This window comes from Rutidosis leptorrhynchoides, chromosome 5 (assembly GCF_046630445.1).
Source record: "Rutidosis leptorrhynchoides isolate AG116_Rl617_1_P2 chromosome 5, CSIRO_AGI_Rlap_v1, whole genome shotgun sequence".
NCBI lineage: Eukaryota > Viridiplantae > Streptophyta > Magnoliopsida > Asterales > Asteraceae > Rutidosis > Rutidosis leptorrhynchoides.
Window position 1 is genome coordinate 84,893,788 of NC_092337.1, and position 72,089 is coordinate 84,965,876.

At 35.6% G+C, this 72,089-nt stretch overlaps 3 protein-coding genes across 4 annotated transcripts; 2 read left to right on the plus strand and 1 right to left on the minus strand.

The window, feature by feature from the left end:
- The first annotated feature begins 20,211 nt into the window (after positions 1-20,211).
- Positions 20,212-22,041, plus strand: LOC139848805 (protein MODIFYING WALL LIGNIN-1). Its single transcript, XM_071838499.1, has 3 exons — positions 20,212-20,358; positions 20,906-21,171; positions 21,576-22,041. Exons 1-3 carry the CDS (start codon positions 20,212-20,214, stop codon positions 21,955-21,957), a joined length of 795 nt encoding a protein of 264 aa, XP_071694600.1. The 3' UTR covers positions 21,958-22,041.
- A 19,099-nt stretch (positions 22,042-41,140) lies between these two features.
- Positions 41,141-46,712, plus strand: LOC139847568 (importin subunit alpha-2-like). 2 transcript variants are annotated; one of them, XM_071837258.1, is made up of 11 exons: positions 41,141-41,596; positions 42,376-42,472; positions 42,553-42,644; positions 42,746-42,877; positions 42,962-43,147; positions 43,222-43,385; positions 43,479-43,557; positions 44,676-44,804; positions 45,773-45,900; positions 45,997-46,360; positions 46,500-46,712. In XM_071837258.1, exons 1-10 carry the CDS (start codon positions 41,378-41,380, stop codon positions 46,355-46,357), a joined length of 1,587 nt encoding a protein of 528 aa, XP_071693359.1. In that variant the 5' UTR covers positions 41,141-41,377; the 3' UTR covers positions 46,358-46,360; positions 46,500-46,712. The 2 variants fall into 2 exon arrangements, with proteins under 2 accessions (XP_071693359.1, XP_071693360.1); XM_071837259.1 differs by having other exon boundaries at positions 46,507-46,712.
- A 1,259-nt stretch (positions 46,713-47,971) lies between these two features.
- LOC139847569 (GATA transcription factor 15-like) lies at positions 47,972-49,569 on the minus strand. Its single transcript, XM_071837260.1, has 3 exons — positions 49,336-49,569; positions 49,033-49,227; positions 47,972-48,476 (listed from the first exon to the last, which is right to left on the minus strand). The coding sequence occupies exons 1-3, from the start codon at positions 49,354-49,356 to the stop codon at positions 48,159-48,161; spliced, it is 534 nt and encodes a 177-aa protein (XP_071693361.1). The 5' UTR covers positions 49,357-49,569; the 3' UTR covers positions 47,972-48,158.
- Positions 49,570-72,089: the final 22,520 nt, after the last annotated feature.

Below are 72,089 nucleotides of genomic sequence, written 5' to 3' on the forward strand. Positions count from 1 at the left end.
TCATTATTTTTAATCTCATTGAATTAAAGTATGCCAAAAACATTAAAAAACCCAAAAATCTTAGCTTTTAAAACAATCGCTACAAAAAGACAAATTTTAAAATTTTGTCGAGGGACGGACTAGGACATCGATCCGAAACGACCTCGTCCTAAATAACAAAGGAAACGAAATTTTAAAATTAAGTACTTAATTGTTTTATAAGTTAATGATTATAAAAAAAAAAAATATATCAAACTCCGCGACTCGCGGAGTTTGAAGGGTTATACACCGCGAGTCGCGGAGATATCGGATATCAGAAAAAAAATAAAGAGCTGCAACAGCTCAGTTTCACACACCACAAACAAAAAAAACAACTGCGAAAACCCACGAAAAAACCCGAAAAAAACCCCCAAAATCACAATTTTTAACCGTTAATCACCAAATCTTTTACTAAAATCATGTTGAGAAGGATGCTATCTAGGAATTACTCAAGAAAAACGGTAAATTTCTACACCTAAACACCATTTAATCCGAAATTAGTGTTCTTGAGCAATTTTTTTCCCAATTTGATTTTGATGCTTTTTAGTGTAATTAGGCTTAAATTGTTTATGTATTATGCTTGTATAACCTAGATTGATGCTGTTTAACATGATTAGAAGCCTTAAACTTCAAATTTTGAGTAATCTAGGGTTTGTGTTCTTGAGCAAATTTGGAGTTTTTTGATATAAACAGGTTATGGCCGATTTTTGTCATGAATTGTTGCTAAATTGAGTAGTGTAACATGTCTAGGTAGTTAAATGATCCAAACTTTGAGCCTAAACATGATTTTGAGAATTAAAGTGGACTTTTTCAAGTCTAAAATTCATGAACTTGATTTTTGAAAGATAATGCCATTTGAGACTTGTTTAATTGCTAGTAATGATTATTTTGACATGTTATTTGAGTTGAATGCTTATGAACTTGGCAAACATTTTCGTATATGCTTATTTGAAAAAGTGTAGATTTGATGAAAATGTGAAAATGATCTTAAGTTTGATATAAATTGATCATGTCATTGTGATTATTTTGATTGATGATTTTGCTGACACTAATGCATATTTGGATGCACAAAAATTGTGTTTGATGTGTTTTGCAGACTGAAAGGGGTGAATCTTCATCCCAAGCCCGTAATGCTCCTGCTGAGAATGTGGAACAACAGGAGGTGGATAACTACTACAAGCAGGATATACCTCATCCAGTCATGACCTTTTCCGATATGCACTTGGAAGAGTTGCACCCGAACCTGAGATTTGACAGACTTTGGATAGATTATCCAAAATACCAAAGGGGTTTGCATACTCTTCATTCTAAGGTTGTTGAGGTACCGAGGGTCATAGAATGGGGACCCTTAGAAGCTGTAGAATTGGCCGGGCCAATTAGAGAATTACTTGTACAGAGGTATGGTAATTCTTCTTTTAATGACTGGGTACGTTTATTCACCATGCGTAGACCTGTATATAAAGTATGGTGTGAAGAATTGTTATGTAGTATAGAGTTGAATGATCGGGTAGCTAGTTTAACTGATCGTTCTTTTATTAGATTTTTGTTAGGCGGTTCGATACGCCACATGTCTTTACTGGACATGGCTCAGGCTTTACGTATATATACGCCTGAGGAGTTAGCGTCTGCCGATTGTAGAGGATTGATACTAAACGGTAGAAAGATAGATGAAAATTTTGATACACACGGTGTGTGGAGTCAAATGACAAGCCATCACCGTTTCAAAGGGGGAAATTACTCTTATTTGGATATAGATAGAGCCGAATTAAGAGTGATACATAGGTTTTTAGCTAATTCGATTACACAAAGGGGTAAGAACAAGGAAAAAGTAAATGAACAGGATTTGTTTTACCATATGTGTATTCGAGACCCACAAAGCGCTGTAAGTATACCGTATTGTGTGGGTTATTATTTATCAGCTATGGTTCGGGGGATGCGACCGCATAGCATAATAGGAGGTGGTATTTTTATTACTTTGATTGGTGAATATCTCGGTGTGGATATAAGTCGGGGGGGATTATTAGTAGAAGAACCAGAACCCCGCGATACTATAGGTTTAAATGTATACCATGGTACGAAAGTTTTGAAGAGGCGAAATAACGCCGCAGTACGATACCATGGTAGACATCCACAGGTGGAGAGAAACCAACAGCAAGGTAATGTAGGAGGGGGGAATGAGATGCAAGAAATGCAAAGGTTTATAGCTTCTCAGGAATACGAAAATGCTAGACAGAGAGCATTTGAAGATTGGCAAGTTCTTCAGAACCAAATCATAGCTCATTGCCAACATATAGGTAGAAACTATATTCCTACACCGAAACCCATCTTCCCTCCCTGGTCTATAGAGATGCAGCCACCATATCCTACGTATAACCCTGCCGAAGCATTCTATAGCACCTATGGTTATGCCTGGAACCCCTATTGGTACCAGTATCATCCCTAGTATACTTAGTTTTATTTATTTTGTAATTTGTAATTATTGATACGTTTAATACTTTTGTTAATATTGTAATCATTTTTATAATTATCTACATTTTATTCTTAGATTTTAATAATTTTTGAATGTGGGGTAATATACCAAACTTCAAAAATATGTATATATGTTTGCAGTTTATCTTATGTACACAACAGGGTAAAACAACGCATTTTCAAAGACTGGCATTAAGTTCAGCAAAAGCAACTAATTTTGATGACAAGATGCAAAATATATGTGAAATAACAACAAGACGGAATGAACAAATGATGTGCACCATTTATCATTCAGCAAACAAACGCCAATATATTTGGAAACTTTGGTAAAATTTAATCATTTTCACACAAATCACCCTCAATAATTTAAATTGTTACTGATTTCTTGCAAATGAGGGCATTGCAAGATCTTAAGTGTGGGAAGGGGTTAAATTCTTTCGGATTTTAAAATTTTTTACTTTATACACTTGGTTACCATTAAAAATACTAGTAAAGCAGTAGTTGTATTAGAATCTAGTGCTCTCTGATAATAAAGAACAGCCCTGGTCTTATATACTCACTACCCAATTCTAGTAAAATTTTTCAAAATTTTCAATTAAATGAACTAAAAATCATGTTTATACATATTTATGAACGATAAAACTAGGTTTTAACACCGAAATTATTGTTACCTCAAAAAGGACATAAATTGAGAAACAAACCAAAATGTTAAAATTCATTTAAAATGGAATAGAGGACGATAAAAAGGAAAATAAAAGCCAAGTGTGGGAAAATTTACCAAGTTATCTTAAACATATGTCACATATATCTGTAACAAATAACTGAAAATACTTTTGCTTTGGACTAAACTAAACTGTTTTACCCGATGAAAGAAAAGAAGAGATGGATCTACACGATGAATCAATTCCATCATTAAAAGGAAGTAAAGTCTTCCGAAAAAGACACGCGCTTTTTGATTTAGGTCATGAAGTTGTCGTCCAGACCAGCTGTAGGTTGACGAAAAATCTAGAAAAGTCATCACTAAAATCAGCAGGAAATCCACGAACCTCAGCATTAAACAGGGTCGCCAAGTGGTCAGATTTATCCTAACCATGAGAAGGATTTATCTTGTACAATGGGGGGGGCACCATGCAAATTAGCTGGATAAGACTAATGAATCAGATCCCCAGAAAGGATAATCTCCTTAAAGATTAAAAATCAGCTTTTAAGACTGATATTACTCAATCCTTGAGATTGACCTTAAAGATTGAGAATTCAAACTCATGGAATTCAATGATATCTAAACTCGAGCTTGAACGAGAAAATATTTTGATCAAAATTACAAACCGATTTGTTTTCTGAAAACCCTATTTTCAATGCGTTCATTACCATTGAACGTAAAATCCTAGGAATTCACCTGGTATTCATTAGGTCACCTGAACTAAATCGGGTGTCAACCGTAAGAACGGTGGTTGCATAATGGTCAAAGACAGGACCTTGTGCCATACCGAAAAATTATAAGGGTGAGCTTTACTATTGCTCCTACCAAGGATAGTAATTGCGTCCGACACGTTATAAACCATAATTAAAAGCATGTCAGGGGACATTGCCTTAACAGTTGCTTGTTCAACGCTTTCCTTTACAACCGGACGGTAGTTTATCGAAAGGTAATATACGGGACAAGTAAACTGGACGTGTTGCTTTCCAAATACAAGGTTAGCAAGTGGGTGACACAAAACCGCAAGTTTTGAGCTAAAATTTTCAAATCTAAAACCCACCAAACCCACAAAAATATTTTGCAAACACCGGTAAAGGGTTATCCCGGAAAACTTATCTAGGGTAAAAACTAGATTTAATTTTCAAAAGATCAAATGTTTTCATAAAGATCCAATTTCCTTAATGGATCTAAATTTTTATAGTCATGTGGGACTGTAAACCATATCGTTACTACCATTGTTCATACCACCGTATAGAAATCACTGATGTACAAAGTGTGAAGAATAAAGAAGTGATTCTAGTATTTCAAGACGATATTGCTTGAGGACAAGCAACGCTCAAGTGTGGGAATATTTGATAATGCTAAAAACGAACATATATTTCATAGCATTATTCCTCAAGAAAGACAAGCTTTTAGTTGCAATTGTTCTATTTACAAGTGATATTCGTTTAAATAATAAAAGGTGAAGACAAAAGACAGATTCGACGAATTGAAGACGCAAACGACCAAAAAGCTCAAAAGTACAAAAGACAATCAAAAAGGTTCCAATTATTGATAAGAAACGTCTCGAAATTACAAGAGTACAAGATTCAAAACGCAAAGTACAAGATATTAAATTGTACGCAAGGACGTTCGAAAATCCGGAACCGGGACCAGAGTCAACTCTCAACGCTCGACGCAACGGACTAAAAATTACAAGTCAACTATGCACATAAATATAATATAATATTTAAATAATTCTTATAATTATTTAATATATTATATTTATATTTAAACCGTCGGTAAACAAAGAGCCAAACTCCTCTGAGCTGTAAAAGTAAACTCCGCGACTAGCGGAGTTTGAAGGCCAAAAAGGCCGCGAGTCGCGGAGCCCCAAATTCAGAAACCCCCTATAAAGCTAACGCATTCTGATCGTAAAACATCATCTTTTTTCTTCTTCTCCTCATACGTAAAATATATATATATATATAATTTATATTTTAATTTTAATTATAATTCTAATAATAAGGGTATGTTAGCGAATATTGTAAGGGTGTAAGTCGAAAATCTGTCCGTGTAACGCTACGCTATTTTTAATCATTGTAAGTTATGTTCAACCTTTTTACATTAATGTCTCGTAGCTAAGTTATTATTATGCTTATTTAAAACGAAGTAATCATGATGTTGGGCTAATTACTAAAATTGGGTAATTGGGCTTTGTACCATTATTGGGGTTTGAACAAAAGAACGACACTTGTGGAAATTAGACTATGGGCTATTAATGGGCTTTATATTTGTTTAACTAAATGATAGTTTGTTAATGTTAATATAAAGATTTACAATTGGGCGTCCCTATAAATTACCATATACACTCAATCGGACACGATGGGCGGGGTATTTATATGTACGAATAATCGTTCATTTAACCGGACACGGGAATGGATTAATAGCCACTAGAATAATTAAAACAGGGGTGAAATTATGTACAAAGGACACTTGGTATAATTGATAACAAAATATTAAAACCTTGGGTTACACTCAGTCGACATCCTGGTGTAATTATTAAACAAAGTATTAAAATCTTGTTACAGTTTAAATCCCCAAATAGTTGGAATATTTAACTTCGGGTATAAGGATAATTTGACGAGGACATTCGCACTTTATATTTATGACTGATGGACTGTTATGGACAAAAACCAGACGGACATATTAAATAATCCAGGACAAAGGACAATTAACCCATGGGCATAAAACTAAAATCAACACGTCAAACATCATGATTACGGAAGTTTAAATAAGCATAATTCTTTTATTTCATATTTAATTTCCTTTATATTTAATTGCACTTCTAATTATCGCACTTTTATTTATTGTTATTTAATCGCACTTTTAATTATCGTACTTTTTAATTATCGCAATTTTATTTTATCGCACTTTTATTGCAATTTCATTATTGTTATTTATTTTACGCTTTAAATTAAGTCTTTTATTTATTTAATATTTTACATTAGGTTTTAACTGCGACTAAAGTTTTAAAATCGACAAACCGGTCATTAAACGGTAAAAACCCCCCTTTATAATAATAATAATATTACTTATATATATGTTTGTATTTTTATAAAAGTAAATTAATATAGCGTTGAGCTTTGTTTAAAAAAATATTCCCTGTGGAACGAACCGGACTTACTAAAAACTACACTACTGTACGATTAGGTACACTGCCTATAAGTGTTGTAGCAAGGTTTAAGTATATCCGTTCTCTAAATAAATAAATATCTTGTGTAAAAATGTATCGTATTTAATAGTATTTCCTGCTAAAATTAATAAGTATTTTATATACCCCTCGCAAAACATCAAAAGGCACACCATAAATGAATATTTAAATCAAAGGTTTTCGACATCTAATGATTTCTACATATAGACAATCACCGTAAATAATAGTTTACAATAGTACTTCCGTTGACAATGCAGTCAAAATAAGATACATGGTGATGATTTGGTGAATGCAACGTTTCCTTGAAAAATATGCCATGTACGACTCCATGCACATAGCTTGTCTAACATATAAGCAAACAGCGGAAGACTTCTAGGGAACCTGAGAATAAACATGCTAACAAGTGTCAACACAAAGGTTGGTGAGTTCATAGTTTTAGTGTTTCGCGTAATTTGTATATAAAAGTGGATCACAAGATTTCAGTTGTTTCATCCAGAAACGTTTATCAATAGATTCTACGTAACAGAGCACCCTGGTAACTAAGCTTTAACGTTATAATGATAAATACCCCATTCGTTTTAATACACGCAAACCAACGTGTCCTAAACTCAAATAACACACGTCCGTTAAAAGGCTAGCGCTCTAGCTCGGACGGGGATGTCAAGCCCTATGGATCCATATACTGTTATTCGCGCCCACCAGTCCATATCCTATGTACTGGCAGCTACTAGTTACCAAAGCTAAGGGATTTTCGGTTCAAACTCAGTGTAGAATTAAGTATGTACTTGTATTCATTGCGTTTAAAATAAATTGCATGTATTCTCAGCCTAAAAATATATATTGCAAAAGCAATTAAAAATGGAGCAATGAAACTCACCTTAGCAGCACATAAAGTTGTTCATCGTAATGTGACCGAAACTCGAAATATCAAATAATCGTAGATCTCAACCTAGAGAACATATGTTGGTCAATAAATGTCTATCAAGCTAGGTCAGGTCATAGTGTATCACAATCCTAATGCTCGAGATCGACATACAAAAGTTATCCAAAGTCGTTTCAAAAAGTCAATTTTGACAGTTGTTTAACAAAATGAGACGTACCTTATATAAGGATTCATTTACTCGATTGGTAATATTCAAAAATCCAATATATCAATCTTACAGACAAGTTGTTTAAATATTAATTGCATATTCAAAAGCAATTCCAATTAACGTCAATTATAATTCAGTTGATCATATCTTTTAATCCGTTCATCGAAACTATTCGATATCTAAATGAAAAGTCATTGATTTTTCGCCAGCTTTTCAAAAACATGCATATCATATACCTTTTACCAGTAATATATGTATTTAATTCGTGATTCATCATAAACTGTTTAACGACGAAATTTAGTATACAAGCATGTATAAATATATATACTCGAGCACTAGACATGGATACACAATTAATATATAAAAGATAAAATATGAGTGCTTACGTATCAATATTGAGATTCAATATTGTAGGAAACTACGTAGACGCAACGGAGATGATAAACACTAGGTTTGATTCACAAATATACCCCCGAACATTACCCATAACCTCCTTGGCAATAACCCATAATTTTCTTAGCTCTATCTCGCTTGAAAACCATTTTGAAAGTGACATGCTCAAGACCTCGTCGTAGTATTTTATGTATAATATTAATACTACTAATAATAAGATTAATAATAATATTAATCTTAATAATAATAATAATTATAATAATAATAATAATAATAATAATAATAATAATAATAATAATAATAATAATAATAATAATAATAATAATAATAATAATAATAATAATAATAATAATAATAATAATATAAATATAATAAATAAATACGGAGTAATATATGATGTGTGAAAACTAAGCCAAAAATCGAACAATTTATAGAACCTTTTCTGAAAAAGTCCCCCATGCGATCGCATGGGATTTGTGCTTCAAGGCCATACGATCGCATGGCCCTCTGATCCAGCTCACCAACTTTTGTTTTCTTGTTTGTCGTCATATTTATTTATTAATATATAATATATATAATTTATATTAATTAATTATATATTATATTATATTCTCGTACATAGTTGACTTGAAATTTTCGTTCCTGAGGTCTCGTACGTTGTCACTCGACTTATGCTCCGGTTCCGGTTTCTCGAACGCATTTTCGTATGCTTAGAAAACTATCACTTTACGTTTCGTGACTCCTACCTTTGTCAAAATATAGTCTTAAATTATCAACAAACTATACCACTCAAAGTATATCTTAATCTTTCGAGAGTTTTGGTCATTTACTTCTATAAATCATTGTCTCATTATTTATTAATATAATAGTATTTATCAAATGTTTCATAACCAAGTTAATATCTATTTTCAATATTTATAAACACGTCTTAAAATACATATCGCAATTTATTCATATATCTAATTCTAACAGTTAATATTCCTTATTATTGTATGTGTCCAAATTACGTTATTTAAACAAACACTTTACCATTTATTCCGAATACCGTTAAACATGAATGATTTCCCAAATCAACGTGGACCTCACAACAGAAACTCGTAATAATATTATAATTCTTAAGGGACTTAATAAATATCTTTTAATTCAATCGTTTGGTATAATCTTTTAATTCCGTAGTTAAATATATCAATCAGATAATCAAACCAATAAGTTTAATGCACAGTATCATTTTCTTAACACTTTGTTATGTTTTCAAGTTATAGTGTGTGTGTGTGTGTATATATATATATATATATATATATATATATATATATATATATATATATATATATATATATATATATATAATTGTTCGCGAATTGTTGAGAACAATCGAAGGGTATTTGAATAGTTTAAAATTTTGAGATTCAACTTCATAGACTTTGCTTATCGTGTCGGAAACGTTAAAGATTAAGTTTAAATTTTGTCAGAAATTTCCGGGTCATCACAACTTGTAATTGAATAATGTTTAATAATTTAATTTTATATACAAGTAAAAAAAACGTATTTTCACGTCATTTTACATATAGCTTGTACATATTTTTTATAATGAATAAAATTAGGTAGGTTTTTTTTTTAAAAAGTTGTATATTATTATTACCCGCTGGTTATCCACGGGTCACAGGTATTTATGGGTCACGGGCATGGGCAAAACATTTTTATCCGCGGGTGGGTAACGGGTCTCAACGTGCAAAAAAGAAACCGGACGAGCGGGTCGTGGGTATATAGAACCCGCGGACCTTGCCCGCGGGCACCATTCCTACTTATGTCATGAACCGGTGACAAAAATAATACGTATAAGGTTATTCAAAGAAATGAATTGTACGTATCTATTAAAGTAAACAAATTCTAAAAAATAAAAGATATAAGGAAATCTGTGATCTTTTAGATAAATTTTTAATTTAATAACTTGATTTCCTACATTAATGCCTTGATTTTTTTAACTCTTCAAACAGTATTATATTTGAACTTCTGTTTAACCGTGAAATACATATCCTCTGGTTTCTATTGAAAATTATTCATCATCAAACAAAGAAGACGAAAACAACAATGGATGCTGCTGAACATATGGTACAGGTCTACACATCCTATCATCTGTTGCAAATAAACAACTAACTTCTATAACAAATATGCTCGCTATATCGTGACGACAACAAAAATTAAATTGCTAAACTGTTATAATACTCTAACAGGTGGGTATTAACGAAGACATGAATCATGGTACATACTTAATTTACAACTATCTCTATACTTACATGTTTGTTATCAAATCATTGATTGCTTAATTATACGTTACCAATAGAACAAATGTTGATATGCCAATAACACATTATCACATCTCTATACCATTTTTAATATTTAAAAAAAATGCTTCAAAAATTCATGTGTTTACTATTATCTATGGAACTTGGATGACACCCACTCAACGATGTACAATGTGGATTGGTAGAATACGTCCAACTGATATGTTATGGCATTATTTACAATTCATGATCATATCAAACGATTAACTACGTTGTCTGATATGTTCAAGAGTACAACCAAAGTTTGAAAGCATATACACAGGTTTTCCGTTGATCATATCAAACTAAATCACCAACTCATCAGAGTTTATTAAATTGCTTTCATTTCTTTTTATTGTTGAATACAATGGTTTCTTAAGTTTATGAACTATCTCAAATTATGCAGCAAAAATAATAATGTATTTCATGTTCGTTCAAATTAATTACTATATTGTTTCTGTCATACTAGGGTACGTTTAGTCTTTTTAAAACATAACTCCAAAATGCCCGCGATCTCGCGGGTCTTTAACTAGTTTAGTTTAAAAGTTGCCATCATTTTCCATTAATTAAAAAGTTAATGTTAAAGTTAAGTTATACGGAGTATCAAATGTCAACGTAGCTTCATCATAGTGTGGAAATATTTCGGCCGATATTGGTGTGGTCAATTCAGATGTTTAATTTGATGATGATGACGCTACTATGACATTATCGGTGAATACAAACTATTTCTTTTAATTGTTTTTATTACATCGATCATCATGAATTATACGGAGTATAAATAAATAAATTAAATATTATATAAAGGGATTATTATGAGAATATATGTCAGCTCTCAAGGATCTAGGAACTTCGAAAGGTGTCGAAAACAATGAGAATAAAGTTTTAAACATTTAGATTTTCCACTTTTTATAAGCACATTTGTAGGGATTATTACCTAAATGTCCATTTTTCCTAACATTTTTGACTCAAAATCCATAAAAAAAAAAAAAAAAAAAAGTTGACAATTTGCCCGCACAAAGCGCAAGGATGCAAGCTGCCACTTGCGACCTTGCTCCCCTGGAACGCAAGGACGCAAGGTGCCTCTTGCGACCTTGCTCTCCGGGGACGCAAGGACGCAAGGTGCCTCTTGCTCCCGCATGCATGTCATAATCATTGTTATAAACTAGGAACCAGGCCCAATGGGTGTGCAATCTGAACATTTGCCCGGGGCTCATATATTTTAGGGGCCCCAAAAAAATTAGGTAGGTATTTGCTTGTTATTTGTTAAACCATATCTTTTAGAGCTCAAAAGAAATTAAGGAAATAGAGACCCTAATATTCGAAAAAGCTTTTGATTGCCTCAATTGGGGTTTTTTAGATGACATGATGGGGTACATGGGTTTTGGGGATAAGTGGAGGAGTTGGATTGCATCGTGTTTAAAATCGGCTTCAATCTCGGTGCTTGTAAATGGCTCTCTGACAAACGAATTTAATCTTGAACGCGGGGTATGGCTCTCCGACAAACGAATTTAAGTAACTTACATACAATATCGATTTGTATCTAAGTTACTTACTCGTGCTATTGTATGATATTGTCCTATTGAATATTGATTTCTTGATTGATTACTTAATTTTACAAGTCCTAAAATTCAATCGAATAGTCTGACGTTAATTCTATTGATGCTAATTGCTAAACTTCAATATTAAATATTTCAATCGCATGTGAATGTTACAGTATTGATTAAAATCGATTGATTTATTTTTGGGCCCCTAGTTAATTTGTTTATGTTTACTCAATTACTCATAACTCATGAAAAAACAATTTATCAAGATATGTAATTTTAATGCGAAACTCTGATTTTTATTGATATGACGTTAATTATTGTTTTTTTAAATGACTTATATTATTCTTTCGGGTCTTTTTTTTTTTCGCCTCGTTCGGGGCCCTCAAATTCTCAGGACCGGCTTGCTAGGAACACTATTCTTTGGCCCATACCTCTTTGTTAGAGGTTGGTAGTTTGATTCTTTGGGGTGACAATATTGCATATAAGGATATCATTTTGATTTTGAATTCCACCTAAGGTCGTCTTTTGCACATCGCGTTGTTGGGGCAACGTCGATGGGTTTTACTCGCAATGCCTTCGGATTGGTCCGGGTTTTCTCCAGGTCAGCACTTGAGAGCGGGTTATGCAAGTGCAGAAAATGATCGCGTGGGTGGTTTAGTTTCCCTTGGGTGATCCAAACTGCTGTTCGAAAAAAACGAACACAGTTTGTTCGGAAAAAATACTATGTTATTAAATTTGACAATAAAGATAATATAATTTTTGCCAATGGGGCTTTGCCTCATTGGTCACCATGTTAACATGGTGTTCGAGGAGATCAAGGGTTCGAGTCTCGGGGGGGGGGGGGGGGGGGGGGATTTTCGTGAATTAACTCTAACCACTAACATTGCCTTTCAAAAAAAAAAAAAAAAAAAAAAAAAAAAAAAAAAAAAAAAAAAAAAAAAAGATAATATAATTTTTTCATATGCTCAAAAATGATTACTTGTTTCGTTAAGTGCTCACATGTTCTTGGCATTTAATGAACAAAATTACACGGTTGGTTCAGAAACCTTATAATAAATTGTAGTAATAATAAATAAAATATAGAATATAATAAATAATAGATAGTAAAAAAGTAAAAAATATTAAAATAAATAATAAATCAAAAGAAAATTAAAAATTAAATATGAATACAAAAATTATAAAAACTATAAAAAATTAAAGTTTTAATTTTTTTTTAAGTTTTTAAATTTTCAGTTTTTTTTCATTTTTTTTTTAAATAATAAAAAATTCGGAAACTAAAAAATTAAATTATCTTAATTTATTATTATTTCTATCTTTTTTTTTATATATTTTAGTACTTTATTATTATTATTTTTATAAGATTCATGGATCAACCGTATAATTTTGTTCCTCACATGCCAAACAAATGTGAGTACTTAAAAAAAAATTAATTAACGATCGTTAATAAATTTGACGATGTTATCTCAGTTGCACACTTTTTCAAAGCATAATTATTTTTGAGCAAAAATTGTAACACGTAATTTTTTTCGAGCATATGAAAAAGTTATATTATCTTTATTGTTAAATTTAATAATATAGAAGCGAAACGATGGCAATTAGAATATCAAGATATTTTTTCGGACCATTTTGTCACGGACTTATCTCGATAAGCTCACGTGCGGCACTTAGTCTCTACTAAGTCAGCCTTACTCGGACCTTATAACGATTCAAGTAACCAAAAGAGAAAATATTATAGAACAAGTGGAATTGAAGAAAATACTTATATTGCTTGAGAATGCTTTACAAGAGAGAATGTTTGAGATTTGAGGTGTGGTGTGCCAAATGAGGCCACCCCTATTTATACTACTCTTACATCAAAATGGATGGCTATGATTAAACTAAATCAATGGCTATGATCTAAGTACTAGAAACTTCATGACCTAGAAATATCTATGGAGTTTCCATACCATTCCATGGAAGAATCAAGGAGAGAATTCTAGACATCTTCCATATGCTTCTTGGGCCTTCCATGATTTGGGTTATAATCTTAGTGGGTTGGGCCACATAGTTGTTGGGTTGTGACATTCTCCCCCACCTAAGCTCGCGACGTCCTCGTCGTGTGATCCTCGTGATACTTCTTGATTTTGTCTGTGAACTGCCATAATATGTCTTCGGCTTCCCAGCTTGCTTCACTATCGGGCAAGTTACGCCACTTAACTAGGTATTCTCTATAGCTCGGCACACCTCGTCTCCGTACAGTTCGATGCAACAAGATATCTTCCACCTCACGATCAAACGAAGTTGCAACTGCCATTGGTGCACGTTTGGAAACTCCTCGTTCTGGGTTTTCCTCGTCTCCATGATAAGGTTTTAGAAAACTTACGTGGAAGACTGGATGAATCTTTAATTTGGGCGGTAGTTGAACTCGATAAGATACATTCCCAACACGTCCAATTACCGGGAATGGGCCTTCATATCTCCGGATCAATCCTTTGTGCACCTTCCTAAATGTTTTGAATTGTTGAGGTAAAAGCTTCACCATCACTTGGTCCCCAACTTTGAACTCAACATGTCGTCTTTTCTCATCCGCCCATTTCTTCATTTTCTTGGCTGCCTTATCTAGTGATGCTCGCGCCAAGTCGGCTTGTTCGTGCCACTCCTTCATCGTTCTATAAGCGGCTGGGCTGCTTCCATCATATGAAGCGGCCAAAGCATTCGGGGTCAAAGGTTGGCGTCCTGTCACCAACTCAAAAGGACTCTTTCCCGTGGACTCACTCCTTTGCATGTTATAAGAGAACTGAGCAATATCAAGAAGCTTAGCCCAATCATGTTGATTTGCACTTACATAGTGTCGAAGATAGAGCTTCAATAGTGCATTCACCCTTTCCGTCTGTCCATCCGTTTGGGGATGAAAACTCGTGGAGAAATTCAAGTCTGTCCCCATGATCTTGAACAACTCCGTCCAAAAACGCCCCGTGAACCTTGGATCTCGATCACTTACTATCACATGCGGTATCCCCCAATACTTCACCACATTCTTGAAAAATAGTTTTGCGGTTTCATCCACAGTAACTTCGGATGATGCGGCTATGACGGTACCATACTTAGAAAACCGGTCTACCACGACTATAATACTCCCACACCCTTCCGACTTGGGTAAGCAAGTAATGAAGTCCATGGAAACACTCTCCCATGGTCCTTTCGGTGTAGGTAGCGGCTGTAATAGTCCTCCTGGTTGGCGTTGCTCTATCTTGTCTTGTTGGCATATTAGGCATGTCCGCACGTACGTCTCTACATCGTCTTCCATCCTTGGCCAATAATAAGTGCCTTCTACTAATGCCAGCGTCCTCTTGATACCTGGATGACCAGCCCACTTTGAATCATGACACTCCTTCAAGATTGTCCGTCTAAGATCACCCCACCTAGGCACATATAACCGGTCTCCTTTGGTGAATAATAGATCACCCTTGAGCCAAAACCTTCGCGTTTTCCCATCTCGAGCCAATCCAACAAGGTTTTTGGCTATAGAATCATGCTCTAATCCCTCCTTTATACGATCTTGAAGGAAGAATTGTGGTTTTGTGATCGCTGCAAACTCCGCCTTACGACTTAGGGCATCAGCTACCACATTGGCTTTTCCAGGCTTATACTCCAACACATAGTCAAATTCGGCTAGGAAGTCTTGCCAACGAGCTTGTTTGGGACTCAACTTCTTTTGGATTTGAAAATAACTCGTTGCCACATTATCCGTCTTAATCACGAACCTTGATCCCAAAAGATAATGCCTCCATGTCCTCAAACAATGAACCACTGCCGTCATCTCCTTCTCCTGCACAGTGTACTTCCTTTCCGCCTCGTTAAGTTTTCGGTTTTCGAACGCGATTGGGTGACCCTCTTGCATTAGAACTCCTCCAATAGCAAAGTCCGATGCGTCTGTGTGTAACTCGAACGGAATGGTCACATCTGAAAGTCTCAACACCGGTTCTTCCATGACCGCTCCTTTCAACTCTTCGAATGCTGCTTGACATTTCTCATCCCACAACCAAGCTTTGTTCTTCTTTAACAATTCTGTCAATGGAGCCACTTTCGCCGAGTATCCCTTGATAAAACGACGATAGTAGTTTACTAAACCAAGAAAAGATCGTAAATCAGTCACCTTCATTGGTGCCTCCCACTCTTGAATTGCCTTGACCTTAACCCCGTCCATGAGTAACTTCCCATTTTTAATTCGATGTCCAAGAAAATCCACCTCCTCTAATCCGAATGAACATTTCTCTAGCTTCACATACAACTCGTTGTCCCTTAGTACTTGAAATACTTGCTTCAAGTGCCTCACATGATCTTCCATGGTGTCGCTATACACGACTATGTCATCCAAGTACACCACGACAAACTTGTCGAGGAACGGGTGGAATAATTTGTTCATCAAAGTACAAAATGTGGCAGGGGCATTGGTTAAACCAAAGGGCATGACTAGGAATTCATAAGCGCCATACCTCGTCACGCATGTGGTCTTAGCCTCATCTCCTTCGGCAATTCGGACTTGATAATATCCCGATCTCAAGTCTAACTTGGAGAAGTATCTCGCCTTCCCAAGTTGATCGAACAAATCAGCAATAAGTGGGATTGGGTATTTGTTCTTGATAGTTACCTTGTTGAGTGCCCGGTAATCTATACACATCCGCAAGGACCCATCCTTCTTTCTTTGAAATAGCACTGGAGCACCATACGGGGATTTTGACGGTCGGATGTATCCCGCATCCAGTAACTCCTTAAGTTGTCTTCGCAACTCCTCCAACTCGGGTGGTGGCATTCGGTATGGGGCTTTGGAAGGTGGTTTTGATCCCGGCTCCAACTCGATCACATGGTCAACCTCCCTCCTAGGTGGTAACTTCTTTGGTAACTCCTTGGGCATGACATCCTTGAACTCATCAAGGACCTTCTCAATTTCCTTGGGTACCTCTACTTTTCCCTTATCTTCGACCGTCTCTTGCTTTGCTACCGCTAAATAGCATGTCTCATTCTTGTTGTACCCCTTCTTGAATTGCATGGCCGAAAGTGACTTGGATGCACTCTTGCTTCCACGTTCGGTTGACACCATACAAGTCTTCTCACCATCCAAGATACACAGTGAGTTAGCGAACGGTATAGGGAAACCGCGTACCTTATCTAGGAACTCCATCCCAAGTACTAACTTGAAGTCGTCTATAGGCACGACCGATAGATCAATCGTTCCTTCCCATTCTCCAATCTTCACTTGCACATCTTTAGCCACTCCACTAATCGGTTTAGCATTCGCGTTCACCGTCTTCATCATTCCGCCCTCCTTTATCTCTTTAATCCCCAATCTCTTAGCTTCCTCGGTGGAGACAAAGTTATGAGTAGCTCCCGTATCTACCAAAGCTCGTAACCGGTTTCCTCGAACATAAACTTCCACGAATTGGAGTCCTTTAGCCATTACTTTGGGTACCTCCACCTTGGCCTTGATAGTGTTGAGTATTTGCATCGATCCCATGCACAAATCCTCATCCTGACAACCCACCTTTTGAGCTTCCATAGCATGAAGGCTAGCTTTCTTCGGACAATCTCGGGCTCTATGCGGTCCATCACATATGAAACATCCATCATTCTTGTAAGAAGTTTTTATGCTCTTGTTATTCCCGGTTGGTGGCTTACGTGTATTATCATTCCTTGATTGGGTGGGCTTATCTCCCCCACCTTTCTCACGGCTCACCTTCTTATCTTTTGACTTGAACGAATCTTTCCTATTAGCATGGTCGACTAGTGCCTCCGCTTGAGCAATTGCGGTGGCAAGGTCTTGGACTCCTCGTCTCTCCAACTCCGTTTTAGCCCAATGTTGCAAACCATCGAGAAAATAGAAGAGAAGAATATCATCGGGAATATCTGGGACCTCCAGGCTAAGGTTCGTGAATTCTTTAATATACTCCCGAATCGTCCCGGAATGATGTAATTTACGTAGACGACTCATCGCATCCTTTTGAGCATTCTTGGGGTAGAATTGATTCTTAAGTTCGGTAAGGAAATCATCCCAAGTATCAATAGTAACCGTACCTTTCTCGATATCTCCATATCGACGACGCCACCATAACGCTGCGGTATCCTTCAGGTAACGGGTTGTCGTCTTTATCTTCATTGCATCATCCACTATGTTGACTCCTTCCAAGTATTGTTCCATCTCCCATATAAAATCATCAACCGCTCGGGCTTCCCGCTTCCCCACGAACGGTGACGGCTTGGGAACGTCCACCTTCAGAGCATTGCATCCAGTGTTGCCACCCCCACTAGCCATGAATCTCAAACAAGAGTTCATGTTGGTTTGTAAATCCACGAGGCGTTGGTGAATAGTGGAGACCTCCCCCTCCATTTTGCCTCGCAACTTCGTAATCTCACCCATGAGCATACCCCTTAAGTCATGGATCTCACGTCGCATGTCAACGTCTAGCACGTTGATTGCACTCTTGCAATCATCTTTCAATTCGTCAAAGTCCCCGTCCAAACCATCCAAACGTTGGTGGACGTCTTCGACCTTTGCTTTCACGCCGTCCATGGATGTCTCTACATCCATGATCCTTTTGTCCAAGTTTGCGACAAAGTCTTTGGACGTACCTCGGTTCTTCTTGGCTCCTTGGCGAGTCTCTACCCGGCCATGAGTCTCATCACCCATCACACCACTTGTTGCGCTCACATTCTTCTCGGTCTCGGTTGCCATCTCCTTGAATCGACCTTGCTCTGATACCAAATGTCACGGACTTATCTCGATAAGCTCACGTGCGGCACTTAGTCTCTACTAAGTCAGCCTTACTCGGACCTTATAACGATTCAAGTAACCAAAAGAGAAAATATTATAGAACAAGTGGAATTGAAGAAAATACTTATATTGCTTGAGAATGCTTTACAAGAGAAAATGTTTGAGATTTGAGGTGTGGTGTGCCAAATGAGGCCACCCCTATTTATACTACTCTTACATCAAATTGGATGGCTATGATTAAACTAAATCAATGGCTATGATCTAAGTACTAGAAACTTCATGACCTAGAAATATCTATGGAGTTTCCATACCATTCCATGGAAGAATCAAGGAGAGAATTATAGACATCTTCCATATGCTTCTTGGGCCTTCCATGATTTGGGTTATAATCTTAGTGGGTTGAGTCACATAGTTGTTGGGTTGTGACAATTTGCCCTAAATTTTAAACTCCTGTAAATTATCATCCAAACACACGACTTAATATTAATAAATAGGAGAACTCGTATATTCTACCTTATTACACGTTCAATCGAGCCATTAGAGATTTAGCTTCCCATTTTATTATTAATTAATCCAAAAATCCCATATATTAACACTAACACTAACACTTATATACTAAAAATGGTGTCGAATGTCGTCGTTTAAGTTATATCGAATTGTCGTTTTGAATTTGCGTTAACATTACAAACGGTCCTACAACTTCGACTATATTTACACTACGGCCCCTCAAGTTTACACTTTTTAGGGGTAAAAAAGTGTAAATATATAATTTTATTAATATAAAAGAAACTAATTCCACCCGAATTTATAACAGGCTCTATCTTCTCGCTCGATGCGAGTTAAAATTTTCAGAGACCACCGTTCAACTCGAAAAAATCTTACGAACCCAACGGGACTAACTATACGCAAAACGGACACTTTTAAAAAAAAAAAAGCTAAACACAACGACAACCCTTATCTTCCTGTTCGCCACGAGTTAAATTTTTTTGACGGCAGCGTCAGACTCGAAATAATTTTATGAACAAAAACGAAACTAACCACGTTCGAAACTGACACTTTTTAAAAAAACGCTAAACACAATGACAACCCGTATCTTTCTGTTCGCCGGGAGTTAAATTTTTCCGACAGCACCGTTACACTAGGAAAAAATTATTGAACAAAACAAAACTAACTACGTTAGAAACGGATACTTTTTAAAAAAACGCTTAACACAACGACATCTAAAACGGCGCATAACACATGGGCCGTGTTCCCCTCTGTAAATACACAACGCTACATTAAATATGAATACGCAGGCCGAAAGCACGCGTCGCAACGCGCGAGCTGGTCCGGACTAGTTTGAATGAAAAGAGCGTAATCTCATTATAAAGGAAAAAACACAAGTACACATACACAAATTAAATATGTTAATATGTATATAAGCTTTCGAGTTCTAGTTCTAAATCCGTAATCATTTACTTAAAAACACCTTTAAACTCCCTAAAATCCAAGAATCTACTTTGTAATTGAAACTTCCATATAAAGCCCCTTTAGTGACACACCAAGATAAAGAATCTCTAACCTTTAAGCAACCTTTCACCCAAGCAATTCTAAAATACCAAAACTTAAAACTCGTATATGCTTCTTTACTTGTTCATATTATCGTCTTTTAAACACTATATTGCCCATGACACCTGCTTATGATATTTCTTAAAAACACACAACATTTAAACTAACACTAACTGACCCAACCTTTCAATGGCGGTCACACATGCTGATCTTGCACCTAGTCGTAAAGGGGCTGATATCGGAAGCAAAACAGGTGTCGTGTTGATAGTGTTTTCTATACTTCTTGGCTTGCTTTGCTTTGTTCTTTGTCTCATTGCGGAATCAACGCGCTCTCAGGTTTTCAATCTCTTTAGTATAATCATTATATCCAACTTAAACAATTTTTTTATTATTTTGTTGTTGTTGTTGTTGCTGCTGCTGCTGCTAAAGCATGAAAAACTACCAGCATCTTTGTCATATATTATTTAAGGCCATTTTAAGTTGTTACTTAAGATTTATTGTACAAAATAAATTAACTTGTGTCCCTCTGTAAATAAAACAGAGTTTGACACATTACCCATGAGGCCATGCTAGTTATCAACTTAATTTATAGCTTCGATTTATTAAAAAGTTTGGACTTATAATTTATTCTATGAAATGAATAATATTTATATTTATATTATATATTCAGTGGTACGTACGGTAACTCTTTAAAAAAAAATGTTTGTTCATAGAAGTTGATTGAATTTTTTATCAAGTTAAGTGAGAGACGATAAATGCAATTAAAGTGCTTTGTAACTGTCTGATTTATAAGTCAAGTATTCTTGTTTGACTGGTTGATTCAGTTATGATACAAAGAAGAAAAATGATCGAATAATCATTGTATGATGAATTTTTTTTGCAGTTGATACGAGAGGTAAGTGATGGTGGTGGAGAGGACTCGGTGAAGGGCAAATGTAGATACAGCGGCAATGGGAAAATGCCATTGATTTGTGCTGCAGGTGCGTTTTTGTCCCTCGCAGTTGCTATGGTGGTGCAACACACACACTTGCTATTATCCGTTAGTAAATCAGACCCCGACCCAAGTCTACTTATGACATGGGATTCTCTCGGTAATGATCATCTCAGCACGCTCACTTGGCAAGCTGGCTTTTTCTTCATTACCACTTGGTACGTCTAATAATCTAGTTACAAAATTACAATATACTTGGTGCATCACATTATAAGTGTCTACTTTGTCATTTAACCAATCAGAAAAAAAAAAGACTTAACTGGGTAGAGATGTATCTTGATTTGTGAAAATGGTACTTACTTTCAATTCTTAATTTGTGTCTAGTCATTGTAGATACATTGAGACTGGAAAGTATTAGTTACTCTGTGCGTCTCATTATAGGTATCTACTTAGTTGTTTAATTAATCAGAAAAGACTTAACTGAGTAGAGATGAAACTTGATTGGTGAAAACTGTACTTATTTTTGATTTGTGTGCCTAGTTAAAGTGGATACTTTTATTGGGACGGAGATGGTACCAATTAATGCTAATTGCTAATAAGTTTATTTTGTAACATTTCACAGGATATGTTTTTCGGTTGCTGAAGTTTTGTTGTTAATTGGACTAAGTGTTGAGTCAGGGCACTTAAAAGGGTGGTCAACTTTGAGGCCGAATTGTTTTATTGCTCGAGAAGGTTTATTCTCTGCAGCTGGGGTATTAGGGATGACAACGGTTTTTCTTGCATCTGGTTTATCTATGACAGCGCTACGAGCTCAATGGTTATTACAAGATCAAGAAAATGTTCGTCAACATGTTATAGAGACGTCAATGCTATATTCGTCTCCACAAAGATTGTCAAGCGATCAAATTATGGCGGTTGGTGGCGAAACTCCGATTGTTAGACATGATTTGTACCACGAGCCTGGATTGATCGAGTATTTAAGGGTTTTTGATAAAATTATTTGATTTAATTTTGTGTATCTTGACATTTTATTTGTGCATGTTGAGTAAAAAAACGGAAGTGTATAGATTTTGGACAGAACATTTGATGCCTAGTGATTGTATATATTTTGAGCTAAACTGCATATAAAATGCTAAACTTAATTAAGCTGCGAAAAGAATATACTACTGTATTCTGTAATAATTTGGAGTATTTCTATAGACTTATACTCGTAATATACACTACTAACTGATATAAATCTCACGACGCCCTTAAAAAACGTTAGGTAATCAACATGTGAATATGTTGAGAAAAGTGACACCGAATTATAGCAAACCGCTAGTAATAATTGAAATAACGACAATAATAGGACACCGAGATTTAACGTGGAAAACCCCAATAGGGTAAAAAATCACGGGCAAGGAAAGAAACGTTTCACTAATAAGAATAATTGGAATTACACTTCTCTCTAATTACAAGGATAAACACTAATCTTTATATCTCTTGTAATTAGGAGTTAACACTTTAACTCTCTATTAACTCTCTTTTAGTACACAAGAACACTTGTGATTTTGAGATACATATTGAAGCTTGTAAGGTCCTCTATTTATAGCCATGGAAGATGGCTGATTTGGTAATTAAAATGGTTGGTGAGATTGAAGTCAAATTTGCCTTCTCAAAATTGTAGGCACCATAGAAGAAACTAATTCAAACTTTGCTACTGACTTTAGCATGCCATCTTTGATATATTATTCAACAATCTCCCACTTGAAGATTTGATTGAAGCCCAATTAATCTTCACACGGTAATCCTTCATTGCCAATGATGTTGCTTACGTTTCTGCTAGGCCGCATGAGGAACGGCACCAAATAAACTTGTCACGATTGATTGACTGTTAGAAAATCGGCCACATTGTCGTCAGTATGAATTTTCTGCACATCCACGGTTCCTTCTTCCACTTTCTCACGAACGAAGTGATACTGAACTCGTATATGCTTTGTCTTTGAATGAAATGCCGGATTCCTTGCAAGATGCAAGGCACTCTGGTTGTCACAAAATAGAGTGATATTCTCTTGTTTGTGCCCGAATTCCTCCAACAACATTTTCAACCATACTGCCTCTTTAGTAGCGTGAGTAGCTGCTACATATTCTGCTTCTGTTGTTGATGTCGCCACAACTGACTGCAGTTTTGAAACCCAGCTTACTATTCCACCACAAAGTGTGAAAACATATGCAGTGGTAGATTTACTTTTATCGATATCACCTGCATAATCTGAATCAACATACCCTTTGACAATAAATTTCGGTTCCCCATAACATAATGCAACATCTAAGGTTCCCTTGATGTATTTAAGGATCCTCTTTACCGCATTCCAATGCTCTTTACCAGGATTCGCCATGTACCGACTAACTACTCCCACTGCATGTGCAATGTATGGTCTTGTACATATCATTGCGAACATTAAACTTCCCACTGCTGATGCATACGGTACGCGAGACATCTCCTTCCTCTCGTCTTCACTGCTAGGAAACATAACGGAGGATAACTTGAGATTAGTAGGAAGTGGGGTTGAGATTGGCTTACTATCTTGCATATTAAAGCGCTGCAAGACTTTCTTCAAATAATTCTTTTGAGAAAGCCAAATCTTCCTATTATCTCCGTCTCGGTGAATTTGCATCTCTAGAATCTTGTTTGCAGCACCCAAGTCTTTCATTTCAAACTCCCTAGCCAATTGAGCCTTCAGCTTATTAATACGATCTTTGCTGGGGCCTGCAACCAACATGTCGTCTACATATAACAGTAAAATGACAAAATCATTGTCCCCAAACCTCTTGAAATATGCACAAGGGTCTGCATAAAGTCTGTTATATTCAAGGCTCATTATGAAAGAATCAAATCTCTTGTACCAACATCTCGGCGCCTGTTTGAGACCATACAGAGATTTCTTTAACCTGCAAACCAAGTTCTTTTTTCCTTGTAGTTCAAAACCTTCTGGTTGAAGCATATAAATTTCTTCTTCAAGATTTCCATGAAGAAATGCAGTTTTCACATATAGCTGCTCTAGATGCAAATCAAATGTAGCACACATCGCTAGAACTACTCGAATTGTTGTAAGTCGAACCACAGGAGAAAATATTTCATTAAAGTCCGTACCTTCTTTCTGAGCATATCCTTTAACCACCATTCTTGCACGCTACCGCTCCACTTGATCATCGCCATTTCGCTTGATCTTATACACCTATTTATTTCCAATAGGTTTTCTACCTTTCGGCAATGGCACAAGTTCCCATGTTTTATTTTTATGAAGAGCTTCAATTTCTTCATGCATAGTTGTCATCCACTGAGATGCATCTGAATGATTCAGTGCCTCGCGAAGAGTTGTTGGCTCTCCTTCCTCTATTAGAAGACAATATGCAACATTTCTTTCCATAATATAATCCGAGTGCCACCCTGGACGTTTCCTTTCCCGATTAGAAATACGAGTCGCTAGAGCATCATCAACAACTACTTGATTTTCATCGTGCTCTGGTACTGCTTCAGAAGAATCTTTCTGAAATTCATTACCCACCTGTATTGGTATAGTTTCTTTTGAAGTTCTAACATCTTCAAGATCTTTATCTTCTGTAAAGACAACATCTCTGCTGATGACTACTTTGTGGGCAGTGGGGTCCCACAAGCGATACCCCTTAACTCCATCAGCATACCCCAAGAACAAACACTTTCTGGACTTCGGATCCAACTTTGTCGTTTCTTGAGAATTGTACATTGCGTACACAAGACTTCCAAATACATGAAGGTCAGAATAATTAATTGGTTTTCCAGTCCACATTTCCATCGGCGATTTCAACTCAATTGCAGTTGATGGTGACCGATTTATCACGTAACAGGCAGTACTTACTGCTTCTGCCCAGAATAATTTTTCCAAGCTTGCAGTTGCCAACATCGCCCTTATTCTATCTAACAAGGTTCTGCTCATCCACTCTGCCACTCCATTTTGTTGAGGAGTGTATGCTGTTGTGAACTGCCTTTTGATACCTTCTTTTTGCAGAACTTATCAAATTCATCACCAGTGTATTCTCCTCCATTATCTGTCCTGAAACACTTGACCTTTTTACCAGATTCAAGTTCAACCCGCGCTTTGTAAACTTTGAAAACTTCAAACACATCTGCCTTCTTCTTGATTGGGTACACCCAACATCTCCTAGTGTAATCATCAATAAATGATACAAAATACTTTGCTCCTCCTAGGGATTGAACTGGTGCTTGCCACACATCAGAGTGAACCAATTCCAGAACCAATTTACTTCTAGAATTTGATGTGTTAAACTTCAGGCGATGCTGCTTGCTGATTACACAATGCTCACAGAAAGGTAGCGATACCTTTGTAAGACCAGGAATAAGATTTCTTTCAACAAGAATCTTCATACCTTGCTCAGACATGTGTCCAAGCTTTTGATGCCATGTCATAGAAACTTTATCACTTGAACTATTCGAAGCAACAGATGCTTCCGATTCCTGTACCGTCTCGCCTTTCAGAATGTATAAATTAGCACCTACCTTTTCTCCTTTCATAAGTACAACCGCGCCTTTCTTAATTATCATGATCTTCTCATGTATCACCATCTTACAACCAAGATCATCCAATTGTCCTAAAGACAATAAGTTCTTCTTCAAACCCTCCACGTGTCACACACCTTGAATAGTACGAACTGTACCATCATGCATCTTCAAAATGATATCTCCAATTCCAATGATCTTTAGTTCATGATCATTGCAACTGTATACAGATCCTCCTGAGATACGTTCATATTGTTTGAACCATTCTCTTCTAGGGGTCATGTGAAAAGTAGCTCCCGAGTCAAATAACCAGACATCAACAAATGTCTTTCTGCCTTCATTTGCTACCACTGCCTCACTAACCAAAGCAGTCCCATCATCTGAAGTGCTTGCAATATTTCCTTGAGGATTTGAGTTATTTAAACTTCGACAATCCTTCTTCAGGTGACCTTTCTTGCCACAATTGTAGCATGTATAGGTCTTCTTCTTTTTAGACTTCGGTTTACCATGATTGTGACTCCCACTTGGGCCACGTTCCGTTGATCTCCCTCCTGACACCACCAAGGCCTCCACTTGTCGTGAACCGGCATGTTTGTCCTCCTTGTTATTGCGTCGATTTTCTTCTTCTAGAATAGCAGCCGCAACTTCATCATAGACTAGATACTCTGAGAGAACATTATTGGTTAAGTTAATAATGAGTTGATCATACAAATCAGGTAGACTCTGAAGTAAAAGTTCAGCACGTTCTTTTGGCTCTATATTGCAACTTAATGAAGCGAGTTGAGAAAATAGAGTATTCAAAGAATTAATGTGCTCATTAACTGAAGTAGATTCATTCATGCGTAGCGCATAAAGTTTCCTCTTAAGGAATATCTTGTTGTGGAGTGATTTGGTCTCGTACAATTTTACGAGGTGATCCCAAATCTCTTTCGCCATCTTCTTTTCTTCAATGCTAGACAAAACGCCATCTGCTAGTGCCAGATGAAGATTTGCGATAGCCTGGCCGTCCATCTCTTCCCATTTTTCATCAGTGACTTCGGCGGACCGTCCACTAATGGCCGCCAAACACTTATCCTTTCTCGGGATAGCTTTCATCTTTAGTTTCCATAACGAGAAGTTACTCCCGTTGAACTTTTCAATTTCAAATTTCGTAGACATTGCTATAATCACAATCTTCTTTTTGACAATACTATTTTTCTGAGAAATAGTACCCGGGAACTTTTATCGAGTGAAATTAATCTTACTTATTTTCTGATGTGGACGATCCACTCCCGTGGCAACCACAGAGCATACGATAAGTAGATTAATACACACTAGATATTAGAACCTTAGCTCTTGATACCACTTGTTGAGAAAAGCGACACAGAATTATAGCAAACCGCTAGTAATAATTGAAATAACGACAATAATAAAACACCGAGATTTAACGTGGAAAACCCCAACAGGGTAAAAAACCACGGGCAAGGAAAGAAACGTTTCACTAATAAGAATAATAGAAATTACACTTCTCTCTAATTACAAGGATAAACACTAATCTTTATATCTCTTGTAATTAGGAGTTAACACTTTAACTCTCTATTTGTAATGACCCGCACTTTTTCGATCGTTCTATACTTATAAGATTAATATTTACATAAATTAAACCTTACCAACATGATAAGCAATCCAAATTGTTGAGATTTATGTTTTCGAAAAGAGTTTTACACAACGTTTGACCGTCTAGTTTGACTGATGATATCACGAACTATATAATATATGATAATTATATGTTTGTGTATATATATGTATATATACATACTTAACATGATCTAAGGATGTTTTAATACCTCATTTTGTATTAATAACAATAAGTTATAAGTATATTTTGAAACTACTAACTTAAGTTTTCAAAACGATAACCATACGTAACGTTATTTGACATAAATACTTATGACCTATAATGTTTATACATATATCGTATAAGTAATGTATTTAATCACTTTTTAAGGACTTAAATACATAAAACAATATAAGTGTATTTACAAAAGATAGTTATATTTGAATCCTCGTTCCGTTTTCTCAAGATTTCTATACGTATATCGAGGGTATATGTACCCGTATCATACCCAGCTTCTATACGTATTTACTATTGGTATATACACATCAAATCAACATCTAAATCAGCCATATTACTGCCCTCCAAGAGAGGTAACCTTAATTGGATGCTAGCATGGAAAATTTCACAAGATTACAACATAAAAATCTTGTTTTGTCCCCCCCCATTCACGAAATTTTCACCTTATATACCCCATCCATTTTTCAATTTTTACTACATCATTTCTCTAGCTAGGAACACACACTTACAAGCCTCATGCATCCCTAAGAAATCCAGCAAAAATCCTCTCAAGAATCACCTTAATAACCACCATATCAAGATCAAACAAAAACACTACAAAATACTACTTTCATTTCAAGTTTATGTCCTAAGTTGCTTCCAATCTTTCATCCAATTCCATCACCCTTTTGGTTCTAGGTCTTTACTCCTCTTTTACAGCAATCTTGTCCAAGTAACTTGAGGTAGTAACTATGTTCATAACCTTATTCGATTCATATATGTATAGCTATCTTATTTTATGGTATACAATTTTAACAACAAGAACATAGTTTGAATGATTTCAAACTTGTTTGCAAACTAAATAGATCCTTCTAACTTAACTTTTAAAATACTTCAAGACCTGTAATATATCATAAATATATTCTAATTTAACAAGGTATAACTTGGTTTTTCAAAGAACACCTTAAAAACTGTTTTTACTACATCGGAGTGCAACCGGGGGCTGTTTTGGGTTGGATAATTAAAAACTATTTTGAACTTTGAATTGGAGGCTTATTTTCTAGAAAATTGATATTTACTATGAATATGTTAACACATAAAAATTTCATGATTTAACTCAAAGTATAAGTATTTTTAGAAAAATAATCATTTAAGGTTGTTTACATGATGGAAAATGATCAACTTCATAAGTTTCACTAAAGTTTGACCTATGACCTGTGATTTCGATTACAAACTAAGGTATTTACAGTTCATAGTCTTAAAGAGGGACTCGATCCAAGGAAGTGGCAAGTTGAATCAATGAAAACGGAGTTGTAACGAAGAAACTATGACCAAAACGAGATCGGATATCTAAGACTAGTTTAGCTACGAAAATAATTGGAGAAAATTAAATAAATCACATCTTTTTAAAATAACATGATATTTTATATATATGTACTCATAATTTAATTTTATATGGTTCAGGATCACCCGTAAACAATACGAGAAGATTAATCATAAGATCCCATGATTGTACGCAACACGTCATTTGACAACACCGGTACTTTATGTACGCAACACGTCATTTGACAACACCGGTACCGTGGGTCAAGATTAATCTCGACCAATACATATACGATGGGGGTTTTTATTTATTTCATTGGGGGTTTATTAAACACCTAAAAATGAACCATTAAAATTGAATTACTAACATCGGACTGCTAACTACGGACTAAGGAATTATTAAAAGTATTAAAAGTATTATAAGTATATATATGTGACGTTTGTTTAAAAAGAAAAGGTATTGATATATTATATATGAATAGGTTCGTGATATCAATCGGAGACCAAGTCAAAATTACATATCTTCAAGACGAAAGTGAGTATATAGTCCCACTTTTAAACTCTAAATATTTCGGGATGAGAATACATGTATTTTATGTTTTACGTTATGGACACAAGTAACTGAAAAATATATTCTACGTTGAGTTGTACCACTGGCATACTTCCCTGTAGCTTGGTAACTGTTATTTACAGCGGTATTGTAAACGCGAATCCTGTTGATAGATCTATCGGGCCTGACAACCCCAACCGGACTGGACGACCAGTATTCAACGGTTGCACAGTACTTCGTTTCGTGACTACACTTGGTACGGTGTAGTAAGATTTCATAATAAAGGGAATATGCGACGTGATTAAATGTTAAGTATGGTTACCAAGTGCTCAACCACTTAGAATATTTTTATTAAAATATTTACATATGAAATCTTGTGGTCTATATTTATACCGCTGCCGGCATTAAACCTATATCTCACCAACTTTATGTTGACGTTTTAAACATGTCTATTCTCAGGTGATAACTAAAAGCTTCCGCTGCAACATGTTGAATTTAAGCAAGATCTTGAGTATGCATATTTGTGTCAAAAATAAAACTGCATATCCGAGGAATTGTAATGTAAAATATGCTAGAAATCGTATTGTTATCATCACATGTAAAGTTTGTAAGTCTAAGATTATCGCTAAACGATAATCATCTTTATATTGTCTAAAGCTTGTATTAACATAAGAGTTATGGTTTGTAATGTAAAATAAATGCAGTTGTTCTTTTTAAAATGTCGCATATAGAGGTCAATACCTCGCAATGAAATCATACGTTATCTAACTCGTTCTTATGGTTAAGGACGGGTTATGACATGTGGTATCAGAGCGGTGGTCTTAGCGAACCAGGTTTGCATTAGTGTGTCTAACTGATAAGTCGTTAGGATACATTAGTAAGTCTGGACTTTGACCGGGTCTGATTTAAAAACCATTGCTTATCATTGTTGGTTAAAATTTATATGTAAATATTATGTAGTACTAATGGGTTAGTTGTTATGTGATAGATGTCGGGCTCAAAACTTATTATCACATTCAGCGACTCCGAATCAGAATCTTCAGATGGTGTTTCAGTCATTAACCTATCCGATGACGAAAATAATATCTTTGGGGAAGACTCACAAATTCCGGATGAACCAACAATAAAGAACCCGGAAAGTGAACCCGAGGAGGAAAGTGAACCCGAGGAGGAAAGTGAACCAGAGGAGGAAAGTGAACCCGAGGAAGAAATACAAGAAATTACGAAAGACAAGTTCGAACTAGGAAAGAAACGAAAGGCTAATGAATTAGAAAATTCAAATCCTGAGTTTAGTAAGGATGATGTGGCACCAACTCCACTAGACACTACCACCCCTATTCCCGCTATTCCTATTCGTTCTATCCCGGCATCCAGTTCTTCAGCCCCACCGCCAAAATATAGGCAGACAGCTAGGATAAGCGTTAAGCGATTCTTTGAACCTAAACGTCCTAGAAAATAGACCAAACGATGCGCTGCCGTATTAAACCATGGGATCATATAATGTTTTGTATAATATTATTAGTGTGGTTTGCTTAATGTTCGATGTAAGATAAGCATATGTAAAATAGTGAAGTATGAAATGCAATAATTTTCCATGGTTAAGTATTATTTAGATTGTAGTAATTGGTTCGGTACTAAGCTATTAAGTATGAACATTAACGGGTAGGTACTACCCTAGATATAATTATAAAATGCTAATAAGAAGAAAAGGCTTTTATGATAATACCTGGTTCATATTATTAACAAGCTATAATGTACTATAAATACACACTACATCTATAATATTCCATGTGAATAATTGTTTTCTTTCATTAGGAAATGGCGCGATTGAATCGAATGACGGAACAAGAAGTCGAGGAATTCATCAACCAGCGAGTGAACGACAGAATGTTATGGGTCGAAGCTGCAAGAGCTGCTGCAGTTAACCCAAATCCTCGTGTAGGATGTACCTACAAGACTTTTCAAGCTTGCAAGCCCTCATCATTCAGTGGAACGGAAGGACCGATCGGTTTAACCCGGTGGATAGAAAAGATGGAGACTGTGTTTAAAATAAGTGGTTGTGTTGAAAAGGACATGACCAAGTATGCATCGTGCACTTTACAAGATAGTGCACTCACGTGGTGGAAAAATTTTGTGAAGGCTGTAGGAGGAGATGTAGCTTATGATACTCCATGGGAAGAATTCAAAACAATGTTAATCAACGAATATTGTCCAAGGAATGAGGTTAGGAAGTTGGAAGATGAATTACGAAGTTTGAAGGTTATTGGTACTGAAATCACCAACTACAATCAGCGATTCATGGAATTAGTTTTGCTATGTCCTGAATTGGTTCCAACCGAAGAACGGAAGATTGAAATGTACAAAGATGGTTTGCCCAAAAAGGTCAAGGCAAACGTTACAGCATCGAAACCTAAGACAATTCATGAAGCTATAACCATGGCAAACGAGCTAATGGATCAGGTCATCATGGATAAGAAAGCATCCAATACTGATGTGAAGGTATCAGGTAACAAAAGAAAGTGGAATGGAAATTATGATCGAGGTAATCAACAACAATCTTTTAAGAAACAAGAAATCACGCAAGGTGCGGGTAGTGGTTTAAGCTTTGGTTATAAAGGACAAAATCCTTTATGCAACCGATGCCACAAACATCACTCTGGTTACTGTAATGTGGTATGCAACAAATGTAATCGAAAGGGTCATCTTGCTGAAGATTGTAGGGCTCTCGTTACAAATACAAATGGTACCAAGACTCCTGCCACTAATGCAAATAGAACTGCTTTGGCTACTGTTACTTGTTATGGATGTGGGAAACAGGGTCATTATAAGAGCCAGTGCCCGAATCCAGAGAAGAATATCGGACCTGCACGAGGGAGAGCATTTGTTATTAATGCTAGAGAAGCGTGTGAAGACCCGGAGCTTGTTACGGGTACGTTTACCATTAATAACTTATTCGCATCTATTATATTTGATACTGGTGCTGATAGAAGTTACGTGTGTAGAGACTTTCACGCTAAATTGAATTGTTCATCATTACCTCTAGATGCTAAGTACATGATTGAGTTAGCTAATGGTAAACTAATTAAAGCCGATAAAATTTGCCGTGATTGTAAAATAAATTTAGCCGGAGAAACATTTAAGATTGATTTGATACCCGTAGAATTAGGAAGTTTTGATGTAATAGTCGGCATGGACTGGATGTCCAAAATAGGAGCTGAAGTTGTGTGCGCCAAGAAGGCAATTCGCATTCCTCGTAAGAATAAAACGCCAGTAATGATTTATGGAGAGAAGGGTAACTCAAAGCTAAAACTTATTAGTTATTTGAAAGCTCAAAAGTGCTTGAAGAAAGGGTGCTATGCTATCTTAGCACATGTTAATAAAGTCGAAAAGAAAGAAAAAGAGAAGTGCATCAATGACGTGCCTATGGCAAGAGATTTTCCTGAAGTATTTCCGGAAGAGTTGCCGGGATTACCTCCATTTAGATCTGTAGAATTTCAAATAGATTTAGTATCAGGAGCTGCACCAGTGGCTCGTGCTCCATATAGACTTGCACCGTCCGAATTAAAAGAACTTCAAAGTCAGTTAAAAGAATTACTAGACCGTGGATTCATACGACCAAGTACTTCACCATGGGGAGCTCCGATTCTATTTGTTAAAAAGAAAGATGGATCTTTTAGGATGTGTATAGATTATCGTGAATTAAATAAGTTAACTATCAAAAATCGGTATCCACTACTGAGAATTGACGACTTATTTGATCAACTCCAAGGATCATGTGTGTACTCAAAAATTGACCTAAGGTCGGGCTATCATCAATTACGTGTCAAAGAAGAGGACATTCCGAAAACTGCTTTTCGGACACGTTATGGTCATTACGAATTTTTGGTCATGCCGTTTGGATTGACGAATGCGCCAGCTGTATTCATGGACCTCATGAATCGAGTTTGTAGTCCATATTTAGATAAGTTTGTTATCGTTTTCATTGATGATATTCTTATTTATTCCAAGAGTGAGCAAGAGCATGAACAGCATTTAAGGTTGATATTAGAGTTGTTGAGAAAAGAACAGCTATATGCTAAATTTTCTAAATGTGCTTTCTGGTTGAAAGAAGTGCAATTTCTTGGCTACGTTGTTAGTAGCAAAGGAATTCAGGTTGATCCAGCAAAAATTGAAGCCATTGAAAAATGGGAGACTCCTAAGACACCAATGCAGATACGCCAATTTTTGGGTTTAGCCGGTTATTATAGAAGGTTTATTCAAGATTTTTCCCGAATAGCTAAGCCGTTGACAGCGTTAACGCAAAAAGGGAAGAAATATGAATGGACTTCTGAGCAGGAGAGTGCATTTCAATTACTGAAAAAGAAGTTGACTACGGCGCCTATTTTATCGTTACCAGAAGGGAACGATGATTTTGAAATATATTGTGACGCTTCGCGACAAGGTTTTGGTTGTGTTCTTATGCAACAAAAGAAAGTTATTGCATACGCATCCCGACAATTGAAGATTCACGAGCGGAATTATACGACTCATGATCTAGAACTGGGAGCAGTCGTGTTTGCATTGAAGATATGGAGACACTACTTGTATGGGGTTAAATGCACTGTGTTTACTGATCATAAAAGCCTTCAACATATTTTTGATCAGAAACAGCTGAACATGAGGCAACGTAGGTGGGTTGAGTTAATAAATGACTATGATTGTGAAATTCGTTATCATCCCGGGAAAGCGAATGTGGTGGCTGACGCACTAAGCAGAAAGGAACGAGAACCAATTCGAGTACGAGCGATGAACATAAAAATTCGCATGAATCTCAACTCACAAATCAAAGAAGTTCAACGAGAAGCACTTACTAAAGAAAATATAGGAAATGAAATAATGAAGAAGTATGAGAAGCAACTCGTTATGCGGGAAGATGGAATTCGATATTTTGCAAATCGTATTTGGGTACCGAAGTTGGGTGGATTAAGGAAGTTGATATTGAACGAGGCACATAAGACAAGATATTCGATACATCCTGGAGTTGGAAAGATGTACCAAGATCTTAAGACACATTATTGGTGGCCTAATTTAAAGACAGACGTTGCAACATATGTTGGGGAGTGTTTAACTTGTTCCAAAGTCAAAGCAGAACACCAGAAGCCGTCAGGGTTACTTCAACAACCAGAAATCCCAGAATGGAAATGGGATGGTATTACCATGGATTTCATCACGAAGTTACCAAAAACTGCCTGGGGATACGATACCATTTGGGTAATTGTTGATCGTCTTACCAAATCTGCACATTTCTTGCCTATAAAGGAAACGGATAGAATGGAGAAACTATTACGATTATATATAAAGGAAATTGTTTCAAGGCATGGAATACCTATTTCCATTATATCTGATCGTGATAGTAGATTTACCTCAAAGTTCTGGCAATCACTACAGGAGGCACTAGGAACTCGTTTGGATATGAGCACCGCATATCATCCGCAAACCGACGGGCAGAGTGAAAGAACGATTCAGACTCTTGAAGACATGCTCAGGGCATGTGTGATCGATTTTGGAAACGGATGGGATAAATATCTACCATTAGCAGAATTCTCATATAATAATAGTTATCATGCGAGCATTAAAGCTGCACCATTCGAAGCATTGTACGGAAGGAAGTGTAGATCTCCTATCTGTTGGAATGAAGTAGGAGATCGACAATTAACTGGTCCCGAGATCATACATGAAACTACTGAAAAGATAGTACAAATCAAGGAGAGATTGAAAACAGCCCGTAGTCGCCAAAAGAGCTACGCCGATGTCCGAAGGAAACCATTAGAGTTTCAGATCGGTGACATGGTTATGTTAAAGGTGTCACCATGGAAAGGTGTAATACGTTTCGGTAAAAGAGGTAAACTGAACCCAAGATATGTAGGCCCGTTCAAGATCATCGAACGCATTGGACCGGTAGCTTATCGACTTGAGTTACCGCAACAACTTGCCGGAGTACATAATACCTTTCATGTCTCAAACCTTAAGAAGTGTCTTGCAAAGGAAGACCTCACCATTCCTCTTGAAGAAATCCATGTCGACGAGAAACTAAAATTCATCGAAGAACCAATCGAAATCATGGATCGTGAAGTTAAACGGCTCAAGCAGAGCAACATACCGATCGTTAAGGTTCGTTGGAATGCTCGAAGGGGTCCCGAGTTTACTTGGGAATGAGAGGATCAAATGAAACAAAAGTATCCACACTTGTTTCCCGATGACGCAAAATAGGTACAATTTTAAAATTTCGGGACGAAATTTATTTAACGGGTAGGTACTGTAATGACCCGCACTTTTTCGATCGTTCTATACTTATAAGATTAATATTTACATAAATTAAACCTTACCAACATGATAAGCAATCCAAATTGTTGAGATTTATGTTTTCGAAAAGAGTTTTACACAACGTTTGACCGTCTAGTTTGACTGATGATATCACGAACTATATAATATATGATAATTATATGTTTGTGTATATATATGTATATATACATACTTAACATGATCTAAGGATGTTTTAATACCTCATTTTGTATTAATAACAATAAGTTATAAGTATATTTTGAAACTACTAACTTAAGTTTTCAAAACGATAACCATACGTAACGTTATTTGACATAAATACTTATGACCTATAATGTTTATACATATATCGTATAAGTAATGTATTTAATCACTTTTTAAGGACTTAAATACATAAAACAATATAAGTGTATTTACAAAAGATAGTTATATTTGAATCCTCGTTCCGTTTTCTCAAGATTTCTATACGTATATCGAGGGTATATGTACCCGTATCATACCCAGCTTCTATACGTATTTACTATTGGTATATACACATCAAATCAACATCTAAATCAGCCATATTACTGCCCTCCAAGAGAGGTAACCTTGATTGGATGCTAGCATGGAAAATTTCACAAGATTACAACATAAAAATCTTGTTTTGTCCCCCCCCATTCACGAAATTTTCACCTTATATACCCCATCCATTTTTCAATTTTTACTACATCATTTCTCTAGCTAGGAACACACACTTACAAGCCTCATGCATCCCTAAGAAATCCAGCAAAAATCCTCTCAAGAATCACCTTAATAACCACCATATCAAGATCAAACAAAAACACTACAAAATACTACTTTCATTTCAAGTTTATGTCCTAAGTTGCTTCTAATCTTTCATCCAATTCCATCACCCTTTTGGTTCTAGGTCTTTACTCCTCTTTTACAGAAATCTTGTCCAAGTAACTTGAGGTAGTAACTATGTTCATAACCTTATTCGATTCATATATGTATAGCTATCTTATTTTATGGTATACAATTTTAACAACAAGAACATAGTTTGAATGATTTCAAACTTGTTTGCAAACTAAATAGATCCTTCTAACTTAACTTTTAAAATACTTCAAGACCTGTAATATATCATAAATATATTCTAATTTAACAAGGTATAACTGGTTTTTCAAAGAACACCTTAAAAACTGTTTTTACGACATCGGAGTGCAACCGGGGGCTGTTTTGGGTTGGATAATTAAAAACTATTTTGAACTTTGAATTGGAGGCTTATTTTCTGGAAAATTGATATTTACTATGAATATGTTAACACATAAAAATTTCATGATTTAAATCAAAGTATAAGTATTTTTAGAAAAATAATCATTTAAGGTTGTTTACATGATGGAAAATGATCAACTTCATAAGTTTCACTAAAGTTTGACCTATGACCTGTGATTTCGAATACAAACTAAGGTATTTACAGTTCATAGTATTAAAGAGGGACTCGATCCAAGGAAGTGGCAAGTTGAATCAACGAAAACGGAGTTGTAACGAATAAACTATGACCAAAACGAGATCGGATATCTAAGACTAGTTTAGCTACGAAAATAATTGGAGAAAATTAAATAAATCACATCTTTTTAAAATAACATGATATTTTATATATATGTACTCATAATTTAATTTTATATGGTTCAGGATCACCCGTAAACAATACGAGAAGATTAATCATAAGATCCCATGATTGTACGCAACACGTCATTTGACAACACCGGTACTTTATGTACGCAACACGTCATTTGACAACACAGGTACCGTGGGTCAAGATTAATCTCGACCAATACATATACGATGGGGGTTTTTATTTATTTCATTGGGGGTTTATTAAACACCTAAAAATGAACCATTAAAATTGAATTACTAACATCGGACTGCTAACTACGGACTAAGGAATTATTAAAAGTATTAAAAGTATTATAAGTATATATATGTGACGTTTGTTTAAAAAGAAAAGGTATTGATATATTATATATGGATAGGTTCGTGATATCAATCGGAGACCAAGTCAAAATTACATATCTTCAAGACGAAAGTGAGTATATAGTCCCACTTTTAAACTCTAAATATTTCGGGATGAGAATACATGTATTTTATGTTTTACGTTATGGACACAAGTAACTGAAAAATATATTCTACGTTGAGTTGTACCACTGGCATACTTCCCTGTAGCTCGGTAACTGTTATTTACAGCGGTATTGTAAACGCGAATCCTGTTGATAGATCTATCGGGCCTGACAACCCCAACCGGACTGGACGACCAGTATTCAACGGTTGCACAGTACTTCGTTTCGTGACTACACTTGGTACGGTGTAGTAAGATTTCATAATAAAGGGAATATGCGACGTGATTAAATGTTAAGTATGGTTACCAAGTGCTCAACCACTTAGAATATTTTTATTAAAATATTTACATATGAAATCTTGTGGTCTATATTTATACCGCTGCCGGCATTAAACCTATATCTCACCAACTTTATGTTGACGTTTTAAACATGTCTATTCTCAGGTGATAACTAAAAGCTTCCGCTGCAACATGTTGAATTTAAGCAAGATCTTGAGTATGCATATTTGTGTCAAAAATAAAACTGCATATCCGAGGAACTGTAATGTAAAATATGCTAGAAATCGTATTGTTATCATCACATGTAAAGTTTGTAAGTCTAAGATTATCGCTAAACGATAATCATCTTTATATTGTCTAAAGCTTGTATTAACATAAGAGTTATGGTTTGTAATGTAAAATAAATGCAGTTGTTCTTTTTAAAATGTCGCATATAGAGGTCAATACCTCGCAATGAAATCATACGTTATCTAACTCGTTCTTATGGTTAAGGACGGGTTATGACACTATTAACTCTCTTTTAGTACACAAGAACACTTGTGATTTTGGGATGCATATTGAAGCTTGTAAGGTCCTCTATTTATAGCCATGGAAGATGGCTGATTTGGTAATTAAAATGGTTGGTGAGATTGAAGTCAAGTTTGCGTTCTCAAAATTGTAGGCACCATAGAAGAAACTAATTCAAACTTTGCTACTGACTTTAGCATGCCATCTTTGATATATTATTCAACAGAATAGAGATGGAATATGTGGGCGACGGGCACTGATATCTTACTTCTGCAACTCGCACGTCATAATGTTTTTAACCTGTTTTGGCACGTCTACCCATCAACAGGTTGATATTTTCTTCAGTGCCCGTGACACGAGGATATTCACGGATATTCACGACCTGCGAGTTTAAAAAATATAAAATTTAACTAATTCGTGCTCCCAAATATCTACGACTGTGGTTAAGCCCGCACATAACTATGAATTTATATAAGTCTATTATTTAACGTGTAAATAAATATATGTGTGTGGGTTAACGAGTATACTCACGGGTTGCTCAAATATGTCTCACATGTTTTCGGGTCAGATTTATGATATCTTCATGACTCGCCCGCGACTATAACTTACAACAAAATTTTAGCCGACGCGTACTGACATGTTATTTTTTCAAATTACTCTCCTATCACGGGCACAAATACCCATACGTCGCATGTTTTTTTATCATCCATTGTCATCCCTATACTTTTCCAAAATTATACTTATGTCCGTAAGATAATGATACAATTCATGAAAAAATTGAAAGTGAAACATAGAGAAATGAAAATGAAACTAAAATTATCACTTCATTTTGAATCGTTTTATTTATTTTGATTAGATTTCAAACTAAAAAAAACTAATAATAATAAAATTAAAAATTACGGAAAATACAGATATTATGAAGTTCATTTTAGTAAACGATCTCAAATTCAAATTTGTTATATCGATCTCGAATAAGCTTACGACTTTATGCGAGTTTTAATTAATTTATGTACATGAATTACTATTTACATAATTATATACTAATATACAATTATATATTATAAACGAGCCAAACTTGAGCTGGTCGTGAGTTTTTGGAATTTTAAATGAGTTGAACTCGAGCTCGAGTTAACTTAATGAGATTAATTAAAATATTTTTATGTCCTTCATTGAGAAGGACCACCGGCGTTATAAATGAAAACTACATTGTTCATCCATATAGTTAGGGGTGTTCATATGTTCGATTTGTTTTGTTTTTGAAATTCTTAAAGCAAAACAAAAATTACACCGAACACCAAATTTGAATTCCGTTTTGTTTCCATTAGATTTTGGCTTTTGAATTAGTTTTAGGTTCGCTTTCGAATAAAACAAAAATAACAATAAAAAAGCCCCTCAACATTTGAACTTACAAAATATGGATGATTATATTACAAAACTACTTAAAAGAGTCATTTCTTAACACAATTCGAGTTTATAGAGCATGAAGATATTAATGTACGTGAATTCAAAGTCCAAACAAAGTCTTTGTATTTTCACAATCACATCATATCTACTTTTTTAAGTTTTCAAAACGCTAAATTATTCAAATTAATTGAATCGAATTCGAAAAATCACACATATATATCAATATATTCAAAAAAATATTATTGTTAAGTTATGTTTGTTTTGAATTTGGTTTAACTCAATTTGAAAATTCAAAACTAAAAATCAAACAGAAAATCAAATATTCGGTTTAGATTTTATCAATTCGAAAACTATTTTTCAAATTTGAATAGATTTTAACCGGTTTGATTTGATTCGATATTACTCTATATATCTAAATGATATAGAGCAAATGAATAGTAGCTCTCAATAGTTTCACAAACATCCCTCAAACTTTTTATATTTTCACAATTTAATCCCGTCCTTGATAACACTTAACTTTATAGCTTTTACAAACTTACCACATAGTTTTCGCATTTTACACTTTAACCATTACACTTCTCATTCATTATAAATCGATCCCACAATTTTTACTAACTAACAACTATTCATTATTATTATTATTATTATTATTATTATTATTATTATTATTATTATTATTATTATTAAATCAACCACATCATTTTTTACTTTATTATTGTTTAACTTTTTTTTTTCTTATTATAAATTAACTACGTAACTCATTATATATATATATATATATATATATATATATATATATATATATATATATATATATATATATATATATATATATATATATATATATATATATATATATCAACATCTCTAAAAGACAAAGACTTTATGAATAGTTCTTCCCATGCTTTAATCGTTTATACGTCATGCAAAAATGTTGTACCCACAATAACACCACACTAAACATTGAGAACCATTATAAACTTTAGGGCGCCGAATGTAAATTCCTAGGGTAAAAAATGTAAACTCCATAGGGGTCTAAAGTTAAAGTTCAAGGGTCAAATTTTATTTTTCATAAAACTCCTCAACAAATCCACCTAAATTTTTAACCGCCTTTAAATTTTCGTACGACTTGTGATAGGTTTAACCGACATAACCATTAAACACGAAATAATTTTACGAACCAAACACAACAAATTATATCCGAAACGGAGTCCCGACGCGGAGCGAGGACTCCTCCACTAGTTCGGACTAAAAGGCTTTTCAAACTAAATAAATATCGAAATATCGAATAGTACTTACTGAGTACAAAACTACTTGACAATACGCTTAATTTCTTCTTAATAAAGTTTAAACTTGAGGTCCAAAATGTAAAGTTCAGAAAGTCCGGCAATCCAAATTCAAAAATTCATTCATCTTCTCCCTCAAATAACCGTCTCCTACTTTATTCGCCATCAAATAACCGTCACTTTTACTACTCGTATTATTCATCAATGAACTGATTCCGTACATGTATTTGCAATCCTAGGGTTTCAATTGCCGTCTATCTATCAATCAGTCATCCGTCAGTGTTCAATCAATCAATCAGTCAATCAATCATGTCTTTGAGGCCAAGCGCCAGGACTGAAGTTCGTCGGAACCGGTACAAAAATGTCATCGATACGGCAGAAGGACGGCGGCGAAGGGAGGATACTATGGTTGAGATCCGTAAAATTAAGAGAGAGGAGAACTTGCTTAAGAAACGTCAAGTTGTACCGTCATCACAATCGCTATCTACTGGTAGTGCTCCTGTTCAAACCTCTACAATTGAGAAACAGGTAGTGCTTATAGTTCGTTACGGTTTCAGAATGTTAGTTATTATTATTGATACGATTTGTTGTTAATGTAGTGTAGGATTAGATACATATACGAATATGAATGTGATTATTCAATAGATGAGTTGAGTAGAGGAGTTAGGGTTTAGTAATTTGTGCTAATAATGCAAATCACTTGATTGAGACTGATGAGATCAGTGGATAACTGATTCATATACACAATCAGGTAGCCAATACTTAATAAATCGTATAGAACAGTAGCAATGGATTCAGTTTTGTGAATTTTGTTATTGCTAACTTGTTTGGTAAAGGCTTGTTATTAGCTGCACTTAAGTGTACAATTCTGTTTAGGCTGTGTTGGATGAATAGGTCTGAAGTTTGATATTTGGTGTGTCAGTGGCATACTGGTATAGTGTGTGTGCTAAGTTGAAGATGTCGGTATATGTTCGACTGTTGGCAAGTTTATGTTAAGGTTAAACACTTGCCCTAGTTTCATGTCTAATGCTTAAATACCGTTGTCCTTCACAGTTTGCATTGTTTCAGCTTTTTTTAGTTTCCTCTTTTGTAATTAGGCACTTAGTTTTCGCTCTTAGGGTTGACTACACATCTCTTCTATTTTTGGTACTGATATCAATTGCCCCTTAACAATTGGTGTATATTTATTTGTATGTTACGATTTGGGGTAGATGATTGATACATGAGCTTCTGACATAATTACATATTTGCAATTTTTCCCTGTAAATTTAGTTTTCTAGATTGTTGTGATGTTAATCAATGTGCAGTTGGAGAGTCTTCCTTCTATGGTTGCTGGAGTGTATTCAAATGATAGTAATATGCAGCTAGAAGCAACTACCCAAATTCGTCATTTGCTTTCGATTGGTATAAATAATGCTTAAGTGATTGCTTGTGAATGTGTTAGGTGTTGTAAATAATCATATTTATTGAACTTCTTTTCACAGAACAAAGTCCACCAATTGAGGAAGTTATACAATCTGGAGTTGTGCCTCGCTTTGTTGAGTTCTTACTGAGGGAGGATTTTCCACAACTCCAGGTCCAACTTCTATATGATGTGTGTGTGTGTGTGTGTATGTGTGTGTGTGTGTATTTATCTTTAATTATCTGTCTGTAACCTGATTCTTAAACTCTGAACAGTTTGAAGCTGCTTGGGCACTCACAAACGTTGCTTCTGGTACTTCTGAAAATACTAAAGTTGTAATTGATCATGGAGCAGTCCCAATTTTTATTAGGATTCTTGCATCCCCAAGTGATGATGTACGTGAGCAGGTAAGCAAGTTCTCTGTTTCTTATTCGTGAAACTTTAATTCTAGTTATGTTGAGGCAGTTTATTACATCTATACAACCTTGTAGGCTATTTGGGCATTGGGAAATATTGCTGGAGATTCACCCGAATGCCGTGATGTCATCCTCAGCCAAGGTGCCATGATTCCTCTGCTGGCTCAGTTCAACGAGCATGCTAAACTTTCCATGCTGAGAAACGCCACCTGGACACTATCAAATTTCTGCAGGGGCAAACCAAAACCTCCATTTGAGCTGGTTGTTGTTATTATTCATCTCTGATCATTATTGTTTTGTTATCCTTTGATATGCTCGTAATCTTTATAATGCAGACAAAACCAGCACTTCCTGTACTTGAACGTCTTGCTCATTCAAATGATGAAGAGGTGTTAACAGATACATGTTGGACTCTCTCTTATTTCTCCGATGGTACAAATGACATAATTCAAGCTGTAATTGAGTCAGGTGTCTGCCGACGTCTTATTGAGTTGCTCCAGTGAGTTGTGCTTAAATGTTCTTTCTTTTTCATGCTTGGAATTTTTTGTACGAAATGCTTTCGGGTATAACATAGCCACATCTGTTTTTTTAGACATCCTTCACCTTCAGTACTTGTTCCTGCACTTAGAACTATTGGGAATATTGTGAATGGCGATGATCTTCAAACTCAGGTACAAGCTTAGAGAGTTGGTGTACTAATACACAAATTTGCTTATGATTTCACAAATTATTATCCACTAATAATAAGTCCTCGAAACGTGTTATAGAGAACATTATCTTTTGACATGTGTGGCTCGAAGTAGTCTTGTTTTGCCGTGTTTTTACTTCACATGTAGCTGTGAATTACGTGTATGTAAAATGACATATTCATGGAAAAAAGAAAGTGTCTCATTCGAGTCCTGCGTGTTTTCGGCTATTCTAGTTCCCTTTAAAACCTAATTATACATTTTCTTTTTATTTTTTCTTGGGTAGATGTTAACGTTCTTGTATTTTTAAAATTTAAAAGGTCTAGATTAAGCACAATAACAACAACAATACCTAGTCTCACAAATGCGAGGTATGGGGAAATGGTCTAGAAAAAGCATATAGCAAATTAAGAGAGATAATCTGCTTGAAGAAGCAGTTTTAACTGATCATTTGTTGGTCAGTGTGACAGATTTTCCGCTTTAGAAATCCACGATTCTTCTAGCAAGTGCATAGTCTGGTTCTAAGTAGGTGCTGTTTTAGGTTTTTATTTTTTTTTTAAAGGCAACCTCACACACTTAACACAAAAATACAAAAATACAAAATGTCCACCCTTGGACTTGAACCCACAACCACTTGGTTGGAGGGTTTCTAGGTCACCGTTTTCCTACTTTTCGAATCGTAAGTGCGGCCTGGTTTTGAACCAGTGCGCAACAACAAGAATAATAGCCGGGTTCTCAGTTGATGTAGCATTTTGTAGAACAGTGCACTATTGAGTCAAGTCGTGAACCATTGCAAAGAAATAACAAGTTAAAATAGTTAGGTTTGAAAATTGACCACCCGGCGTTTTACTGTATTACTGCACTAAGCCTCACTGATACCTGAATATAACTGTGTAGTGCCTTATTTTAAGTACCTTACTGTCTGAAACATGGTTCACGATATGACCTGTATGTTTTGGTAAAGATTACGCTTCTGGTCTTCCTCGGACCCATATTAGTACTTACTACTTTTGAATTCAATTGTAGTTCTTTATTGTCTGTCTTCTTAAGATTTATTTGGTTATTGGTTATCTATAAACTAATCCCTGATAATATTTTTGTAGTGTATTATTGAACATGGTGCACTTCAACTCTTTCTGAACTTGTTGACACAAAACCATAGAAAGAGCATTAAGAAAGAAGCTTGTTGGGCAATCTCAAACATCACTGCTGGAACCAACGAACAAATACAGGTTAAGTCATTTATGCTATGGAATTTTGTATCATATAGAACTCAAGCCATGGTTGTGGTAATCTTCTTTAAATATTTATATGAAGAAAGAAAGTAAGAATTATGTCATCTTTTTTCAAAAGATTGAATTTCAACCATTGATTATCTTGAGATTTCTACCATTTATTTAATAATTCAAATAAAAGCAACTTTATTATATTTAATAATTAATTAATTAATTAGAATTATTAATTATTCCATTATTAATTATCCGTGAAGTCCAGAGTTATAATTAGTAACTAGTTTAAATAATAGGAAGAAGCTTTTCTCTGTTTTCCTTTAAAGCATCTTGCTGGCAAAAACTCCTTTTTGTCAGGTGGCAATGTCGACCTGTTTATTTATGGACAAGTTGATTTGGTTCCATCTCAAATAGTTCTAATGGGTCGAACATACTGAAACCTGTATGAAGTCTAATTAGTAATATGATATTGTGAATCATCTTTATTCCAAGTTTTAGATTCCCAAATGATAATAAGTTAATAACAATACATTTTCTTTATCATAATTAAAGTAATAAATACTTATGAAATTCTTTTTTTTTTTTTTTTTTTTTACGAGGAACCCCCTAGCGATGAGCCATAATGGCTCCCCTCTAGTTGGTAAACCCCGGGTAAACGGCAAGCCAGGCCTCCACCGCTACCGGGCAAATCATCCTCTAGTCAATCAGTCACTAAATGGAGCTCGCCCCAAGGTATTTGCCTTGAAGGGAATCGAACCCGTGACCTCTTGCTTCATTGGAAGTCCTGGTGGCCACCCAGGCTATGCCTTGATGGTTTACTTATGAAATTCTACAAAGTGGGCTAGAAGTGTTTGCAGATCAATCCAGTGCAAAACTGCCCATTTAACACCATACTAAATAGCAACCAGGTTAACCCAGAAACTTTTATCTCTTAACTCAAGCACTAATCACTTAATTTTTTTCATGCTCAGGCTGTAATGGAAGCTGGGTTAATTGCCCCTCTGGTAAATCTACTTCAAACGGCTGAATTTGACGTAAAGAAAGAAGCTGCTTGGGCAATATCGAATGCCACTTCTGGTGGTAATAATGAACAAATCAAGTATACTCTCCTTTCATATCCTTAATCATAAAGTTCATAATTTAAAAGTACAAAAAAGTACCAATTGTCAAATACTGTATATGCTATGATTCTTAGGTACTTGGTAAGCCAGGGATGTATAAAACCCCTGTGTGATCTCCTTACAAGTCCAGATCTACAAATCGTGACTGTTTGTTTAGAAGGACTTGAGAACATTCTTGAAGTTGGAAAAGATGAGAAGAATTTAGGTAACAGTGGAGATGTTAATTACTATGCCCAGTATATAGAAGATGCAGAGGGACTAGAAAAGATAGAAAATTTGCAGAGTCATGATAACAATGAAATTTATGAGAAAGCAGTTAGTATTCTTGAGACTTATTGGTTGGATGAGGAAGACGATGATCCTGCACAACCTGGTTTCAACTTTGGTGGAACTAATATTCAAGCTCCATCTGGTGGATTCAATTTCAACAACTAAAAGGTAATTATTCCATCTGGCAAATATGTTAGCATATAACATTAAAATTATGCCACTCTTCAAGAGATAGTTATATTATATTAATCTTGATTTGTGGAAGCTTGCGTTAAACTGTTGTTTGCAAACCCAAAATTTTTTGAAGCTTGCAGGTTTTTGGCAGCAGGGTACAATGTTGGTGTGTTCTAATGTCAGATCAGGTCAGGTTTATTTGTTACAGTGTATTGGTTTTACTGAAAGAATTGTAAAGTCTGTTGTTGAGTCGGCTTTTGGTTTCACTGTATATCAGTTTAATTCTATGTGATATAGTGTGAGGAGAAATGGGTCATATGAGAACGGTGACATTTTTTATAGCTATTTTTAAATGAGAAAGTTACAGTTGCGTCTTTTGCTGACTGCTTTGTTTTCATTTAATTGTTTGATGGTTTTCGTTTCTAAACTGGTAGTTTAGAACCTACCCTTTCTTGATTATGGTTGCATATGATTCGAAGATCGACCTGGACATGAAAAGCTATAATCATTTAATGGAAGATACTTTCTTTACCTAAACTTATTTTAGATAATACTCTTGATTTGATAACAAAAATCAGTTCAGTTACTCATGAACAATAAACCTATAACATTAACTATCATATCATATTTAAAGAATAACTTGAGAGTATTCAAATGCAACGTTGTTACCTAATATGTAAATGTGACTTCTATAGCAAAAAAGTATAAAAAATAATGAACTAATTTTAAAAATTGAAACAAAATATAAGCTTACTAGTTAGGAAAAACTACTACGGAGTAACATTTTGTAATCTCTCTATTTCGATTGATCTTCTATAGTTAGCGCATATGTATTATTCACGCAACATTTGCGCATTAAAGATGGGCATAATGAGTCTTAAGTAGCGCACCTAATTAAGCGCAATATGTATTTGACGATAAAGTATAATATTACGCTACTCTCTATTAATTTGTGTGAGAATGCCTAAAATATTGAAAATTTGATGATGATATCAATCACAAATCACAATTATGTAGTTGGCGAAAAAGTATAATCATAACAAGAATCTATTAGGTTTGACTTTACTTTAAATTGTACTCAAACTAACACGAAATTTAGTAAAATGTTTCAACCTTTTGCGAATGTCATCAGACCAACAGAAGTACCAAAACGGAAACAAGCGACATCACCTATGTCATAGTCAACACTCAACATCTTCAAATTCTTAACAAGTTTTTAAATTTGAAAAAATCAATATTAAATGCTATTCTTTAAAATTAAAAATCCATATGTTCATACTTGTCCTGTATGATCATACAAACATTTTTAAAACATGACTTAAAGGTAGTGATAAATCTTTGACTATTTTTTTGATTAATTTGAAACTGCATATTTCTTTTGCTTACAATACATATACATACATTTTTTAATAAATGTATACAAGTTAAAGGAATTTATCAAAAAACGTAATGACAAATTGTCATTGACAATACGATCATAGAACAACAGATTTTTCAATAACCAGGTTAAACTTTGCTTACACATCAAACTCTAATTTGAACAACGATATAAAGGTTCAAACACAAAATTCAAATAACTTCATTTGAATAATCCACATAAATAAATACAAAAATAAAAGCATCATCCTCATAAATAACATAATTTCTTCATTAAGAATCAAAGAAAACAAAAACAACCACGAAGATACATCTTTGTTACTCAATAATATGATCTCTAACAAATTAACTTATCTTGATTGAAACCATAAAAAAAAAGAAGCCAGACTACCAAAACATCCGCTAATTTCATTAATTACGCATAAATCGATCCATAAGATAAAGCCATCAACATAAGTGCAGCTTGTTCTACTTCACATATCTTTCTCCTCGGTTTAGTGATAGCAGATCTTGGTCTTTGCAACACAACTTTATTGCTCATTGCCATTAATTTCTTCTTTAAACACAAATCACCCATGTAGTTACTTTTGTTGTTGCTGGTTAACACACTTGTTTGACTATCTCCATCTGATGTACAAATTGTTGTTTTCTTTTGTTTTTTTTCTTCTTTTGTTATCCCCAAAAGTGCTCTTCTCCTTTTTCTGCTTCTGATCCCACAAGCATTGCATAAAGACTGTACACACACAACCATCAAATAATCAATAATAAGAAATTAGAAATTTAAGGATGATCTTTTTTCATTTTCTTTTCTAAAGTAGGTATCCATTTTATTTTAATACTCCTAGTAGTTATAATAATAATTGTCACAAAATTGCAAAACTAACTACTCAATGATAGATTAAATAGTCTCCATTTTATTTATTTTTCATTATCAATCTTAGTCATATATGTTTAAATATAAATTTAATTAATTTGATCTTACATTTAAATTTAAATATAAATATATAATGATAAAACTAACATTTAACCAAAATATTCCAAGTTTAACAAATATTGCTAAAAAGAAAGTAAATTTTTTGGAAAATAGAGAATAAAAAAGTTAGTAGCGGCCTAAGACCATTATGATTAGAAACAATTATTATGTAATCATTAAACCTTTTTAACTATGAACAACAAAATAATTGGAGTAATAAAATTAATAATAGATGAAAATAATTAAATAAATTAAATAGATAGATAATTAAAAAATTAAATAATAAAGAAACAAAACAAAAAAAATGAAAGGATACCTTTGGACCAGCAGGGCCACCTCTCCAGAGAGGTGTTTTAGTGGTCCCACAATCAACACAAGTTTTGATCAAGCAACTACCACCGTCCGATGAACTTGTTGATGATGAAGATGATGATCCACATCTTTCCCCATTCTTGTTCTTGCTACAGCTCATACTATTATTATTATTATTCATATCCTCACACTCCAATCCCTACAAAAATAAACATCACAGCATTCAAATTAACTTAATCCTAACATCAATCAAAACATACAATAACAAAATAATGATAATAACACTAACCAATCAATGATCACTCACCTTATCACTAACATCCACCATTTTACAACCACCTAAACCGACCAAACCTTAAAAAACAACTGATCAAACACTCTCAATCTGATCACACAAAAAACAGAACACCAGTGTAGCTTTTGCTACAAATTACAGGACGTATGAAGAAGAAATCACAATACGAACATGCAAATTTGATACGAGAAAAGGGATAAAATGAGAGATAAAAAATGGGCCGACAGAGAAATAAGAAAGAGCCGAAGGACTAAATAGCGGCAAATAAAAATAGATTTTTTACAATTTAAAGGAGTCTTGTAAACCCTAATAGTGAGCGGTTATACGAATTGACGAATATACCCCTATCTATAAATGTTGGCGCTGCCCCGCCAAAAAATATTGTGGAAAATGAAAAGGCGGGATGGCATTGCGGCTGGAAATAAACACATGTTTTTAATAGTATGTTTTAGGGTTTGGAGATATTGAATGCCCACCAACAGTGTATAAAGGCCCAATTGTTATGTAAGCCCAAATACGCAAATTATTGTAATTCCGGCTTATCACCAAAATACCCATTTTTTTGAAGCTTGTTGACTAACAGCCCTAAAAAAAAGTTTGACAATTTGCCCTCGCAAGGCGCAAGACTCCTTGCGACCTTGCGTCTGTGCGACCTTGCGTCTGTGCGACCTTGCGACCTTGCGTTATTGCCAAACGCAACAAACAGACTTGCGTCCTTGCGTCTTGCGACTTGCGTCTTTGCGTACGGATAACTTTTTATTTCTTTCTTTGTTATTATACCTGGAACTACATATTACCAGCTCCATTTTCACTTCATTTCCACATAAATCATATAATTTCAAACGTCATTAAGGTAACTTTCTACCATTTTTTCTCTAGTTGTTTTAAATAATGAGTTTTAGTGATAATGAAACCTTTGTTATTCATATATGTTGTGGTGGTTCTTTTCAATTATTAATAACTTACCTATGTATTTGCTTCTAGATTGTTTTAGAACACGATTAAAACTCCCAGTTGCTCCCCACAAACCAATTACTCGAAGAATATTGTTAAAAAATGTTCTTAGAAAAATTAATTTTCCACCTAATGCTCCTGTTTCAATGAGATATGTTGTCGATAATATTGTTTTTGATATTACTGATGATTATGAAGACTTTCGTGATTTTCTACAACATGCAATATCAAATGCTCCTATTAATATTTACATTGTCGACAAAGTTACAATGCATCAACTCCCAGAAAACTTATAGTCATTGCAAATCCTACCAATACACAATGTCCATCAAAACCTACCAACACACGATGTCCAACAAAATCTACCAACAAACGAGGCCCAAACAAACCTTCAGACACCCAATTTGAAAGAAGCACGACCTGAAGTACCACCTCCAAACACAGAAGAGTTTGATTTCTTCAACTATGGAGTTGAGAACGTATGTAAAATTAAAAAAACAGATCACCCTTTTGAATCAGTTGTCGCGTCTAGTGCTTCGGAGGAAGAAAATGACAGAGAAGATCAAGATGAAGATGAAGAAGAGGAAGAGAAAAAGGATGTATTCTGGAATATGCCACTTTTATTGAGTGAGCATGACCAAGAGACTGAATCTACGAGCCAAATAACAACCAGTTATAGAGTATCCGATTTTATTAAAGTTCGACAAACTTTTTTAAACAAGGATGATTTTGTAAACCATCTATACACAAAATGTCTTGAAAAAAACTTCCAAATTAAGCCTGTAAAGTCGGACAAATCTCGATTCACCGCTAAATGCATGTTGCCAAATTGTGAGTGGAAATGTAGTGCATACAAAATACGTCACACTGACAACTTCATCGTAAAGAAATTGCATGATGTACACACATGCTCACGTAGCCAAATTATGGGAAATAATAAACATGCAACCAAAAAGGTGCTAGAAAGTATTCTGATGGAATCGTTCAAAGCTGCAAATCGAGACTATAAATCAAAAGATATACGTGATGATGTTGGCAACCATTTTCGGGTGAGCATTTCTTACAATCAAGCATGGAGAGCCAAGTGTCATGCAATAGAGATGCTCCGTGGCAGTATGGATGACTCGTTCCGAATGCTTCCCATTTATCTTCATAACATTAAGATTCATAACCCAGGAAGCATGACAAATGTGGTGACTAACAATGAAAATAGATTCGTGATGTGTTACATGTCTTCTGGCACAGTTGTAAGTATGACTCATCCTAAAATTATTTTATCTTAAACTAATAGCAATCTCATTTGATTTGTTTGCGTGTTGTAACATCCCAAATATTTAAGGTATTATTTTATGTAAATTTTTTTATTGCTAAGAAATTAAATGGTAAAGGTTATTTTATGTTAAATGGATAAAAGTTAAGTTTATTGGTTAAGTTAGGAAGGACTAAGGGTGAAAAGTTAAGAATAAGGACTTCTCTAACCATAGTTGTGGTGGGGAGGGTAGAAATTGCTAATAAGCCAAAGTTATTTTATATAAAAGGGATTAAAATGCTGGAAAAATAAATTATTAAGTGCAAAATACAGAAAACCTTCCTGGAGTTCTTGTGAGTGTCGACATTTGCAAAGGGAAGAGGAGGATCCATCAATTGTTAAAATTAAACTCATGCAATCTTGAATTAGTGAAATCTAAGACACCCTAATCACTTTAGCAAGCTCTAATCTTCCAATTTCACTCTCTTTGTGCACAATTAGGGTTCTTAAACTCTAAAAGTCAAGGTATGGATTTTGTGTCCAAGTATTGCTTATATGGTGTGTTTATGATGAGTTTTATGCTTAAATAGTTGCTAGTTGTTGAATTGTGCACAATTGTTTGAGTTAGAATGTAATTGTTATTGATTTTGGAAGAGGAATTATGTATAGACTTGCATGATGGATTTTTTGTTATGAATATGGTGAATTTGGTGATGTTCTAGTTAAGTTTCTAGTCATGCACACCAAGTGTTTGTTAAAATGTCTCAAAGAGATGATTATGTGTTCTAGCTAGAAATTGTGATGAAGGATGTTCATGTATGAACTTTTGTTATAGTTGTAAGTTATAGAAATTGATAATTTGATAATTTAATGGTGTTAGTAATGAAATTGGATTACTATGCACATTTGATGATTAATGAAAGGATTAAAGAAAAAGTTGCATGATAGAGCTAAAAGGGATGAGTTAGTAATGTACATGATTAAAATGTGATGTTGAATTGGTAACATTGTCATCTTAGGAAAAATGAGATTTTAAGGCTACTTGTATGCTTGTTGTGATTAGGGGGTTAAATGTGTGTGTAAGTATGAAAAGATGTAATGATTCAAGAAAGTTGTGTTTTTGATTGAGTTATGTGATTAATGGGATTAGCTCATGTATAGGTGCTAATCAAGGAAAAGAGATTTCAAGTGATCAAGGAAATTCAATTAAGCAAGGTGAGTTCATAGGGGGTAATATGGGCGGGTCAAGAGTGGCTTAGTGTTCTCGGATTGCATCCGTGCAAGAGAGAAACGACTAAGTGCACTAGTTATGTAGCTTAGATAGAACTATTGGGTTAACCTAATAGTTGTATCTATGGTTGATGTTTAGCTTAGGCAAGGTTATTACATTGCTAGTAATCTTGCCTATGGTTTGTGTTAGCTTAGACACATTAAGTGTCTATGTATGAGATGATGATAGCTTAGGCATATTTAGTATGTCTATGGTTAGCTTAGGCATGATTACTAGGTTCGGCCTAGTAAGTCATGTCTATGGTATGAATGAATTGGATCCGAATGTATGCAAGCAACCAATGGGTTGAAGGATAAGTGTTATGATTTGTGCCCAAATGTTTTGTGTTTTGTGTTTTATTACTTTCCTATAACTCACTAAGTGTAAAAACTTACCCCCATGATGTTTTATGTTTTAGGTACTAAAGTCCATCGTGAAGGTAAGGAACCCGTGTGAAGCACTTGAGGAGCATTGGCATTAGAGTAAGTGGTATTGCAAGTCCCTTATTGTAAACACGCTCCATGGTTACCGCTTATCAACGCCTAGTGTTTTGGTATGAGTCATGTTTGTTGTTGTCAAACTCGGGACCTAATGATGGTTGGAGTATGAAAACATGTTTTAAAGTCTAAATGTTGTTTATGGATGGTCTAAGATATTAGAAACTGAATCTTTATGTTGGTGGATGAATTATGCTGTTTTAAATGTGTTTGAGAATGATGAAATGTGCAAAAGTTGGTTTAAGTAAAATGTTGCAGGTCAGGCACCCGGACCAGTGTTATGTCGCGCCGCGGCCAAGGGCTCCGCGCCGCGGCAATGAACTAAGGTTCAAAACAGAAGTTGGGTTAAGGAGATAAAAAATTTTATGTGTTGTGTCGCGCCGCGACAAGGCAGGCCGCGCCGCGGCAAATGCCTTGTCCGGCCAGTAACTTAACTTTTCAAAAAAAAAAAAAAAAAAAAAAAAATTTTTACTCGAATCAAGGCGTTAAAAGTTGGTATCAGAGCTGAGGTTTAAGGGACTTGGATAACCCACGATAGGGATTATCTAGGCTTAAACCATTGTTGTGAAAGGATAAGCGGTTTAGGACTTGCATAAGTGTTTAAGTCGTATAGTTGTGCCATGCTCCATAGGGTAGAGTCATTGACAAGACCCATAGAATAATGAATAAGATTACGAATTGGTTTATGTAAGGAGTTTGATACTCGCTAGCCATGATGTCGTGGTAGACTAGATGTGTAATGAAATGGTGTAATAACAACAGGCCATTGCTATTACTTCATTCTAGTACACATGGACGTCTACTATGGTCATGGTGAATCGAGTTAGGAATTCTTTCAGATTGTTTGGTTTTGATGAATAATGGTGTTACCGGTATTTGAACTAATGGGTTGAATGTAATTTTCAGAATGGCTATTGTATCACCAAACCGAGGTCAAGATGAGGATGATGAGTACGTCCGCACCCCATCCACGGAGTCTATAGAAGACTCTCAAAACGAATCGGAAGAAGTTAACATGCCAAATGACATTTCGGGGCAAATAGGGCAAGCCTTGATACGTTATACCCCAACCTTGTTAGAAAAGATCAAGACATTGATCAATGATCAATTAGATGAGAAGTTAAAGACTCTTATTGCTAATAACCCTACCTTAAGAGGTGAAGGCGGTAGTGGGGTAAGACAAGAAGAGGTAGAAGCCCCAAAGAAGAAGGATGATCGTTTTGAATACAAGAACTTTGCAAATTGCCATCCCCCCCGAGTTTCATGGTAAGGTTGACCCAATCGTTAGTCAAAGGTGGATAGACGAAATTGAAGAAACTTTTATGTTATGTGAATGCCCCGAGCATTTAAAGGTAATTTACGCGGCACATCAAATGAAGGGTAGTGGTTATGAGTGGTGGAATTTTATAGTTAAGTCTCATGGGCGAGACGTGGCTACAAGTTTCTCATGGGACAAATTCCGTGAAATGTTTATGACTCAATTTGCTCCACCCGCCGAGGTTAGTAGGTTGAAATCCGAGTTTATGAATATAGAGCATGGAAGTAAGTCGGTGACCGAGTTTAATGCTGAGTTCAATGACAAGTCTCGTTTTTGTCCGGACTTCGTGTCAAGTCCCAAGTTGATGATGGATCATTATCATGAAAAGTTAAATCCCGAGATAAGTGAATTTATCGACAAGAGCACTTATAAGACCTTAGCCGAGATGATGAATAGAGCACTTGTTAGAGAGCATGAACTTAGGAAGAAGGCGGCGTTTAAACGGAAGTTAGATCAAGACTCTAAGGCGATGCATAATGTTAGTCCGAAGAAGGGTAAGTTTGGTTCCGAATCCCCGCACAAGTCAAAAGGGGGTTTTGTGTCGGGTAAGAGCGGTGGGAAAGAAGCCAAGTTGTGTACTAGATGTGGTAAAAATCATACGGGTGAATGTAAAGCGGGTACCTCCGATTGTTACTCTTGTGGAAAGTCGGGACATAGGGCCGCCGAATGTCCTAAGAAAGGTAAGCAATGTTATTATTGTTTTGAGAAAGGTCACTTTCAAGCCGAATGTCCGGAATACAAGAAGGATTTAGCTAGTGGTAGTGTTAAGAAAGAGGTTAAGACGGAACCGAAGACTAGTGATAGCCGACCAAGGGCCCGAGCTCATCAGATTACCGCACTCGAAGCGAAGGAGTCCCAAAATGTGGTGTCAGGTACCTTTATTGTAAACTCTTTACCTGCGCATGTTTTGTTTGATTCCGGTGCTACGCGGTCGTTTGTATCATATTCCTTTTGTAAGCATTTTAATATGACCCCAAGTATGTTAGAACACCCATTAGAGGTTGAAATAGCGGATAATAAGACCGTGATGGTGTATAGTATCATTAAGGGGTGTGAAATTATTTTGGATGATGAAAAGTTTGTCATTGATTTAATACCCATGCAAATGGGGGAATTTCAAGTAATTGTGGGCATGGATTGGCTAGATGATAATGAGGGGATAATTTTGTGTCGTAAGAAAATAGTGTTAGTTCAATCACCAAGTGGAAAAGTTATATGGATTTATGGGGAACGAGCTAGGCGTGCAATTCCTATATGCACATATGCTAAGGCTAAAAGATTTTTGTCTCATGGGTGTTGTGCGTTTTTGGCACATGTTGTTGATGATTCGAAAAAGGTTGTTGAATTAGATGATGTACCAATAGTTAACGAGTTTCCGGATGTGTTTCCAAGTGAATTGCCCGGTGTACCTCCCGAGCGAGAGGTAGAGTTTAGAATAGATTTGATACCCAGGGCCACGCCAATTGCCAAAGCTCCCTATCGATTAGCCCCGTCGGAAATGAGAGAAATGATGACTCAATTACAAGATTGGATAGATAAAGGTTTTATACGTCCTAGTAGTTCACCTTGGGGAGCTCCGGTTTTATTTGTGAAAAAGAAGGATGGAACTATGAGAATGTGTATTGATTATCGAGAATTGAATAAAGTCACTATTAAGAACAAGTACCCGTTGCCAAGGATAGACGATTTGTTTGATCAACTACAAGGTGCTAGTTTCTTTTCAAAGATAGATTTAAGGTCGGGTTACCATCAATTGAAGGTGAGGGAAGAAGATGTCCCTAAAACGGCTTTTCGAACAAGGTATGGTCATTATGAGTTTGTGGTTATGCCGTTTGGATTAACAAATGCTCCGGCCGCGTTTATGGATTTGATGAATAGAGTTTGTCGACCGATGCTTGATAGGTTTGTAATTGTGTTCATTGATGACATTTTGGTATATTCTAAGAGTGAAGAGGAACATACGGTACATTTAAGACTCGTATTAGAGACTTTAAGAAGAGAAAGATTGTTTTCTAAGTTCTCTAAGTGCGAGTTTTGGCTTCGTGAAGTTCAATTTTTGGGCCATGTCATTAACAAGAAGGGTATTTGTGTTGATCCGGTGAAGATAGAGGCAATTATGAGATGGGAACCACCTACGAATCCTACCGAGGTTAGGAGTTTTCTAGGTTTAGCGGGGTATTATCGGCGATTTATACAAGATTTTTCTAGAATAGCCACCCCACTCACCAAGTTGACTCGTAAAAGTGTGCCATGGAGATGGGAAGAAAAGCAAGAACAAGCGTTTCAACTCCTTAAGGAGAAGCTCGTTCAAGCTCCCATATTGGTTTTACCGGAAGGGAATGAGAACATGACGGTTTATTGTGATGCTTCTAAGAAAGGCTTAGGGTGTGTATTGATGCAAAATGGGAAGGTCATAGCTTATGCTTCCCGACAATTGAAGGAACACGAGAAACGCTATCCTACGCATGATTTAGAATTGACGGCCGTGGTTTTTGCTCTAAAGATTTGGCGTCATTATCTTTATGGTGTTAAGTTTTCCATTTATACCGATCATAAGAACTTAAAGTATTTGTTTGATCAAAGGGATTTGAACGATAGGCAAAGGAGAGGTCTCGATTTGGTGAAAGATTATGATTGTGAGATCTTATATCACCCCGGAAAAGCGAATGTAGTAGCGGATGCTCTTAGTAGGAATTCAAGTCATCAACCGATTAAGATAACAAGCTTGGCTATGGTAATATCACCTCAAATATTTGATGATATTCGTGTTGCACAAGGTGAAGCATTATCGCCCGAAAACGTGAGAAAAGAAAGAATCAAGGGGCAAGTTGACGATTTTGTGGTAGATTCTCGTGGTTTAAGGCTTAGATATGGGAGAATTTGGGTACCTTTGCAAAGTGATGTTAGAAGTGAGCTCCTTGACTTAGCTCACAAGTCTAAGTATTCGATTCACCCCGGTGCTACGAAAATGTATAGAGATTTAAGGAAAGACTATTGGTGGCCGGGAATGAAGAGGGATATAGTTAAGTATGTGCACAAGTGTCTTACTTGTCTCCAAGTGAAAGCCGATCATCAAATGCCCTACGGTAAAATGCAACCTTTAGAGGTACCGGTGTGGAAATGGGAGCATATTACGATGGATTTAGTGACTAAGTTGCCTAAGACCCCTAGACAACACGATGCAATTTGGGTTATTGTTGATAGATTGACTAAGAGTGCATTATTTTTGGCAATAAGAGAAGCTTCGTCGTCGGAAGCAATGTCAAAGTTATATATGAAAGAAGTTGTTGCAAGGCATGGAGTGCCGGTTTCTATTGTTTCGGATCGAGACACCCGATTTACATCGCGATATTGGAGAAAGTTTCAAGAGGAAATGGGTACTAAGTTACATGTAAGTACCGCGTTTCACCCGCAAACGGATGGTCAAAGTGAGCGGACTATACAAACTCTCGAGGATATGTTAAGAGCATGTGTTATCGATTTTGGTGGTAGTTGGGATGCTCATTTACCATTAGTTGAATTTTCATACAACAATAGTTATCACTCTACAATTGGAATGGCACCATATGAGATGTTGTATGGAAGGAGGTGTAGAACCCCGATTTGTTGGGGCGAAGTAGGTCAACGGGAATTAGGAAGCACGGAAATAGTACAACAAACCACCGAGATGATTGACCAAATTCGTGAAAGAATAAAGGCGGCACAAGATCGACAAAAGTCTTATGTAGATAAAAGGAGAAAACCGATAGAATTTCAAGTAGGTGATAAAGTGATGCTAAAAGTTTCCCCATGGAAAGGCATCATTCGTTTTAGAAAGAGGGGAAAATTGGGTCCAAGGTTCGTGGGACCATTTGAGATAGTGGCGAAAGTTGGGAAGGTAGCCTACCGTTTGGCTCTACCCGATGAATTGAGTAATATACATGACACGTTTCACGTGTCACAATTGAGGAAATGTTTGGCGGATGAATCAACCTATGTTCCTTTGAATGAAATTGAGGTCGATAATAAGTTAAGGTATGCGGAAAAGCCGATAAAAATTATGGATCAAAAGGTTAAGCACTTGAGGAATAAGTCGGTAATATTATTGAAGGTATTATGGCAATTTAGAAAAGGTTCCGAGTGTACATGGGAACCCGAAGAATGGCTCTTGAAGTATTATCCGTCGTTGCATCAAGAATGGTTCGCGAGGACGCGAACGATCCAAGAGGGGGAGAGTTGTAACATCCCAAATATTTAAGGTATTATTTTATGTAAATTTTTTTATTGCTAAGAAATTAAATGGTAAAGGTTATTTTATGTTAAATGGATAAAAGTTAAGTTTATTGGTTAAGTTAGGAAGGACTAAGGGTGAAAAGTTAAGAATAAGGACTTCTCTAACCATAGTTGTGGTGGGGAGGGTAGAAATTGCTAATAAGCCAAAGTTATTTTATATAAAAGGGATTAAAATGCTGGAAAAATAAATTATTAAGTGCAAAATACAGAAAACCTTCCTGGAGTTCTTGTGAGTGTCGACATTTGCAAAGGGAAGAGGAGGATCCATCAATTGTTAAAATTAAACTCATGCAATCTTGAATTAGTGAAATCTAAGACACCCTAATCACTTTAGCAAGCTCTAATCTTCCAATTTCACTCTCTTTGTGCACAATTAGGGTTCTTAAACTCTAAAAGTCAAGGTATGGATTTTGTGTCCAAGTATTGCTTATATGGTGTGTTTATGATGAGTTTTATGCTTAAATAGTTGCTAGTTGTTGAATTGTGCACAATTGTTTGAGTTAGAATGTAATTGTTATTGATTTTGGAAGAGGAATTATGTATAGACTTGCATGATGGATTTTTTGTTATGAATATGGTGAATTTGGTGATGTTCTAGTTAAGTTTCTAGTCATGCACACCAAGTGTTTGTTAAAATGTCTCAAAGAGATGATTATGTGTTCTAGCTAGAAATTGTGATGAAGGATGTTCATGTATGAACTTTTGTTATAGTTGTAAGTTATAGAAATTGATAATTTGATAATTTAATGGTGTTAGTAATGAAATTGGATTACTATGCACATTTGATGATTAATGAAAGGATTAAAGAAAAAGTTGCATGATAGAGCTAAAAGGGATGAGTTAGTAATGTACATGATTAAAATGTGATGTTGAATTGGTAACATTGTCATCTTAGGAAAAATGAGATTTTAAGGCTACTTGTATGCTTGTTGTGATTAGGGGGTTAAATGTGTGTGTAAGTATGAAAAGATGTAATGATTCAAGAAAGTTGTGTTTTTGATTGAGTTATGTGATTAATGGGATTAGCTCATGTATAGGTGCTAATCAAGGAAAAGAGATTTCAAGTGATCAAGGAAATTCAATTAAGCAAGGTGAGTTCATAGGGGGTAATATGGGCGGGTCAAGAGTGGCTTAGTGTTCTCGGATTGCATCCGTGCAAGAGAGAAACGACTAAGTGCACTAGTTATGTAGCTTAGATAGAACTATTGGGTTAACCTAATAGTTGTATCTATGGTTGATGTTTAGCTTAGGCAAGGTTATTACATTGCTAGTAATCTTGCCTATGGTTTGTGTTAGCTTAGACACATTAAGTGTCTATGTATGAGATGATGATAGCTTAGGCATATTTAGTATGTCTATGGTTAGCTTAGGCATGATTACTAGGTTCGGCCTAGTAAGTCATGTCTATGGTATGAATGAATTGGATCCGAATGTATGCAAGCAACCAATGGGTTGAAGGATAAGTGTTATGATTTGTGCCCAAATGTTTTGTGTTTTGTGTTTTATTACTTTCCTATAACTCACTAAGTGTAAAAACTTACCCCCATGATGTTTTATGTTTTAGGTACTAAAGTCCATCGTGAAGGTAAGGAACCCGTGTGAAGCACTTGAGGAGCATTGGCATTAGAGTAAGTGGTATTGCAAGTCCCTTATTGTAAACACGCTCCATGGTTACCGCTTATCAACGCCTAGTGTTTTGGTATGAGTCATGTTTGTTGTTGTCAAACTCGGGACCTAATGATGGTTGGAGTATGAAAACATGTTTTGAAGTCTAAATGTTGTTTATGGATGGTCTAAGATATTAGAAACTGAATCTTTATGTTGGTGGATGAATTATGTTGTTTTAAATGTGTTTGAGAATGATGAAATGTGCAAAAGTTGGTTTAAGTAAAATGTTGCAGGTCAGGCACCCGGACCAGTGTTATGTCGCGCCGCGGCCAAGGGCTCCGCGCCGCGGCAATGAACTAAGGTTCAAAACAGAAGTTGGGTTAAGGAGATAAAAAATTTTATGTGTTGTGTCGCGCCGCGACAAGGCAGGCCGCGCCGCGGCAAATGCCTTGTCCGGCCAGTAACTTAACTTTTCAAAAAAAAAAAAAAAAAAAAAAAAATTTTTTTACTCGAATCAAGGCGTTAAACGTGCAGATTCGATCATTTGTCCAAAATGTTCGCCATATTATCATCGTTATATATATATATATATATATATATATATATATATATATATATATATATATATATATATATATATATATATATATATTAATATATATATATATATATATATATATATATATTGCTGTTACAATGGATGCCAATAACGGAATTTTGCCATTGGCTTATGGAATTGGTGAAGGCGAGACAAACAAGGTTTGGTCATGGTTTTTTGGCAATCTAAGAGATCATTTAGAGAGTTGTGGTATGAGTAATCGTATGTCAGAGATTTCCTTTATTTCTGATCGTGCTCCTTCAATAGCACATGGTATTTCAAATGTGTTTCCTGAAGCCTTTCACTCTTTTTGCGCACGTCATATATTCATGAACATAAAAACGATGTCCAATAAATTCAAATATTTTGAATGGCACTATTGGAAAATGGTTAAGGCTTATCGTTTGTCAGATTTTCAAGATCATGTTAGTGTATTTCAACGAAGATTAAAAGCGTCTCACAAGTATCTAAATGACGTTGGATTCAACAAATGGTCCAGAAGTCATGCTGATCATGTTAGGTATGCATACCTTACTAGCAACAGTGTAGAGTTTATTAACGCTCTATCCAAACATGCTCGCAAACTACCAGTTTGCATGTTATTGGAATTTTTTCGCGCTTCTATACAAGATTGGTTTTTCAAACATCACAACAAAGCAGTTAGACTTACTTCAACAGTTACTCCATATGTTGAACGTAAATTAGGTAAGAGGACGAACAAATCAAGAAGATGGAAAGCATTTTCATCGACAAACAATCTAATAGAGGTGAGTGATGGAAGGAAAAACGGCCTCGTTAATCTAGAAGATAGGACATGTACATGTGGGCAATGGCAATTATCAGGCATACCTTGCGGACATGTATTGGCAGCAGCACGACTCTTCGGAGTGGAAGATATTACATGTTATGTATCACATTGGTTCTTGTCTCAAACTTATATAAATACATATTCCGAACACATCCTTCCTTTGCCCCATCGATCCGAATGGTCGGATCCAGGGCCCAAGATCTTGAAAATCGTAAACCCCCCAATTCAAAAGAAAAGAGCACCTGGACGCCTAAAAAGTACCGATCGGATTCCATCTCAAGGTGAAGAAACTGAAAAGAAAGTAAGAACATGTACTCGTTGCAAGCAAGCAGGTCATAACCGAACAACATGTAGCGCTTCTTATGACCTAACCGATGAATCTACTTCTCAGAGGGTTAAAAAAACAGCCTCAAAATCAAAGTCAAAGTCGAAAGAGAAAGTCGAACCTTCGCAAGCTTATCAGTCTCAATTTTATCAAACGTACGATTTAGACCAGAATTAGTTAGTTCATGTTTTAGTTTGTTGTTTATCAGTCTCAGTTTGTTGTTTATGTTTATCAGTCTCAGTTTGTTATTTAAATTTGTGTTATGGATAGTTTTTGTTCAACATAAGGCGCAAGGACGCAAATCCACAACTTGCGTCGGACAACTTAAACAAACGCAAGACGCAAAGATAGACCCATATACAGATGCAAAGACGAAAGAAAAACCTTGCGTATGTCATTCAACCATACGCAAGCACGCAAACAATACCTTGCGTATGTCATTTAATGAGATGCAAGGACGCAAACAAGACCTTGCGTCTGACAAATAACCAGAAGCAAGGACGCAAAAAAAACCTTGCATCTGTCCCAGAGTATTTACATTCAAAAATTACATGTTTTACCTAAAAACTGTATAATAATTACATATACAAGTTAACTACCTAACAACCTTTGGGTCCTTTGGGTCCTCTGGTGGCGGTGGTTCCTGTGTATCAAAGCGTGCAAGGAAGAATGTTCTTGCCATTCAAATTCTATAGTCCTTAGCAGCCTTTTTAGGGTCTCCAATGTTGTCAATATGATCCCAACCAAAAACTATCCTCTCCATATGAAGGCAGACCCAAACACCACAATCACTATGGCCACCACTCTGCATTGGCACATACGGTGCATCCTCGATCATCAACTCTACATCTTCTTTGTTCTCATAATAGTCAACAATTTGCGAGTCATGCTTCTTGTTAAAGTAATCAATAGCCTTCAAATATATCGGCAAGTTGCCTGACAAGTTTTTGAAGACAGCCTCGAGTTGACCTTTTTCCAAACAACCCTTTAAACTATCATAGACAAATACTCTCTGTTCATCTAAGTTCAAAGTGAGTAGTATAAAATGTTCAGGATCTAAAAAATGTACTGGAATCAAAATCTGCAACAAAAGAAACATAAAAGATCAATAAGCAAGGACGCAAGGTTGACCTTGCGAGTCACGCAATGACGCAAGGTTGAACTTGCGACGGGCGCAAGGACACAAGGTAGACCTTTCGAGTGGACGCAGGGACGCAAGTTTGACTTTGCATCCATTGTGAAGACGCAAGGTTAATCTTGCGCGGGGCGCAAGGACGCAAGACAGTGTTTGCGAACGGACGCAAGGGCGCAAGAAATGTCTTGCGCCTATTACAGTTTACTCAAAATGGATAGTTGATATAAAAAAAAGCACTAACCTTATCACATTCAGCCCAGGATGGATAAAGGTCATCACTACCATCCCCAAGACCAATCAAATACATATAATCTGGGAGATTGGTTTTAATGATCCCCTCTGCTTCAGGATTAGATGTATCCCCCTTCTCCTCCTCCTTTTGAGTGTCATCATCATAAAAGGACTTGAATTTCTTTAATTGATTGAGGAAACCCAATGGCATAATCGTCCATCGAGAACTACATGTATAATCTGCAATCGGAAACTGAGGACTCGAGGACATCTGGCTAGCTCGGGGCAGAAACTTCTGCCGAAATCTCAACAGGAAGGTAGCCCATCTATCAATATGCTATAATCAGATCAAGTTGATTATGAATGTTATAAAGCAAAAACAAAACATGCATAAGTTTATAATTATTAACAAACTTACTATGTTTTCCAAATAACCAGAAAATGCAATTCCCAATAAACGTTTCCAAAACTCAGCATCAAGGAAGAGGAAAGTTTCATTTTGGAAAATGAACATGCAACGCGTATCTTGCTTATTGAGGATCAGTGATTTCAAATCTTTTGCTGGGCCCACATGCTTCCTTTGATCTCTCCATGCATTTGGTGGTGGTGGTTGCAAAGTTCCTTGATCGTTTACCAATTTATCAACCATGGACCAAATTTCCTCCTCACTAACCCAATCCTTTTCATTCCTTTTTCTCTTCCTTTCCTTTTTCTGAAAAAAAAATAGTAATAAAGACGCAAAGACGCAAGAATTGTCTTACGTCCAACAGTGAAGTAGACGCAAAGACGCAAGGAGATCCTTGCGTCATACACTAACCTCATTCTGGTCTGGTTGTTTTTCTGCTTCATTAACCAATGGCAAATCACCAGTTTTCTCAATTTCCTCAGACACCAGAGCCACATTCTCATCTTGTTTATCAACAGCTTTTTCAGTAGGCTTTTCAGTATCCATTGGCAACACATTCTCAGCTTCTTTAGTCCCTTGATGAGAAACTTTCAGCCTTTTTACTCTCGATGCTACTTCGTCAGACAACTGTATAATATCTATAAGTCAGCAAACATACGCAAGGACGCAAGAATTGTCTTGCGTCTGTGTAATGCAGACACAAACACGCAAGATATATCTTGCGTAACACAAAACGCAAAATGCAAGGACATTTAAACATGACACGCAAGGACACAAATAAAACCTTGCGCCTGGTGAATGTTACAGACATACCTTCTCCAATGGTTTTCTGTAGCCCGGTGTTGTGAAAGGGGAGTTTAAAACATGAGTGGGCCTTCTTTCTCTTTTCCCACGTCTAACAACCCTCGGAGATGTATCATTGTCAGAGAAAGATCGAGGATCCACACATGCATCCTCGTTATCAACATACTATAATTAACAAAACGCAAAAAATAAGACGAGAAGCAAGACGCAAGGTAGCAAAAAGGTCCTTGCGTCTGAGTTAGCGTTAGGCGCAAGGACGCAAGGAAAACCTTGCGCCTATATTACAAGCAAGACGCAAGGTCGCAAAACAACCTTGCGCCTAATTTACCTGATGGTGTTCCTGGTGTTCCTGTTCCATTAAACGTTTTTCATGATCATCAAGCTTCTTTTTACAATCAGCCAACTCCTTTTCTTGATCATCCACCCGCTTAGTTAACACATTAACCATACACAATAATTCCTGCAAATTGTTGGATTTTTGTGTTGGATGAGGTTCCGAGGTCTGCTCTGACTCCTCCTGCAATACTTCCTTCAAACTTCCACCCAACTCCTCATCAACTAGATTATCATCTTGCTTATTTTCCTCGTCTTCAGCAACCTCTCCTTGAAAGTAAGAGGAACTCTGGATCCACCATTGACAAGCTCTCTCTATCTCAGATGGCTGCAGAGAACGAAAAGGTCTTTTTTTCTTCGGACAATCATCCTGAAATGAACTTATATTAGTAAATATAAAAGGACGCAAGCATGCAAAAATCATTTTGCTTCTAGACGCAAGCACGCAAAGGTAATCTTGCGTCGTGACGCAAGAACACAATTGTAAACTTGCGACACACGCAAGGACGCAAGAATGATTCTTGCGCCTGAAACAAGTATAACCTAGGGACCACACGCAAGGACGCAAGCACATTCTTGCGTCCGACGCAAGGACGCAAGGTGTATCTTGCGTCCTCTTGCGATACACAAAACTGATCAGATCAAACATAAACTGCTGTATATACACTATATAAAAAGCTCTTGGTTTCATTAACTAACCATTATATGTAAAAGCTTTAGGTAGTCAGACACTGTAAAGGTTTCAGCAGATGAACGCTTCCAAAATAAAGCTCTTGGTACTCCATCCTTGTCAGTTTTGGTTGCAAAACTCTTAATGGTACGACGGTATGCCTCGAGGATCTAAATCTTAAATGCCCACATAAAATCAGCCAAAGTGTACGCCTTTCCTGAAATGTCCCGTTCTTATTGATTAAAAACGTTCCATATTAATTGATTTCGTTGCGAGGTTTTGACCTCTATATGAGACGTTTTTTCAAAGACTGCATTCATTTTTAAAACAAACCATAACCTTTATCTCATAAATAAAGGTTTAAAAAGCTTTACGTAGATTATCAAATAATGATAATCTAAAATATCCTATTTAGACACGACCATTACATAATGGTTTACAATACAAATATGTTACATCAAAATCAGTTTCTTGAATGCAGTTTTTACACAATATCACACAAACATGGACTCCAAATCTTGTCCTTATTTTAGTATGCAACAGCGGAAGCTCTTAGTATTCACCTGAGAATAAACATGCTTTAAACGTCAACAAAAATATTAGTGAGTTATAGGTTTAACCTATATATATCAAATCGTAGCAATAGACCACAAGATTTCATATTTCAATACACATCCCATACATAGAGATAAAAATCATTCATATGGTGAACACCTGGTAACCGACATTAACAAGATGCATATATAAGAATATCCCCATCATTCCGGGACACCCTTCGGATATGATATAAATTTCGAAGTACTAAAGCATCCGGTACTTTGGATGGGGTTTGTTAGGCCCAATAGATCTATCTTTAGGATTCGCGTCAATTAGGGTGTCTGTTCCTTAATTCTTAGATTACCAGACTTAATAAAAAGGGGCATATTCGATTTCGATAATTCAACCATAGAATGTAGTTTTACGTACTTGTATCTATTTTGTAAATCATTTATAAAACCTGCATGTATTCTCATCCCAAAAATATTAGATTTTAAAAGTGGGACTATAACTCACTTTCACAGATTTTTACTTCGTCGGGAAGTAAGACTTGGCCACTGGTTGATTCACGAACCTATAACAATATATACATATATATCAAAGTATGTTCAAAATATATTTACAATACTTTTAATACATTTTGATGTTTTAAGTTTATTAAGTCAGCTGTCCTCGTTAGTAACCTACAACTAGTTGTCCACAGTTAGATGTACAGAAATAAATCGATAAATATTATCTTGAATCAATCCACGACCCAGTGTATACGTATCTCAGTATTGATCACAACTCAAACTATATATATATTTTGGAATCAACCTCAACCCTGTATAGCTAACTCCAACATTCACATATAGAGTGTCTATGGTTGTTCCGCAATATATATATATAGATGGGTCGACATGATAGGTCAAAACATTGTATACGTGTCTATGGTATCTCAAGATTACATAATATACAATATAAGTTGATTAGGTTATGGTTGGAATAGATTTATTACTAACTTTCACGTAGGTAAAATGAGTAGTTTTTATCAATCTTGTTTTACTCGCCATTTCTTCGTTTCTAATCCATTTTGAGTGATTCCAGTGGCCACAGTTTCTTATTGAACTTAACTTTATGAATCTAAATAGAAAAAGTATAAGTTTATAGTCAGAAATACAAGTTACAAGTCATTTTTGAAAGAGGTAGTCATTTCCGTCGAAAGAACGACATCTTGATGACCATTTTGAAAAACATACTTTCACTTTGAGTTTAACCATGATTTTTGAATATAGTTTCATGTTCATAAGAAAAATCATTTTTCCAGAAGTATAGCTTTTAAATCAAAGTTCTTCTTAGCTTTTAATTATCCCAACCAAAACAGCCCCCGGTTTTACTACGACAGCGTATATCCAGTTTTATGGTGTTTATCGTGTTTCCGGGTTTTAAATCTTTAAGTTAGCATATCATATAGATATAGAAAATGTGTTTAGTTGATTTTAAAAGTCTAGTTAGAAGGATTAACTTTATTTGCGAACAAGTTTAGAATTAACTAAACTATGTTCTAGTGATTACAAGTTTATAACGTTGAATAAGACAGCTTTTTATGTATGAATCGAATGATGTTATGAACATCATTACTACCTCAAGTTCCTTGGATAAACCTACTAGAAATTAGAAAAATGGATCTAGCTTCAAAGGATCCTTGGATGGCTTGAAAGTTCTTGAAGCAGAATCATGACACGAAAACAATTTCAAGTAAGATTTCCACTCGAAATAAGATTGTTATAGTTATAGAAATTGAATTAAAGTTTGAATATGATTATTACCTTGTATTAGAAAGATAACCTACTGTAAGTAACAAAGGTTTCTTGATCTTGAATGATTACTTGGAATGGATTTAGAAAACTTGGAAGTAAACTTGCAATCTTGGAAGTATTCTTGATTTTATGAAACTAGAACTTTTAGAATTTAAGAAGAACACTTAGAACTTGAAGATAGAACTTGAGAGAGATCAATTAGATGAATAAAATTGAAGAATGAAAGTGTTTGTAGGTGTTTTTAGTCGTTGGTGTATGGATTAGATATAAAGGATATGTAATTTTGTTTTCATGTAAATAAGTCATGAATGATTACTCATATTTTTGTAATTTTATGAGATATTTCATGCTAGTTGCCAAATTATGGTTCCTACATGTGTTAGGTGACTCGCATGGGCTGCTAAGAGCTAATCACTGGAGTGTATATACCAATAGTACATACATCTAAAAGCTGTGTATTGTACGAGTATGAATACGGGTGCATACGAGTAGATTTGTTGATGAAACTGAACGAGGATGTAATTGTAAGCATTTTTGTTAAGTAGAAGTATTTTGATAAGTGTCTTGAAGTCTTTCAAAAGTGTATAAATACATATTAAAACACTACATGTATATACATTTTAACTGAGTCGTTAAGTCATCGTTAGTCGTTACATGTAAATGTTGTTTTGAAACCTTTAGGTTAACGATCTTGTTAAATGTTGTTAACCCAATGTTTATAATATCAAATGAGATTTTAAATTATTATATTATCAGGATATTATGATGTACGAATATCTCTTAATATGATCTATATACATTAAATGTCGTTACAACTATAATCGTTACATATATGTCTCGTTTCAAAATCATTAAGTTAGTAGTCTTATTTTTACATATGTAGTTCATTGTTAATACACTTAATGATATATTTACTTATCATTTAACATAATTAACAAAGTGTATCAATATCTTAATATGATTCATATGTACCTAGTAAGACGTTATAACGATAATCGTTATATATATATCGTTTTCGAGTTTCTTAATTTAATAGTCTCATTTTTATGTATATAACTCATTGTTAAAATAACTAATGAGATACATACTTATAATAAAATCATGTTAACTATATATATAACCATATATATGTCATCGTATAGTTTTTACAAGTTTTAACGTTCGTGAATCACCGGTCAACTTGGGTGGTCATTTGTCTATATGAAACCTATTCCAATTAATCAAGTCTTAATAAGTTTGATTGCTTAACATGTTGGAAACACTTAATCATGTAAATATCAATTTCATTTAATATATATAAACATGGAAAATTTCGGGTCACTACAGTACCTACCCGTTAAATAAATTTCGTCCCGAAATTTTAAGCTGTTGAAAGTGTTGACGAATCTTCTAGAAATAGATGCGGGTATTTCTTCTTCATCTGATCTTCACGCTCCCAGGTGAACTCGGGTAATCTACGAGCATTCCATTGAACCTTAACAATCGGTATCTTGTTTTGTTTAAGTCTCTTAACCTCACGATCCATTATTTCGACGGGTTCTTCAATGAATTGAAGTTTTTCATTGATTTGGATTTCGTCCAACGGAATAGTGAGATCTTCTTTAGCAAAACATTTCTTCAAATTTGAGATGTGGAAAGTGTTATGTACAGCTGCGAGTTGTTGAGGTAGCTCAAGTTGGTAAGCTACTGGTCCGACACGATCTATAATCTTGAATGGTCCAATGTACCTTGGATTTAGTTCCCCCGTTTACCAAATCGAACAACGCCTTTCCAAGGTGAAACCTTAAGCATGACCATTTCTCCAATTTCAAACTCTATATCTTTTCTTTTACTGTCCGCGTCGCTCTTTTGTCGACTCTGGGCGGTTTTCAATCTTTGTTGAATTTGGATGATTTTCTCGGTAGTTTCTTGTATTATCTTCGGTCCCGTAATCTGTCTATCCCCCACTTCATTCCAACAAATTGGAGACCAGCACTTTCTACCATAAAGTGCCTCAAATGGCGCCATCTCAATACTAGAATGATAACTGTTGTTGTAGGAAAATTCTGCTAACGGTAGGTGTCGATCCCAACTGTTTCGGAAATCAATAACACATGCTCGTAGCATGTCTTCAAGCGTTTGTATCGTCCTTTCGCTCTACCCATTAGTTTGTGGATGATAGGCAGTACTCATGTCTAGACGAGTTCCTAATGCTTGCTGTAATGTCTGCCAGAATCTTGAAATAAATCTGCCATCCCTATCAGAGATAATAGAGATTGGTATTCCATGTCTGGAGACGACTTCCTTCAAATACAGTCGTGCTAACTTCTCCATCTTGTCATCTTCTCTTATTAACAGGAAGTGTGCTGATTTGGTGAGACGGTCAACTACTACCCAAATAGTATCAAAACCACTTGCAGTCCTTGGCAATTTAGTGATGAAATCCATGGTAATGTTTTCCCATTTCCATTCCAGGATTTCGGGTTGTTGAAGTAGACCTGATGGTTTCTGATGCTCAGCTTTGACCTTAGAACACGTCAAACATTCTCCTACGTATTTACCAACATCGGCTTTCATACCCGGCCACCAAAAATGTTTCTTGAGATCTTTATACATCTTCCCCGCTCCGGGATGTATTGAATATCTTGTTTTATGTGCTTCTTTAAGTACCATTTCTCTCACATCTCCAAATTTTGGTACCCAAATTCTATCAGCCCTATACCGGGTTCCGTCTTCCCGAATATTAAGATGCTTCTCCGATCCTTTGGGTATTTCATCCTTTAAATTTTCCTCTTTTAAAACTCCTTGTTGCGCCTCCTTTATTTGAGTAGTAAGGTTATTGTGAATCATTATATTCATAGATTTTACTCGAATGGGTTCTCTGTCCTTCCTGCTCAAGGCGTCGGCTACCACATTTGCCTTCCCCAGGTGGTAACGAATCTCAAAGTCATAATCATTCAACAATTCAATCCACCTACGCTGCCTCATATTCAGTTGTTTCTGATTAAATATGTGTTGAAGACGTTTGTGGTCGGTATATATAATACTTTTGACCCCATATAAGTAGTGCCTCCAAGTCTTTAATGCAAAAACAACCGCGCCTAATTCCAAATCATGCGTCGTATAATTTTGTTCGTGAATCTTCAATTGTCTAGACGCATAAGCAATCACCTTCACTCGTTGCATTAATACACAACCGAGACCTTGCTTTGATGCGTCACAATAAATCACAAAATCATCATTCCCTTCAGGCAATGACAATATAGGTGTTGTAGTTAGCTTTTTCTTCAATAACTGAAACGCTTTCTCTTGTTCATCCTTCCATTCAAATTTCTTCCCTTTATGCGTTAATGCAGTCAAGGGTTTTGCTATTCTGGAAAAGTCTTGGATGAACCTTCTGTAGTAACCAGCTAGTCCTAAAAACTGGCGTATGTGTTTCGGAGTTTTTGGGGTTTCCCACTTTTCAACAGTTTCTATCTTTACCGGATCCACCTTAATACCTTCTTTGTTCACTATGTGACCGAGGAATTGAACTTCTTCCAACCAAAATGCACACTTTGAAAATTTAGCGTACAATTCTTTCTTCCTCAATACTTCTAACACCTTTCTCAAATGTTCACCGTGTTCTTGGTCATTCTTTGAGTAAATAAGTATGTCATCAATGAAAACAATGACAAACTTGTCAAGGTATGGTCCACACACTCGGTTCATAAGGTCCATGAACACAGCTGGTGCATTAGTTAAACCAAACGGCATGACCATAAACTCGTAATGACCGTAACGTGTTCTGAAAGCAGTCTTTGGAATATCATCTTCTTTCACCCGCTTTTGATGATACCCGGAACGTAAGTCAATCTTTAAATAAACAGACGAGCTTTGTAGTTGATCAAATAAGTCATCGATTCTCGGTAGTGGGTAGCGGTTCTTGATGGTAAGTTTGTTCAACTCTCGGTAGTCGATACACAACCTGAAT

What these genes read in the sequence shown, in the direction of transcription:
- LOC139848805 (XM_071838499.1), top strand. Translation starts at nt 20,212, where the DNA reads ATGGCGGTCACACATGCTGATCTTGCACCTAGTCGTAAAGGGGCTGAT. An exon ending in CGGAATCAACGCGCTCTCAG is followed by an intron (nt 20,359 to 20,905) that starts GTTTTCAATCTC and finishes TTTTTTTTGCAG; the next exon opens with TTGATACGAGAGGTAAGTGA. An exon ending in TTTTTCTTCATTACCACTTG is followed by an intron (nt 21,172 to 21,575) that starts GTACGTCTAATA and finishes AACATTTCACAG; the next exon opens with GATATGTTTTTCGGTTGCTG.
- LOC139847568 (XM_071837258.1), top strand. Translation starts at nt 41,378, where the DNA reads ATGTCTTTGAGGCCAAGCGCCAGGACTGAAGTTCGTCGGAACCGGTAC. An exon ending in GCGATGATCTTCAAACTCAG is followed by an intron (nt 43,558 to 44,675) that starts GTACAAGCTTAG and finishes ATATTTTTGTAG; the next exon opens with TGTATTATTGAACATGGTGC. An exon ending in GAACCAACGAACAAATACAG is followed by an intron (nt 44,805 to 45,772) that starts GTTAAGTCATTT and finishes TTTCATGCTCAG; the next exon opens with GCTGTAATGGAAGCTGGGTT.
- LOC139847569 (XM_071837260.1), bottom strand. Translation starts at nt 49,356, where the DNA reads ATGGTGGATGTTAGTGATAAG. An exon ending in TGGTGGATGTTAGTGATAAG is followed by an intron (nt 49,228 to 49,335) that starts GTGAGTGATCAT and finishes TTATTTTTGTAG; the next exon opens with GGATTGGAGTGTGAGGATAT. An exon ending in GTGGCCCTGCTGGTCCAAAG is followed by an intron (nt 48,477 to 49,032) that starts GTATCCTTTCAT and finishes GTGTGTGTACAG; the next exon opens with TCTTTATGCAATGCTTGTGG.